At 36.8% G+C, this 61,604-nt stretch overlaps 3 protein-coding genes and 1 long non-coding RNA gene across 7 annotated transcripts in view; 2 read left to right on the top strand and 2 right to left on the bottom strand.

The window, feature by feature from the left end:
* The first annotated feature begins 14,372 nt into the window (after nucleotides 1-14,372).
* On the top strand, nucleotides 14,373-17,547 carry LOC113115126 (polymeric immunoglobulin receptor-like). The gene is made up of 7 exons (XM_026282462.1): nucleotides 14,373-14,480; nucleotides 14,571-14,897; nucleotides 15,399-15,716; nucleotides 16,359-16,562; nucleotides 16,663-16,761; nucleotides 16,934-17,007; nucleotides 17,101-17,547. The coding sequence occupies exons 1-7, from the start codon at nucleotides 14,426-14,428 to the stop codon at nucleotides 17,326-17,328; spliced, it is 1,305 nt and encodes a 434-aa protein (XP_026138247.1). The 5' UTR covers nucleotides 14,373-14,425; the 3' UTR covers nucleotides 17,329-17,547.
* Nucleotides 17,548-27,306: 9,759 nt separating this feature from the next.
* Nucleotides 27,307-28,382, bottom strand: LOC113115787 (uncharacterized). Its single transcript, XR_003293939.1, has 2 exons — nucleotides 28,279-28,382; nucleotides 27,307-28,189 (listed from the first exon to the last, which is right to left on the bottom strand). It is a non-coding gene; the product is annotated as an uncharacterized LOC113115787 (long non-coding RNA).
* Nucleotides 28,383-37,829: 9,447 nt separating this feature from the next.
* nlrp3 (NLR family pyrin domain containing 3) lies at nucleotides 37,830-53,227 on the top strand. Its single transcript, XM_026281478.1, has 10 exons — nucleotides 37,830-37,967; nucleotides 43,839-44,183; nucleotides 44,445-44,489; nucleotides 44,631-46,416; nucleotides 47,128-47,301; nucleotides 48,394-48,567; nucleotides 48,652-48,822; nucleotides 48,893-49,066; nucleotides 51,462-51,508; nucleotides 51,600-53,227. The coding sequence occupies exons 2-10, from the start codon at nucleotides 43,931-43,933 to the stop codon at nucleotides 52,139-52,141; spliced, it is 3,366 nt and encodes a 1,121-aa protein (XP_026137263.1). The 5' UTR covers nucleotides 37,830-37,967; nucleotides 43,839-43,930; the 3' UTR covers nucleotides 52,142-53,227.
* A 6,121-nt stretch (nucleotides 53,228-59,348) lies between these two features.
* The window catches only part of nxnl1 (nucleoredoxin like 1), a 4,213-nt gene continuing 1,957 nt past the window's right edge, over nucleotides 59,349-61,604 (bottom strand). For all 4 annotated transcript variants that reach the window (XM_026283090.1, XM_026283026.1, XM_026283141.1 and 1 more), the window contains exon 3: nucleotides 59,349-60,467. In XM_026283090.1, the coding sequence (XP_026138875.1) occupies nucleotides 60,107-60,467 (361 nt within the window). In that variant the 3' untranslated portion in view covers nucleotides 59,349-60,106. The remainder of the gene's footprint in view (nucleotides 60,468-61,604) is intronic.

The raw sequence follows: 61,604 nt of genomic DNA, 5'->3' as shown, positions 1-61,604 counted from the left end.
ATTACAGGTTAAGAAATCTCTTTAGCCTTATCCTTTTCTGACAGTTTTAGGGATTTAAAAACATCCTAAATAATCCTTATTTGTGCTGCAAATATAATTTCAAACTCATTTGATACTGACCTATGACATTCTGTGACATGACATGTATTAATCTCATGGATGTAACAGTAAAACTCTTCAACTGACAGATAAAGCTGCAATGCAAGCAAAACTATTTCACAAATGCTTATAGGTAATTAAAATCATTACAAAACACTAATAAAATTATTTAAGGATTTGGTAACACTGTAAATAATGTCTAATTTGTTAACATTAGTAAATGCATTGGTAACACTTTATAATAACTGCACTCATTAGCTAAGCATTAGTAAATATTTCATGATTATAAAAGCCTTTTCCCTTAATAATAGTCATTATTAAGCAGTAATACATCTATAAATAAATTGTTCTTGGTTTAAATTAAAAGCACATATATTACAAAGGAGATTAAATCATCAGTTGTCTCACTCCCACACCTCAATAAATAAACCCAACCCAGTTTCGATTCAGAATATCAAAATATTTATTTAAAGATGCACATACAAAAAAGGAAACTGTACACTTAAATTAGCTTTTGAGCGATTCTTCAAGGATTAGCATCACCTCCTCTTGTACGATGTTTGAGGGAATATAATCTTCCCAGATAGTACCACCACTCCTATATGCAGAGTATGCAGTCTTCGTAAGGCACCAACTCCAGAGGGGCACCATCCCCAGTTGCTCAAAAAAAAAAAAAAAAAAAAAAAAAAAACATGCGCCATTCTCCATCCGTTCGTAATTGATGGATGGACATCTATGCTGGGTATAGGACATCAGCAATCCGACACAGAGAAAAGAAAACTAAAGAAAAAAAAAAAAAGCATAAAGCTGTCTTGACATGGACATTCAAGAGTCTCAAATTTAGGGACGGTCTCTAAATTACATGTGATATTGTTATTCACTTTTTCTAACGTCAGTAGGCATTTGAAGAAGAATTTACTTACAAAAACAACTGTAATTGTTCATCTAGGTGACAGCTATAATGCACAATTAATTGAATGTTTGATATTTATTTACAACAAACTGTAAGTCATATGTAAATTTGCTACTTTTTCACATGGGCTCAAATGCAAATTTGAAGCTCAATAGCATTTGAGAAGAAAGACTTGCAGTCACAAAACAATTGTAATGTGTTCATATAGGTGTCAGCTATAATGGCACACCTTATACATTTTTTTATAAATATAAAAATAATGTGTTACTAAAGTTATATATATTGTTCTGTGTATGTGATTTCAAAGTCTAGATTGGTCGGATTAACCCTTTAACTGCCGCATTCCTTAAAACTTGATTGTCAGAGGGTTACTGTAAATGCTTATGCCCGCTGGGCACAGTTTTCCCGATGCCACCGGGATGGCGTTGCACTGATGGCTTGAGCCCGACATCGCTGCTTGCAGCTATATTTATTATTATTATTCTTCTTCTCCAAAATGAATCGCATTTTTTGAGGGCCTAAACATGCTCGAAAAGTCATGAAACTTTGCACACACCTCAGAACTGGCGAAAATTTACGTCTGATATGGGTTTCAGAAGTGGGTGTGGCAAAATGGCTCAACAGCGCCACCTATACACGTTCAACGGTGTGCGCCTCGAGCTACGTTTCATGTACATGTATGAAAATCGGTATACACATGTAACTCTCCAATACCTACAAAAAAGTCTCTTGGAGCAAAATCCGAAACCCAACAGGAAGTCGGTTATTACTAATATTATGAGCAAATTTTGTGTCATTTTTGTCATTTCCATGCGTTGTATTTTAACGAACTCCTCCTAGAGATTCATTCAGATCAACACCAAATTTGGTATGCCTAATCTGAAGGCCTTTGCGATGTTAAATTGCGAAGCTTTTGAGTTTTCGTTAATGGGCGTGTCCGTGGCGGCCTGGCGAATTTCGATGATTCGCCATGAAACAGGAAGTTGCTATAACTCAGACATACAATGACCAATCTGCCCCAAACTTCACATGTTTGATGAGACTCCTGACCTGAACAGATTGACATGCCCATATTCAGTTATAGTCATAGCGCCACCTATTGGCAACAGGAAGTGACATATTTTACACTGCGATGAACTACTCCTAGAAATTTTATGACATCAATGTATTTTTTGTGGTCAGTCTAATCTAAAGCCCTGTGCGATGTTAAGTTGTGAAGATCTTGAGTTTTCGTTAAAAGGCGTGTCCATGGCGCCGTCACGAAGTTCGATGTCTCGCCATGGGAATAAAAGATGTTATAACTCAGGCATAAAATGTCCGATCTTCCCCAAACTTCACATGTGTGATAAGAGTCCTGGTCTGAACACATCTGAAGGCCAAAATTCCATCGGGTGTGGCAAAATGGCTCGATAGCGCCACCTATACACTTTCAACAGAGTGCGCCTCGAGCTATGTTTCACGTACATGTACAAAAATCGGTATACACATGTAACACACCAATACCTACAAAAAAGTCTCTTGGTACGAAATCCGAATCATAACAGGAAGTCGGTTATTTAGAATTTTCTCTGCAATATTGGCGTTGTTTTTGCCATTTTCAGGGGTTGTACTTTAACGAACTCCTCCTAGAGATTTATTCAGATCAACACCAAACCTGGTCAGTGTAATCTTAAGCCCTTTGCGATGTTAAATTGCGAAGATCTTTAGATTTCGTTAAAGGGCGTGTCCATGGTGGCCTGACAAATTTCGATGTTTCGCCATGAAAAAGGAAGTTGCTGTAACTCAGACATACAATGTCCAATCTGCCCCAAACTTCACATGTTAGATAAAACTTCTGCCCTTAACAGATCTACATGCCCATATTCAGTTATAGTCATAGCGCCACCTATTGGCAACAGGAAGTGACATGTTTTACGCTGCGACAAACTACTCCTATAATTTTTTTGAGATTAACATATATTTTGTGGTCAGTCTAATCTAAAGGCCTGTGCAATGTTAACTTTTGGAGATCTTGAGTTTTTGTTAAAGGGCGTTTCCATGGCGCCATGACAAAATTTGATGTCTTGCCACAGCAAGAGAAGTTGTTGTAAATCAAGCATAAAATGTTCAATCTTCCCCAAACTTCACATGTTCGATAAGAGTCCTGGCCTGAACACATCTGAAGGCCAATATTCCATTATAATGATAGCGCCACCTGCTGGCAACGGTAAGATTGGCACATATATGGGATATACTTTGATATATTCCACTTATATTTAGGACATTAAATGCATATTTCTCAACGTTCACCTTTTTACTAAAGCAACACGATGGCGGTGAGCCCGGGTGCGAGGGCCCGTTCATCGCTGCTTGCAGCTTTAATTATTATTATTATTAGGGCTCAAGCCTGGAGGGCGAGAGCCCTATTGTTTTCCTTAGGATTATTTTTTATTATTATTATTATTATTATTATTATTATTATTTTTTTCTAACGTTACGGGGGCTTTTGGGGCCCTTAACATGCTTAAAAAGTCTTGAAAATTGGCACACACATTGGAACCTGCGGCCATTAGGGCCGGGCAGAGACTGATACACGGGCGTGGCACAGGGGCTCTACAGCGCCCCCTGGAATATGGAGGGCCATATATCATACATACTTGTACGTAGACATACGAAACTCGGTACACATATAGAACTCATCAATACAAACAACTTTCGTATTGCATATCATAGGCTCCGCCCAACAGGAAGTTGGCTATTTAGGGTTTATTATTCATATTTGTCGTCAAAGTTGTGGGGGCTTTTGGAGTCCTTAACATACTCAAAAACTCTTGGAAATTTGCACACACCTTTGGATCTGTGGCCTTTAGGAGCCTGCAGAGGTTGGGACCCGGGCGTGGCACAGGGGCTCTACGGCGCCCCCTGGAACACAGTCATTAATATTGATGTATAGCTCACACATACTTACACGTATTAATATGAAACTCAGTACACATATAGATCTCATCGTGCCGAACAACTTGCGTATTGCATTTCATAGGCTCCGCCCAACAGGAAGTCAGCTATTTAGAGTTATGTAAAAAGCGCATGCTCTGGAATTTGATATACTTGTCATAGGTTTTTTACTCGATTGCCACCAAACTCGGTCAACATGATCTCAAGACATTGGGGATGAAAAATTGCCAGGGGATTTTTGATATCTCGAACGGTTTGCTCGTAGCGAGGCTTTTAATTTATGGCGAGAATTGAGAAACAGGAAGTGTCTAATACCATCCACATACATTTCCTAATTTTAATCAAACTTCATCAGATTATTCATTGTATGATGTCGATCGCATATATGTGACTATTAGGAGTCAAAGTTATAGCGCCACCAACTGGCAGCAGGAAGTGTGTCATTTTCAAAATGCTTTGAATTCAGCATCTTATTTTTACTCGATTTGCTTCAAACTTCATCAGAATAATGTTAAAACACAGCCGATATAAATCTGCTGGGGGGATATTGATATCTAAAAATATTGTTGCCGTGGCAACATGTCAAACTGGAATACTTCTCAGGTGATTTTGAGGCATATAACATGCTTAGAATTTCATCAAACTCAGAACACATATCAGTATTAGTGACAGCTAGACACTGGCAAAAGTTCATAAGAGGGCGTGGAAGAGGCACTCTATAGCGCCACCTTTTGTCAAAAGTGAGGGGGTTAGTTTTAGCTACAGACACCAAACTCAGTACAAAAATTGTTCTTATCAAGACGGACAACTTTCTAATTCACAGTCATCAGCTACGACCAACAGGAAGTCGGCTATTTTGATTTGAATGTGGATTGTTTTTTACATTTAGCTGTGAATTAATGCATACTGCTCAGAGGAGAGTAACACTATACACACCAAACTTGGTGTACATGTTGAAAAAACATTGAGGAACTTAAATTGTGAATGGGTTTTGGATAGCTTGGATGGTTTTGTCGTGGTGATTTTTTTAAATGACAATAAAGATGGAACTATTAATTTTCCTGCATTTTTAAATTCCAAACACTTCAAAACCTTTTTTCATACAGAAAAAAAGTTATTCTGAGTAAATATGCATAGTTTAATGACTTTACAACACTGTATGGATAACAGAAAATTAAAAAACTGTCAGACATCTCATCTCACTCTGTCCCTCTGTTTGAGTGTTATGTGCTGAGACTTACATTGTCTGAGAGAAAATGCGCCCCTACAGGTTCAATTCCTGAAAGGGAAATTCGACTGAAAGGGAGGAGACTCTCTTTTAGTTTCATTTTTAAATCGGTTAAAATACAAATAAATACTTAGATTTAATTCACACTGACAAGCTAAACCAACATATATGATTATTACCGGTTCAGGGCTCATGGATAAATTATTTCTGGCCAGAGATACGTGAGAAATAGGAGAGATGAATCACCGCTGTGACCACGAGGGTCTGGAGTAAAGAGCTCAGAAAAAACGAATTTATTCCTGTTTTAAAGCTTTTAAAAATAAAGTATTGCAGCGATATCACACAATTCACCAATTAGAGCACACCAAGAGCTAAATTAAGATGTTTTTGAACTGTTTGTGTGAAAATGATATATTCGCGGCTGCCTATATCTGAAATCACTGCCTCTGATCAGCGCGCACAGTGTCACAAGTTCAAAACTAACGAATTTATTCTTGTTTAAGAGCTTTTTAAAATAAATTATTACCATAAATGCACACAATACATCCATTATAACACAACACGAGCTAAATGCAGGTCTTTTGTGACCCGTTTAAGTGTGCAAGACTATTTGAAAGCGCGACTGGCAGAATAACATATATCTCTCGAGCTGCAGGATTCTGCCTTTCGTCGTACGAACGAACACTTCAAGGACAAGATTATTTCAAAATACATAATTGCTTGGCTAATATAAACGAAAACAGCCACGTGAACATAAACTGTTGAGAAATAAATCTAAAGTGGATCTACTGGAATTTAATATTAAGTGACCGCATACCAGCTGCTTCTGTCTTCAATTTTAATCTATATAAAAAATTAAACTCATTCATCTTGGCTGCTTGTTTAATGTGTGTACGTATCTATTTATTATTTTGCTCTAACAAGACTTAATCTATATTTAATTAAATCAATTACATTTTATTTTACATTTTATTTTTCCATTTCTGCATCTAAACGCCTAAAAACTATTGTATACTATTGTTAGCAATTTCTTTATCGTCCAATTTATCCGGTGTACACGCTTTTATTTTCATAATAAACTTGTTTGTTAGATTATACACAGTTATAGTGGTCTATAATAAATATTGACAGGTTTTATTCAAGCTGTTTAGAATGATTGCCTTAGGCTAATTTTTAAAAATGTAAATCCAAAAAAAAAAAAAAAATAAATAAATAAAAAACATTGGAAAACAATAACTTGTACTTTTTTATACATTTTGTATAGTTTCATAGTTTATGCATTATAGTTATAAAAACAAACAAATTTAGCCACTCACATAGAAATCTTAGGCCTTATCCTTTTCTGACAGTTTTAGGGATTTTTAAAAATCCTAAAAAACCTTATTTGTGCTGCAAATAATAATTTCAAACTAATTTGATACTGACCTCTGACATCCTGTGACATGATATTTATTTGAATTTACATAATCTCATGGATGTAACAGTAAATCTGTTCAGCTCACAGATCAAGACTAAGCTGTAATGCAAGCAGAACTTTCACAAATGCTTGTAGGTCAATAAAATCATTACAAAACACTAAAAAATCATTTAAGGGATTTGATAACACTGTAAAATAATGTCTAATTTGTTAACATTAGCAAATGCATTGATAACACTTTATAATAACTGCACTCATTAGTAAATAGTCAGTTCATGCTTTATAAAGCCTTGTCCCAATATTAATAGTCAGTAGTAAGCAGTTTATAAATACAGCTATAAATAGCTTGTTCTTGGTTTATAAGCACATTTATTAAAAAGGAGAATAAAGGGTCAGTTATCTTCCTATGAAAAAAAAAATTAAAAAAAATAAACAAACAACACAGATTGATACAGAACTCAGAAATGTTATTGTGGATTTATGATAAACTCAGCCTGTAAATGAATTCATACTCCTCCAAGAAGACACAAGTAGTTCACACCAAACTTTTTTAACATGAAGCCAATATACTGAAGATGTTAAATTTCGAATGGGTTTAGGATACCTTAAATGGTGTGGCCATAGCGATTTATTAAAGTAACATAAAAAAAAAATACAATAGTTATTTTACTATATCTTTAAAATTTTTAATTCCAACTCTTCATAATTTTTTATATACGTAGAAGTCATCATTTGAAGGAAGCACAGTAAGTTTCATAGCTTTATCATTTTCAAGAGCCAGCATAAAATTAAAACTATCATAACATATAAATCAAGCTTGCAATTCTTAGTACCAATAATGGCCACCAGATGGCGCTATAGGATTACTTTTAAATAATTATTGTAGAAACAAGTATGATTTAAATCATTTATAGAAATCTTTCAAAGAAAAATAATATGAATTTTATGTATTTTACTGATAAAATGACCCTCACTTAATTAGAATAACAAGCTGAAGTATTGTGAACTGTATATTAAGAATAATTCTTTATAGGCTTTATGGACAAATACGTTTTGAGTGACTCTTGAAGGATCAGCACCACATCCTCTTTTACCACTGTTTAAAGAATGTATCTAACAGTACAGGTGCGGATGAATTTTGAATGGCTTGAATGGTCTTGTCGTGGTGATTTTTTGAAATAACAATAAAAAAGTAACCGGTAAATGTCTTTACTTTTTTTAAGTGCAGCTTCTAAACACTTCAAAAAAATGTACACATAGAAGACAAGTCATTCTGAGGAAATATGCATGGTTTCATGACTATACAACACTATATGGATGATAGAAAATTAAAAAACTATCATACATCTGATGTCACTCTGTCCCTCTGTCACTGTGGGTAATGTGTCTGTGTGTGTGTGTGTGTGTGTGTGTTAAGTGAATTAGGTGTGAAACTATCAGGGAGCATTTAGTCTCCAGCGCCAACATTTTACAGAACTGCCACTTTCCTGGAGTCTCAGAATTACAATGTGTCAGGTTCTGAGAGATCTAAGATTCCAAAAAATGATTTAATTAGAATACCATGAAGTATTGTGAAATACTATATATTAAGACTTTATATATAGGCTTTTTGAACAGATTAGAGTGACTTGTGAAGGACCAGCACCACCTCCTCTTGTCCGATGGTTTGAGGAATATATCTTCCAGAATCTGGGATTAAGATTTAGGAGCTCATTTTTATTCCACCTCCTTTCCTGAAAGTCTGTCTTGCAGAATTGACTAAAAATTAATCTTCACATTAATTCCTAATTATTTTGCAATTATTTTTGTCAGTTCTTCTTGACCTGTTTTTTTTTTTCTTCTTCTTTTCTGACCTCATGACCCAGTCAGCATTTTTCTACAATGGTCAAGTCTTAACTTATCCATTTCTGTATTGCATTTGTGTTTGATATTTCTCATGGGTATTTCATAATTTTCGACTTTGAGTTAAAACAGTTTGAGTTAAAACTCTTTTTTATTGCATTTCATCTGTAAAAGAAAACATGCCCAATAATTCTGCACACATGAATATAAGGAGTTTTTCTCTTCCAGCTTTCCTTGACTATTGTTTAGCACTCATAAATGATTAAATAAAAAATAATGGTAGTTATTAAGATTGATATGGTTTGGAATTGGTAAAATGTGCTTGGAAAAAAATCACAAAAAAACAATGTTTTAATGTTTAAGTTTGGAATATTAACTGACATGAATGAATGCTATATAAATATTGTTCATGTTAACATAATGTTTAGAAATGAAATATTAATGTAAAGTGTCACTAAAGTTATATATATTGTTCTGTGAATGTGATTTTAAAGTCTTGATGATTCGGATTAACCCTTTAACTGCCATATCCTTTAAAACCTCACTGCCAGAGGGATATTGTGAATGCATGTGCCCGCTGGGCACAGTTTACCTGATGCCACCGGGGTGGCGATGGCATTGGTGGCTTGAGCCCGCCATCGCTGCTTGCAGCTATATTTAGGGCCCGAGCACCGATGGTGTGAGGACCCTATTGGAATTGCTCCGTTTATTATTATTATTATTCCGCTTCTCCAAAATGAATCGCATTTTTGAGGGCCTAAACATGCTCAAAAAGTCACCAAATTTTGCACACGCCTCCGAACTGGCGAAAATTTACGTCTGATATGGGTTTCAGAAGTGGGCGTGGTAAAATGGCTCGACAGCGCCACCTATGCACGTTCAGCGGTGTGCGCCTCGAGCTACATTTCACGTACATGTATGAAAATCGGTACACACATATAACACATCAATACCTACAAAAAAGACTCTTGGAGCAAAATTCTAAACCCAACAGGAAGTCGGTTATTTTTAATATTATTAGCAAATTTTGTGTCATTTTTGCCATTTCCATGCATTGTATTTTAACGAACTCCTCCTAGAGATTTCTTCAAATCAACTCCAAATTTGGTATGCCTAATCTAAAGGCCTTTGCGATGTGAAATTGCGAAGATTTTGAGTTTTCGTTGAAGGGCGTGTCCGTGGCGGCCTGGCGAATTTCGATGACTCGCCATGAAAAATGAAGTTGCTATAACTCAGACATACAATGTCCAATCCGCCTCAAACTTCACATGGTTGATAAGACTCTGGATCAGAATAGATTGACATGCCCATATGCAGTTATAGTCATAGCGCCACCTATTGGCAACAGGAAGTGTCATATTTTATGCTGCGAAGAACTACTCCTAGAAATTTTATGACATCAATGTATTTTTTGTGGTCAGTCTAATCTAAAGGCCTGTGCGATGTTAAGTTGTGAAGATCTTGAGTTTTCGTTAAAAGGCGTGTCCATGGCGCCGTCACGAAGTTCGATGTCTCGCCATGGGAATAAAAGATGTTATAACTCAGGCATAAAATGTCCGATCTTCCCCAAACTGCACATGTGTGATAAGAGTCCTGGCCTGAACACATCTGAAGGCCAAAATTCCATCAGGTGTGGCAAAATGGCTCGATAGCGCCACCTATACACTTTCAACAGAGTGCGCCTCGAGCTATGTTTCACGTACATGTACAAAAATCGTTATATACATGTAACACAGCAATACCTACAAAAAAGTCTCTTGGCACAAAATCCGAATCCCAACAGGAAGTCGGTTATTTAGAATTTTCTCTGCAAAATTGGCGTTGTTTTTGCCATTTTCAGGGGTTGTACTTTAACGAACTCCTCCTAGAGATTTATTCAAATCAACAACAAACTTGGTCAGTGTAATCTTAAGCCCTTTGCGATGTTAAATTGCGAAGATCTTTAGATTTCGTTAAAGGGCGTGTCCATGGCGGCCTGACAAATTTCGATGTTTCGCCATGAAAAAGGAAGTTGCTGTAACTCAGACATACAATGTCCAATCTGTCCCAAACTTCACATGTTAGATAAAACTTCTGCCCTTAACAGATCTACTTGCCCACATTCAGTTATAATCATAGCGCCACCTATTGGCAACAGGAAGTGACATGTTTTACGCTGCGACAAACTACTCCTATAATTTTTTTGAGATTAACATATATTTTGTGGTCAGTCTAATCTAAAGGCCTGTGCAATGTTAACTTTTGGAGATCTTGAGTTTTTGTTAAAGGGCGTTTCCATGGCGCCATGACAAAATTTGATGTCTTGCCACAGCAAGAGAAGTTGTTGTAACTCAAGCATAAAATGTTCAATCTTTCCCAAACTTCACATGTTTGGTAAGAGTCCTGGCCTGAACACATCTGAAGGCCAATATTCCATTATAATGATAGCGCCACCTGCTGGCAACGGTAAGATTGGCACATATATGGGATATACTTTGATATATTCCCACTTATATTTATGACATTAAATGCATATTTCTCACCGTTCACCTTTTTACTAAAGCAACTCGCTGGTGGTGAGCCCGGGTGCGAGGGCCCGTTCATCGCTGCTTGCAGCTTTAATTATTATTATTATTCTTCTTCTCCAAAATGAATCGCATTTTTGAGGGCCTAAACATGCTCGAAAAGTCATGAAACTTTGCACACACCTCAGAACTGGTGAAAATTTACGTCTGATATGGGTTTCAGAAGTGGGTGTGGCAAAATGGCTCAACAGCGCCACCTATACACGTTCAACGGTGTGCGCCTCGAGCTACGTTTCATGTACATGTATTTAAATCAGTATACACATGTAACTCTCCAATACCTACAAAAAAGTCTCTTGGAGCAAAATCCGAAACCCAACAGGAAGTCAGTTATTACTAATATTATGAGCAAATTTTGTGTCATTTTTGTCATTTCCATGCGTTGTATTTTAACGAACTCCTCCTAGAGATTCATTCAGATCAACACCAAATTTGGTATGCCTAATCTGAAGGCCTTTGCGATGTTAAATTGCGAAGCTTTTGAGTTTTCGTTAATGGGCGTGTCCGTGGCGGCCTGGCGAATTTCGATGATTCGCCATGAAACAGGAAGTTGCTATAACTCAGACATACAATGACCAATCTGCCCCAAACTTCACATGTTTGATGAGACTCCTGACCTGAACAGATTGACATGCCCATATTCAGTTATAGTCATAGCGCCACCTATTGGCAACAGGAAGTGACATATTTTACACTGCGATGAACTACTCCTAGAAATTTTATGACCTCAATGTATTTTATGTGGTCAGTCTAATCTAAAGGCCTGTGCGATGTTAAGTTGTGAAGATCTTGAGTTTTCGTTAAAAGGCGTGTCCATGGCGCCATCACGAAGTTCGATGTCTCGCCATGGGAATAAAAGATGTTATAACTCAGGCATAAAATGTCCGATCTTCCCCAAACTGCACATGTGTGATAAGAGTCCTGGCCTGAACACATCTGAAGGCCAAAATTCCATCAGGTGTGGCAAAATGGCTCGATAGCGCCACCTATACACTTTCAACAGAGTGCGCCTCGAGCTATGTTTCACGTACATGTACAAAAATCGGTATACACATGTAACACACCAATACCTACAAAAAAGTCTCTTGGTACGAAATCCGAATCCCAACAGGAAGTCGGTTATTTAGAATTTTCTCTGCAAAATTGGCGTTGTTTTTGCCATTTTCAGGGGTTGTACTTTAACGAACTCCTCCTAGAGATTTATTCAGATCAACACCAAACCTGGTCAGTGTAATCTTAAGCCCTTTGCGATGTTAAATTGCGAAGATCTTTAGATTTCGTTAAAGGGCGTGTCCATAGGCGGCATGACAAATTTCGATGTTTCGCCATGAAAAAGGAAGTTGCTGTAACTCAGACATACAATGTCCAATCTGCCCCAAACTTCACATGTTAGATAAAACTTCTGCCCTTAACAGATCTACTTGCCCACATTCAGTTATAGTCATAGCGCCACCTATTGGCAACAGGAAGTGACATGTTGTACACTGCGACAAAATACTCCTATAATTTTTTTGAGATTAACATATATTTTGTGGTCAGTCTAATCTAAAAGCCTGTGCAATGTTAACTTTTGGAGATCTTGAGTTTTTGTTAAAGGGCGTTTCCATGGCGCCATGATAAAATTTGATGTCTTGCCACAGCAAGAGAAGTTGTTGTAACTCAAGCATAAAATGTTCAATCTTCCCCAAACTTCACATGTTTGATAAGAGTCCTGGCCTGAACACATCTGAAGGCCAATATTCCATTATAATGATAGCGCCACCTGCTGGCAACGGTAAGATTGGCACATATATGGGATATACTTTGATATATTCCACTTATATTTAGGACATTAAATGCATATTTCTCACTGTTCACCTTTTTACTAAAGCCACTCGCTGGCGGTGAGCCCGGGTGCGAGGGCCCGTTCATCGCTGCTTGCAGCTTTAATAGTATACTTGTAATTGTACTTTTTCAATACTCCTTGGGACTAAACTGGCCCACTTTCTAGTTTATAAAAGTGTACTTTTAGAAGTACAAACTTTGAGTACACAACTAGTTTACCTCTATGTTTGTAGTGTCACGGCGCAGTAGGACGCGCAGAGAAAGAAGGAAATTATAACTTTTTAATAAAAGAGAACAAAAAGGCCAACACGGCAAAAACAAAAACTGAAGCAAATCACAGGAACAAGAGCAATAGAAATGCAAACAACACGATTAACCAACACAACTACAATTAACATTAATCCAACCAGACAGTGTATTGTGAGAGAGGAGAATATAGAGCCAAGGGCAATGGGCACCAGGTGTGTGTGTGTGTGTGTGTGTGTGTGTGTGTGTGCGCGCGTGTGTGTGTGTGTGTGTGTGTGTGTGTGTTTGTGTGTTTGAGTGTGTGTGTGAGAGTGGGTGAAACAGATGTGCGGACTGAAGGTAATGAGTCCGGGAGCAAGGGAGAAACACAGGTGGAGCAACTTAACAATAATGAGGTAACAAGGTGAGCGGGGTCAGAAAAAGACAGGAGAGAGCACATGGCACCAAACAAACACAACACTCACAGAAGACTGTGACGTAGTTTGTACTGTAATTATACTAAAAGTGAACTATATATGTATGTATACTGATAGTTTACTAATTAAATACTTTGTACACTCAGAAGTGTAGTCTCAGTAAACTACTAGTTTAGTACTAGTTACTAGTTTTCTTTGAGTGAACTTTACATCATACTTTAAGTATACTACCACTATATATTTTGTTATATGAATATCTAAACATACAAAACATCTTGTATGCTTGTAAACAAAAACATTTTATGCTAGCTTCATGCATTATATTTTATTTTATTCCAGTAAACCTCACATGAAGAGATAATATGCAAATTCAATTAAACATTAACATTAAAAATAGTGGAAACTTTTAATGCAGAAGTCATATTTGCAAGATCAACTAAATGAATAAATAAATGGATAAATAAATATGCGTTTTGTAGTATACAAAAGTAATATTCAATTCAAATGCCAACCCTTCATTCTGTCATTACTGCATCATACTGACACCAAGTGTGCACAGATGCAGGTTACACACTTTACAATGTATTTGACGATGCCTGATGTCTCCTGATGATCAGTGTCTTGACTTGATGAAATATATATTCATTCATGTTTATGTGTACTTAAAAGTCCTCAAACCCTTCTGAGCAGAAGGCTGAATGTATTTGTGTCTGCTAACTGGAAGATTTAATTTAGTCAATGAAGATAGAGGGAGCTCCTGCTGCAAATACTGTATTGCATAGAGAGGAGGAGCAAATGAGAGAGAGAGAGAGATAGAGACAGAGAGAGAGAGAGAGAGAGAGAGATAGAGACAGAGAGAGAGAGAGAGAGAGAGAGAGAGAGCTTGAGCTTGAGCTTGAGCTCTTCATTAACAGACACCAGCAGCAGCACACAGATGAAACAATGATCCAGATCTGTGATGATCAACTCATATTTCTCCTGCTGCTCCTCGTGTCAGGTGAGAGTTATTCTGTGTCTTTCTAACAGTCTGTCTGTTCTCAATCCGGTCCATGTTTGCACTGAGCTGTTTCTCTCGATGTTTTTACAGTCGTGGCATGTGAGACGAGTGAGATCTTGACTTTCACTGCACATGAAAGAGGAACAGTTGAGATAAAGTGTCCATATGAGTCTGGATATGAATCAAATAAGAAGTATCTCTGCAAAGGAAAATGTCCTAGAAGGAATAAAGACAAAGTTGTTGAATCTGGATCATCAGCTCGAGACGAGAGATTCTCTCTGACTGACAACAGAACAGCTCACATCTTCACCGTCACCATCACTGACCTGAGAACAGAGGATCATGGACAGTACTGGTGTGGAATAGAGCGGTGGAACCTGGATGACTTTAAAGAGATTCTTCTGGACATTAAACATGGTTAGTCAGAATATATATTTATATGTGCATATATGTGTGAAATACTTCATCGTTGGCAATGCACGTGAATAATGAATAAATAAATGAACATATCTAGTATACTCTAAAGTGTATCTGAAAGATGTAGAGAGGTGAGATAACAGAAACCACAGTGTCCTCTACAAATGCTGAAGAGCCAGAGTTCACACCACAGAGACCAACAATAATACTGACCCGCATCACTTCCTGTCACATGACATTCACTTTCTTTGATATATAGTTATTACAAAAAAAAAAAAAAAAAAACACCTACACAACTTAAAATCTTACTCTCAACCTTTCAAAGAGGTATCTGTTGACCTTTAGTGTCTCTGAAGGTCAAGATCTTCTTCATTTCACATTCATTACATCATCAGAGCAGCCAGTGAACGTAGAGCAGAAAGAGCTGATGTTATTCAGAGCAGTAAACAGCTAATACTGTCACTGTAAGTACTTCATTATCTCACTGATGCTCTGATTTAGTGTCCCGAGTGCCTGGTTTTACTGGACAGCATCTGAATATTTCCTGCCATTATGAAAGTGAACTGAAGAATGATGTTAAATTCATCTGCAAAGGAAGCGACCCGTCCGTCTGTGAGAAATCAGCTATCAGAGCTTCATCAGAGATCAAGAGTTATGGACGTGTCTCTTTGAGTGATAATGAATCTGCAGGAGTCTTTACTGTGACCATCACTGATCTGACAGAAGAGGATTCTGGGATATACTGGTGTGGAGCTGCACAGAGAGAACAAGAGCACGAGAACAAGTGGATCTCAGTGATAGACCTGAACATTTCTGCTGGTAAGATGACATTAACAGGTTTTATATTATGTTTAGGGACATAAAAAAACTAAATAATGATTTGTTCTTAGTATAACACGTTCATGCTAAACACACATGGCTGGTCACTCGTACGCCTCTCTATTTCCTTCACACCCTTGACATTAGTGAAGCGTTGCTAACAGCTGTGTCAGGGGAAGTACAACGTGTCACATAAACGTTTGCCTCAACAAGACTGCAAAAATGAAACTGTGTGCATTTATTCAGAAATGCTTTCGTAATAAGTTTTTGAAATTGAAATGTTTACTTCATCTGAAACCTTTCCAAGCTTTCCATTGATGTATGGGTTGTTGGGATAGTGGATGATTTTTTGGCCGAGATACAGCTGTTTGAAAATGTATCTAAGTATTGAGAAAATCACCTTTAAATATTTCCAAATAAATTTTTTGTCTGTTTTTTTTTTTATATGTATAGTAGGACATTTCCTGAATATCTTCATGGAACATGATCTTTACTTAATGTCCTAATGATTTTTTGGCATATATATATATATATATATATATATATATATATATATATATATATATGGGTCACAAATATAAAAAGCACAATTTTTGTTGTAATCATATCTGTCAATAACTGCATGGGCTGTTGTGCATTCAGGCACATCAGAGAGTGCGTCGCCTAAACCAACAACAACAACCACAACAGCTTCATGTCACACCAGCAAAGCAAAGACACAAGATACCTCCTCCAGCAGACCTGTCACATATTCATCATCATCATCATCAACATCTCCTTCATCAACATCTCCTTCAGTGTCAATGTTTTTTTCTCACAATGAAGTGTCACCAAAACCACAACCAGGTACAGAGAGTGTGGAGAGACATTTTTTTATCACGTTTATTACATATATATATATAGGACATTTGGAGTCATTTATTGGATGTTTTTGTGTGTTTTCAAGGTTTAACACCAATCATCATCATGGTGATGGTCTTAGGGATGCTGACAGGGTTTGGATTGTCATTCTTCATGTACTTAAGATGGAGGCAAAAGAAAGAAGGTAAATGTCTTTCTCACATCAGTTCACCTGATATAGAGTCATTTTATTCTCATTTACCTCAGTGAATCACAGTATTTTCATAGTCAAACTGGACTTCGGTGTCACAAAGCTGCAGGTTGTGTCAAAAGAAAGGTTTTTGACACAAATCATAAAATCTGGTGTCACAAAACAGGAACGCAGTGCACAGATGTCGCTCATGGCCCGAGTAAGAATCCGCCCGGTGGAGATATGAGAGAAACTAGAGAAGTGAGTTTCATCACGTGTGCGCATGCAGTCACTCGTTTGTGGATTCTAATCATCTTCTCCACTCTTTATTCATGTGTTTTTCCTCCTCTTCAGGCAGACTGTGTTTATGAAGACATCTGTAGCACTCTTGATCATCCGGACTATAGTCTGGTCCTTCCAGCATGTGCTGAACATGACGACTCTGTTTATGCTCTAGCAACATTACCCAGCAGCCCCTCTGTCGAAATCAACTACTCCAGCATCAGATTTACAGCAGCACATCATTCAGACAGGACTTCTGACGGACTGGAAACATGCGTCTACACAACTGTTAGACCGTGAAAGACTGAGGACATGCAGGTTTAACTTGAGTCACACCAAACTAGGACTCCAGCTCCTCCTCCTCACGTGCTTTGTGATTTTAAATCTGTGGCCTTAATGTTATTTTAGATTAAATCAGTATTAGAGAAATAAGATTGTTTGAGGTGTGTTTGGTTACATTTCTGTTGTCTGTTATTTATTTATACACACAATTCCAAAAGTATAAAGTTTCACATTTTATTTTAAGTGTTTGAATACTTCTTTCATCGTCATAATTTAGACTGATTAAGATATTGCTTTAGTCATCAATCACATACATCACTATTATATAAGGTTCCCATTTCGCCAACCTATATACTGTGCCAGAATGAAGCAGAAAGGTTCAATATTTGAAAGAAAGTGATGATCGAAGATCGGTGCCCCCTTCAGATCGACAGCGAAAGTGCAGTTCCTGTCAGAAAGAGGCTGGTGGGAAGATTAGACTGTATTTTTTATGCAATAGAAGAACACCAATTACAAAGACAAAGTAAGAACAGAAGACATTGAGGGTTGTAAACAATACTCCAAAGCAAAATATTGTACTTCACTTAAGTGCTATAATGATAGCCAACCGTCAGGGATGACTACCACTGAAACACAGATGAAAATGTTAGCTTTTAAGACTTACACCATGAATAGACTGTATTAGAGTTTCTTAAAGAGTTTACATACACATCAAAATCTTTCCTGAAAATAAAAAAAAAACTAGGGAGTTTTCTTTGAAAATGTACACTTATGAATGTAAAATTTAGCACGATATAGCAATAGATTAATGATAAATTTACAGTGAGAAGAGTCTTAATTCAAAGAATAACCAGAAAAAAAATATTTTTGGGGCATTTTAGACGGATGAGTTGTCATGAGGGGCAAAATTAGCAGACCAATATTATTTTTGAACCAAGCTGTACACATGTATTTTCCTGCTGTATAGTAGAGTCTCCATGCTAAAATGACCAACTATGCAGCAAAAAAAATAATAATATTTTGGTCTATATAGCTTCAAAAACGTTCTGCAGGAGTCTATGGGTTAGTTCTGCAGCCTGAAGATGACATCTGTGTGTGAACACGAGAAAGAGACTGAAATATTGATGACAGGCAGAGGGTGACATACTCAGATTTATTGTTCGAGAAGGGTATAATGGTGCGTTCAAGTCCTCCTGTGAAGTTCGTACGCACGAGGAGGGAAGTCACTTTCGTCGGAACAAGATGGCGTAGTACTTTCTCTTAATTAATAACACAAAAATACAGCAATGTTCTTACACTATTGTTTCAGAAAATGAAGAACAAAGAAATGTGCATTAGGTATACTTCGTTTTTTAACGTTTTAAATTAATTTATGAAGCCACTGCCAACTTTATTGTTACAAGTTGCATTGTTTTATTTTAATGTCATCATATTATGCGTCGTCGATTAACTTACTGCGCTGTAAATAGAAAAGCATTGTATATTTCCGCCATGTTAATCACTGACATGCCCCCAACTCATTCAACATTCAACTCATGTGCATTCAACTCGTAAATACGATCTATACGACGTGACTTAACGCACCATAACTGCAGCCTGGAGATCTCCAAATAGGGGCGGGAACTCCAAAACGGGGTGGGTGCTCCAAAATAGGGCATGGCTTCCTCCCATAGATACAGACGGTTGGTCTGGGAATGCCCCCGGGAACGCCCCGTCACGTGATGTGAATTTAGCCCGTGGGGGAAAACATTGCCTTGGCGACAATTGAAATACACGGGACAATCATGCCGAAAAGTTGCTGTGTCGTATTCTGTACCTCCAATAAACGAACAAATTATTAATTGAAGTTCTACATCCTTCCTAATAAACATACAGAGCCGGAAAGGATGACAAAATGGCTACAAGCAATAAGTTGTGAGGATGATCAAGGGAAGTTGTGGAATCCCAAGACTAAGCATGTGTGTGTGTGTGCAGTCGGCATTTCATCACAGGCAGGCTATATTAACATCGTGTTCATTATTAACGTTATTAACGTTTCAGAAAGTGGAATGCATATATAATTAGCCTTATCATTCTACCTGAAGCAAATCTATGTAACGTTAGCCTAGTGTCGAACATAAACCCACTTAAAAAAGCATTTTAGAAAAGTTTTAAGGGGGAGGGGGGGGGTGAAATGCTCGTTTTCACTCAATATCCTGTTAATCTTGAGTACCTATAGAGTAATACTGCATCCTTCATAACTCCAAAAAGTATTTAGTTTTATTATATTCATAAGAGAAAGATAGCCTGTACCGATTTTTCCCGGAAAAACACGAGCGCCTGGAGGCGTGACGTGTGGGCAGAGCTAAAGAATCACGAGCGCGAGTAGGCTTTTGCGTTGAGAGCGTTTGGAAGCTGTGAGAACTGTGAAGGCTGAAACTGAACGAGAGCAGCAGCAGCAACGACTCGCTCCGAGCGGGGCTCGAACCCGGGTCTCCGATGGGAGGCGGACGCACTAACAAGGAGGCAGAGATATTTTAAGCAGTTTTACTCACCGCCTATGGTTCCAACACACAATCGTGACCCTTTTTCATTGGGATTGCGTCATCCTTAAGAAATAAACTATGTGCAAATCCGTCGTCAGACTGGGCTTTGTTTGTAAAACAAGCATTTTAGAAATGCTGGGAACAAATACAAACACTTGCACAACTCCGTTGATGCTCTGTAAAAATAGACTCCATCCACTGGTCCCTTAATGCTGTTTTTTCTTTGGTAATCTGTGCAGGGTTGTCTTGCCCTGGCAACCAAAAACACTCTCCTTTTGTGACATTTCGCGACGCTCTCGCTCTGATCAGTGAAGTCTGTTGTGCTCTCAGTGCTCTGCTATACGGGAGCGCGCGCTCTTCCGGCAGAAGTGCCTCAGGACCCATATAAGGAAATTCCGCTCCATCTAACGTCACACAGAGGCATACTCAAAAAAAACTTTCTGAAACTTGTGACAAACCGGAAGGAGTATTTTTGGAACAGAAATACTCCTTCAAACATACAACTTCATTTTTGAAACTTTGTCGATGTTTAGCATGGGAATCCAACTCTTTAACAGTGTAAAAAACTCAGTATGCATGAAATAGCATTTCACCCCCTTCCCCCCCCCCCCTTTAAAGAGTTTTAGAGCATGTGTGAGGATAACCAGCAATGGCTGAACTCATACATATAACATATCATTTCGAGTGAAAAAAAATAAGAGAAAATCCAAAAAAAGTCAAAGGTACAAGACTGTGTACATATTTTAATTTTGAGCACAGGAACTACTCATCCCATAAACCACCACGCCTCAATTAATTAGACTGAAGCCACAACCGCGAACGAGCCTTTTGAGCGACTTCCAAATCTGATGATGGTCGCTCGCGCTAACTTTTTCTCCAGTGAATTTTATTTTATATAGTGAATGTAGTGAATTAACAATCATGTAAATAAATAGCTTTATATAGGTATTGTGTATTGATTTTTATATTTATCATCGTGTATTTTATATATTGTGTGCGTGTGTGAAAGTGGTTAACGATAACGTCAGCTACACGGTGCAGTGCTTTGTACCTGACAGCAATCACCGCTCAGTCGTCAACACATGTCGTTGCCATTACACAAATGATCAGTAAATCCACAAAAAGGTATGCCTAGGCTAAATATTGTTTTGACAGTGGCATTATAAAATGCTTGATATGACTCATACCATATGAAGGCTACAGTAGCCTAGCTAAGTTATCAACCTCCCTGCAAAGCTCTCATGGCAGCCAAGGATATCATGATTGCACTGATAAGTCTATTGTGCAAAAACGCAACACAGGTTTTTATTTTATTTTTTTATTAATGATCTTCAGTCTTCACGGACCTACGCGGGGTTTAACCAGACGGTTACACAAGCTCCACCAATCAGATGGATCACTGTGAGATTGTTCAGGATTGTGGGTAATGAAGTACTTAGCCAAGACATCGCGAATAAAAGGCATTTATATCAATACAAGGTTAGTGCCCCATGATCCTTTTGCATTTATATGAGCATATACTATCGCTTAGTACAGCCGTAGCTGTTTTTAAGTCTACCATGTATGGTTACGTTTTTATGGCTTATTTCCCAAATGTCAATGAAGAAATTGCATTGAATTTTTACTTCCAGCACCAGCTGTGGGCGGGACTGTGATGCTCTATAGAGAGACAGGCGCATGACATGCACGCACAATTTAACCGCACCTTGATCTCAGGTCTCCGAGTTAACAAAGCGGTAGTGATGGGATTTATGGCTCTTTGAGGGGATCCGGATCTTCGCGATCCGTTCCTTTCAAAGAGCCATTCAAAAGAATGGCTCTTTTGGCTCTTTTTAAATATTTAGTCAGTTTTAAGAAGCCAGCTTGGGGGCATCTGTTTATCCTGGAAATAATCACTGGGAGGTATTATGAGGTGAGATTTGTAGTCAAATAATTAAAGCTCAGATATCACACACCAATATCTGAGTTTGAATTATTCTGAAATATTGATTGTTACCTCATTTCTCATGTGTCGACTATATTCCATAGGGTTGCACAAATCCCTCTGCTTAGACAGTGACATCATTATTTTGATTTACCTTTAGTACAAAGTGTGTGTGTGTGTGTGTGTGTGTGTGTGTGTAAAACTACGTTGACTTATGTTATTCATACAATACCTACTCACAAATAAACATAAAAAACAAAGCCGGCTGCAATGAATTTCTGTGCAAAACAGCTTTTACTACTTCCACACAAACACTTCCACACAAGAACATTGTTATCACACAAGAACATTTTGATAGAAAACTAATTTTTTTTTAAAGTAGATAAAATTAGAATAAATAAAATGGAAATGTCTACATACTACATACTATTACTACTGTAAACTTTGCAAATAGAATATCAGCCCCTTCAAGTCAATGAACAATAACAAAGTGGGCTGCAATGAATGTCTGTGGAAAACAGCTTTTAGTGAAAAATTTCTATACAAGTACAGTATCACAAAAGAACATTTTTAATGATTTTAAAATAAGTTTTAAATGAACACAAAATGCAATGTAAATGCATGCACAACTAATAACTAATATCATCACGCTATAAAGGGTTGGCCTGCGCTGGGTGCGCCCCTCCCCCTATAACTGTTCTGTCTCCTGGCGGAGCTCATTTGTATGAACACGCATAGGAAAAAAGAACTATAGAAAGAACGGCTCCTCTCCAGTCGCGACTCGGCTCCCATCGTTCATGTTTATGAGCCGTTCAAAAGAATCGGTTCGTTCGTGAACGTCACAACTCTACAAAGCGGCGTCACATGGCTTGGTTAGCAGCAGTAAGAAGGAAAAGAAGGATTGTCCCTTTGGTCTGATATATACACACCCCAGATAGCAAATGACATGTGGCCCAGTTCTGGCCCACATCTCCCATATTCTTCTGGCCCACATACCACGCGGAATGACGGCGATGACTCAACCTGAGTCTGGCTGACATATGTCAGCCACAACTGAACCAGATCTGGGCCACATCTCAGAAATGGTGTGGGTGACATCTGGGCCAGATCTGGCCCAGTTTTGTCTGACAGAAGTCAGCCACAACTGTACCAGATCCATGCCGCATCTCACAAATGGCATAGGCGACACCTGGCCCAGATGTCAACCACGTCATTTCTGAGATGTGGCCCAGATCCGTCCCAGTTGTGGCTGACTTCTGGGTTAGATATGGCCCATATTTACCCTTTCTAGACACAAAAGAATATGTAATTCATCCAGAATAAAGAAAACACTCATGTAGTCTAAACTGCTTTATTAAAATATAAAAATTAGACAAATTAATATACATACATGAATACAACTGCATGTATAGATATAAAACACATACATTTACATTGTTACAAAATAAAAAATAGATAAATATTTATAAATATAGTTAAATACACATTAACATTACATTTACATTTAGCAGACACTTTTATCCAAAGCAACTTACAGATGAGGACAATGGAAGCAATCAAAATCAACAAAAGAGCAATGATATACAGGTGCTGGTCATATAATTAGAATATCATCAAAAAGTTGATTTATTTCTCTAATTCCATTAAAAAAGTGAAACTTGTATATTATATTTATTCATTACACACAGACTGATATATTTCAAATGTTTATTTCTTTTAATTTTGACGTTTATAACTGACAGCTAAGGAAAATCCCAAATTCAGACGCGGCAGAGAGGAGTGAGTATGAGAAACATTCAGATACACAGCCTGATTCAGTCTTCTGAATTGGGAGTAGCGAACATGCATTATAAACTTCTTTCAAATTAGAATCTGTTGGGGAGATAAAATGTGCAAGATAACGTATATGTACTAATAAAAGCATCAAACAAAAAAAAATTATCTTTTACTCTCCAGTACTGAAAGCAGAACTGATAAGGGAGCCCTTGATACTGTGACACAGCTCTTTCAAATTAACATTACCTTTTTTGCAGTGGCGGTAGTTTGTATGTCCATCTATAGTTGCCATCATCTAAGGTCTTTTGAGTACTGGTATCATCTGAAGTCCTCACGAGTCCTGCAAGTCCTGTGCTGTGCAGTTTCTAATAACCCTGGGATGGACATTTGCAGAAACAGGAAGGCAAAGGGAGAAAGATTAGCATAGCTGCTGTTCATATCATTTCAGGCAATGTGCACTTTTTACTATTTCACCAATGGAGTACATTGAGTACTATTTTTAATCTAGTAGCTTTAAACTGAAATAATTTTCCCTTAATAAACATATTATTTGTTGTCTGTTTTTGGGGAACAGACACAGTCTCTATAGAATGGACTGCATATGCCAGAGTAACATTTAATACATTTTAATAAAATTTAACTGGGAGGAACATCATAACTGTAATTTACACAACCATTCAAGAGTTTGGGGTCTGTAAGATATTTTATGCCTTTATAAAAAATATCTTATGCTCACCACGGCTCCATTTATTGAATCAAATTACAGTAAAATAGTAACACTGTGACTATTACAATTCAAAACAACTCTTTCATTCCTTTGATCAAAGCTGAATTTTCAGCATCATTACTCCAGTCTTCAGTGTCACATCTTCAGAAATCATTCTAATATGATGATTTACTGCTCAAGAAACATTTCTGATTATGATCAATGTTAAAATACAGACGTGCTGAAATTTTTTTGGATTCGTTGTTACAGACTCCAAACATTTAATGTTAGTGTTACATGCATCAAATTGTTCGAAATCATCTGTTTAAAACAAATGCAGGTCTTTTGAACTTTGTATTCATCTGTGAATCCTGAAAAATAAAATGCATCACGGTTTCCACAAAAAAAATGAAGCAGCACAACGGTTTCAACGCTGATAATAAGTTTCTTGAGCAGCAAATCAGCATTTCTGAGGGATCCATGTGACACTGAATACTGGAGGAATGATGCTGAAAATACAGCTGCACATCACAGGAATAAATTAGTTTATAATGTATTCACATAGAAAACAGCTATTTTGAATTGTAATAATATTTCACAATATTACTCTTTTTACATATTTTAATCAAATAATTACTACAGAGGTGAGCAGAAGATAATTATTACAAATTGTATCAACTTCAAGCTTTTGAACACTAGTGTACTGTATATTTGAGGTTTGACTTACTGTACTAGTCTTGTGGTCAATAGCATCTTGGAGATGTTGTCTTACAGTAGGTTCACTCCAGGCCATCAGCACTGAAGAATCTAGGAACAAAACAAGCAATTTGATACAGAGCCAACAATATTTAGTCTGCAGTTCCAGGTTTATTTGATGGAAACAAGCTAGAGCAGGTGAGATGCAAAAAATAAATAAATAAAATAACAGATTCATTGCGATATATGTTGTGAAAAAAAATGCATATTAGGTTACTTAACCTTTTCAGCGCTTCCTACATCTCTGTCAGCAGCTCCCTTCAGAAATATTGAAATCTTGGACACTCCCTTCTGTTGTAGAAGGATTATTTTGTCACTCTTGAAATCGCAGTTCAGTTTTGTTTACCATAAAAGATCAAAACAACTTCAGTTTTTTTGCCAATTTTCGCGCTCCTTGATAACGTGACGTCATCGATAAACAGTAAAGTGTAAATGTTAAGATTAAATAAATTAAGCAATTTCCAATCATCCATTGAAAGATTACCAACAAAACAGTCAAAAGCTATCATCTACAGATGAAGATTTGATTAAAAGCCCAAACTTTCATAAATAAGAGCACAAAAGAGTTATCATACCTGACCATACGTCGTCTGAAAACGGTAGAAATGCTAACAGACTTTTTCGAAGACATTAAACCATTCCTAAATACGGTGTACATTTTAGGACATCCTCAGATCTCAGTCATCAAATGAAAAGGCGTCATGCCTCAGACTAAAAGGCTTCAGTCATCGGACAAAACGGCATCGCGTCTCTGACTGAAAAGCTTCAGGTCTCAGGAAAAACGACGTCAGGTGTCAGGTCTCATACAATTAACGTTAGGCATCAGACGAAACAGACTCAGAAAAAAAGTCATCAGACGAAACGGACTCAGACAAAAAGTCATCAAACGAAAAGGACTCAGGTGGAGTATCGCGTTGCCCCGCCCCATGTGACGTCACACGCACGCCGTTCACAGGAAGTAGTAATGGTTGATTGATGGCAAAAGGAGGTAAGCAGCGTCTGATATTTTATATTTTAACAGTTTTATTCAAATGTTACACTAATTAAGTTATATAGGAAAGAGAACATGCTTTTCGAGAGTCTTGTGTGCACGTTTAAAAAGTTAGTTAGCCATATTGCAACTAGCCAGCTTTTATTTTGGCCAAGTAGTAAAATTACCCTTACGAAAAAAACATGATTTTACTATATATAAAAAAAACCACACACACACAAAATTAAATCATGGTATCCACAGATTAACCATGGTTTTGCTACTCACCATAGTTTAACCATGGTGTTTGTGGTAAAACTGTGGGTATACAAATGGTACGTTAGTCATTACACTAAAAAAACATGTTACTACACTTTTACTATAATAAAACCATGGTCACTTTACGTCTTGGTAAAGCAAATTCTTTCAAGTTATTAGATTGAAATCTTGGTCTAATTATAACATACCTGTATGAGTCTAACACCAGTTGTTGAATTAAATGATTTTGTAAATACAATGGTTCTGTCTTATAATTAAATATATATTTGTTTGTTTCAGTCAATCAAGTTATCGCTGACATTTTCTGGGTAAGCGTGGCTATGCTGAGCAGGACGATTACCTGGATTCACTACCCATTTAGATTTCCAGGCAACAAATAAGCTCCTCCATGCCAGAGAATTACTGTTCGTTCAATCAAAACCTGCATGTCATCCTGGACTGTACAGAAATCTGCTGTGAAAGCCCTACATCACTGAAACTCCACTCTGAAGTTATAAGTGCACTACCACATTCAAAGGTCTGGTTGGGGTAGCTCTGTGTGGTGCAGTGGAGATGTGGTTATGGCAGACAAGGGGTTCACTATTGAATATATGCTCTTCAGTATTGGTGCTAGACGGATCATTCCACCTTTCAAATGTGCCAAGCAGTTCAGCAAATACGACTGTGAAAAAACACAGGACCACTGCACGCCTCAGACTTCTGGTGGAAAGAGTGATTCGAAGGGTCAAGGAAATACACATCTAGGATTCTGTTCTGCCACTCACCTTGTCAGGAAGAATTAATCAGATCTGGCATAATTGCTGTTTTATGGTTTATTATCAGGGACCAATGTTTCTTGAGCAGTGAATCTATATTATTACAATAGTAGTGTTACAGTGTTAACATTTGATAGTAGTTTTTTATTTATTACATTTTTTTACCTTTTCAGTTAGTTGCAATGCATACCTACCACCATTAAATGTGTTTTTCCTTTTTTATTGTAATGTAAAATTGTATATTTTGTATAATGAAATTATTTAAATAAAATGTCCCTGAAAATAATTTCACAGACACAATGAAATAGTTGACAATGAAAAGTATTTTTATAATAACTCATGAAAAAAATCTTCTTTGTTATATCACACAATGTATCAAATGTAAATATACGCAAGTAGTAAAAGAATATGCATATCATATACATTACAGAAGATTTCATACAAAAAGTATTCACCTTGGTATGTACATTTATCTAATTAATAGCAAGTACAATATATTTATTGTTATAATTTGTGATGTATCTAATATGTTATCAAAGATCTACTACAAAATATGCTACATACTACTCAACTACATAAAGTATATATTTACTATGAATGTAAAAATAAATCTTAGGTTCATACTATAATATGAACAGAATCTGTCCATTCATACCACTGAAAGATACACATCCAGATAAACGTTATAACAGTACTTTCATTGATGTTATGAAGGCATCATCTCGCCAGATCATCTGTATTATGAAATCTGATTGTGTGTCAGTCACAAAGTCACACCAGTGTAGACCAGTCACTGCAGTCTGACCTTGTACCTGCCAGTAGTACTTATGGGTCTCTTTAAGTTTGGCTAGTCCTCTTTGAATTTTCATAAATGGAACCTGAGCAATGTTTTCAGCAGAGGTGCTTTTTACCTCCACTAGTCCAAACGAATGTTTCAGATGGATCATGCACTCGTCCGTCTGGCCAAATTTAAAATTACAGCCAAACTGAAAACCAAGCACAGTTAGTGGGGGGAAATTAAGATCAGGAACACCTGCAGCTATACGGGGACACTGGAATGAAAGTGGACTGCCAAGAGGTACAACTCTACTTTTGACATGCCCTCAAGTATTTGCGGCAGCAAAGGCTTGGGATTAATCTGACGTAGTTTTGCACCAGAAGCCAAGACATCAGCATCTGGAAGGGGACCTAAAGAAATGAACACAAATGATGAGTCATGAAGACATTAAGCTATAGCTGTGCGCACACTCACACACACAAACAGAGTTGTGAATTACCTGTGTAAGCCTTTTAATTGGGTAGACTTGGTTCCATTCTTCCCAACTGATTCTGGTTTCAGGACACAAAGTTCACTCGCTGCCTCTGGATGAACTCCCTTAATATAAAATGAATACAGTAATAGTTAAAGATTGTTTACTGATCTTGGGTGGTTTTCATTTATATATTTGTTACTTAATCTGCACTCTTGTTCATTATTAGTATATGATGTTTAAATGTTTACATATACTTTCTTTGAGTTAATAGTTTTCTTACCAATGCAGAAAAAAGAAAAATACATGCCTGTGCTCTTGGACGATGCCATCTCTGTGGCTCACTTGATTTTATTCATCTTCTTAGTTGTGTTTCACTCCAAGATAAAAGCATTAGATGCTGTAAACATTTTTTTTCCATTTGTATAAGGATATTGTATAACATCAGTGAAGAAGTACATTATCGATTAAACTTAACGGTAACACTTCCTATGAAGCCCGTATTTAAAACAAATTATAAGAGAATTCTTATGGCATTATGATGAATGCATAATGTATTAGAAAAAAAACTTTTTAATATGTCATATCATCTCATGAGTAATCATAACAACAGTTTTAATGTGTTATAATGTTTACTTATTTGTGGTTATAGCATTTAAGATTATGATTTATAATACGCAATGAATATAATGCATCCACTTAACTTACAATAGAATGTTTCCCTTAGATATAATACAAGTCTCATATCTTGGCATTGTTGTTTTGTTACTTTACTCAAAGCAGGCAAATACCACTATACATAATTACAACAATAATAATGAAAATAAAAATATTATTTTTCCTTAAACAACCAACATATCAAATATCTGATTAGATGAATGTGTAATATGGCACTTTTGATTTTAACAATATTTATTGTAATATCAATAAGATAGTAAGATACTGTATATATTTTAAATAAATAATGTCACGATATAAGACTTATAAACCATTATAAAGTTAAATAAGTATAAGTTTTATACGTATAATTGTTATAATTATTTATGAGATGAAACAACAGTTTTTCTATATTTAATGCATTGTGGTTTTATTATAGTAAAAGTGTAGTAACATTGTTTTTTTTAGTGTAATGATTAACGTACCATTTGTATAACCACAGTTTTACTACAAACACCATGGCTAAACTATGGTGAGTAGCAAAACCATGGTTAATCTGTGGATACCATGATTTAACTATATCGACCATGTGTTTTATTTATTTATTTATTTATTTATTTGTGGTTTTTGATAGTAAAATCATGTTTTTTTTCGTAAGGGTAATTTTACTACTTGGCCAAAATAAAAGCTGGCTAGTTGCAATATGGCTAACTAACTTCTTAAACGTGCACACAATACTCTCGAAAAGCATGTTCTCTTCCCTATATAACTTAATTAGTGTAACATTTGAATAAAATATAAAATATCAGACGCTGCTTACCTCCTTTTGCCATCAATCAACCATTACTACTTCCTGTGAACGGCGTGCGTGTGACGTCACATGGGGCGGGGCAACGCGATACTCCACCTGAGTCCTTTTCGTTTGATGACTTTTTGTCTGAGTCCGTTTCGTCTGATGACTTTTTTTCTGAGTCTGTTTCGTCTGATGCCTAACGTTAATTGTATGAGACCTGACACCTGACGTCGTTTTTCCTGAGACCTGAAGCTTTTCAGTCAGAGACGCGATGCCGTTTTGTCCGATGACTGAAGCCTTTTAGTCTGAGGCATGACGCCTTTTCATTTGATGACTGAGGTCTGAGGATGTCCTAAAATGTACACCGTACCTATAAAGTAAATAAACAACAGAATCGAGTCAAATACAAGTAAGAGAAGTGTCAACAACAGTTATAAGTAATATTTGTGTGATTTAATGGACTTAACTCACCTGAAAACAGTGAAATCAGCGAGAAACAGGGTGTTTCCTCGTGACATTTGCAGTGTTGCGCTCCGTTTCCATGGCAACTCCATCCGGTCCGCGCGCACGCCAATGAAAGCACGTCACAAATTAAAAGTCACACGCTTACGTTACATAAATAAACATATGAATAAACATATATGCCCCTTATTTTTTTTCTGTAAGAGGGGGCGCTATATTAGCTGTACAAATAGCTTGTTTTGCTGTTTACTGTTGCAAACTGCTGTATCTTACTATGTTATTTTTAATATATTGTCTTAATTATGAACGTACTGGTTTGTAGTGCAAACAGTTTTACCGTTTACTGCACTTTGTTCTTCGTTATTTCCCTATAACCATGACCATAAGTCTCACACATTCACATACAATTGTTTGGTGGATAGAATTAGATCACTACATAATTCAAAATGTCATTCAGTAATGATATTGCTAATTTAAAATTAATTTTGTAGTTCTATAGCCCAGTGCAAAATGCCAGGCCTGCACATAATAGTGGGACAAAGTGCAACTTTTATAGTTTAAGATTTTGTATTGTTGCTTTTACGAACACTCATATATGTATGTGTGTGTGTGTGTGTGTGTGTGTGTATAAGGTGCATCTTGAAGAAATGTGAATATCATGAAAAAAGTTAATTTTTTGTAACTTTTTTTTTATTAAAAAGTGAAATTTTCATATATTTCATATATTCTAAAGATTCATATTTTTTTTGATGATTAGAGCTTAATTTAATGAATGTAATTATTGCATTTAAAAGTATAAAAAAGGAGTTAAACAAATATTATTTAATTATTTAAAATTATTTTTAAATAAACTTTGTCCTGTGGTGTGACAGTACAGGTGTCACAATGGAGGACTTTTTTTTTTTTTTCACACCAAAGGACGTTTCAGCCTTTTCTGTCAATTAATGACCTTGCTATTCCAAGCTAACCTGTCATTAGTGGCAAGCAAGACACATTTGCAAACTTTTCTAGGATTATGTAGCTTAACATGCACTTTTTAATAAAAAAATATATATAATTTAGGGGTGTCATATTAATGCACAAGAAAGCATAAATAATTTGTAGTGGTTCCGAAAAAGTTCAAAGGACATGGTGTCACACCAGAGGACATGGTACAAAAATGTAAAAAAATCGAATAACATTGCAGCTTCATAACAGGTCCGTTTAGGTCAAATAAATGTGTGTATGTATTTATATTACGTGTCCTGAAATATTATGGGCGTCCAGTACTCAAAATAGTTTTAGAACCACTGACTGTTAAAGTAATGTGATCTGCCAGGACGTGTCTTCAGAAAATGGCACTTCTGGTCACCTGGTATAGGCCATATCTGGCCCACATACACCAAGCCAGAACTCAGCCTAAAACCGGTTTGTCACACACGGGCCAGATCTGGCAAACACACAGCAAGCCACAACTCAAATTAAAGCCGGTTTGTTGCACACGGGCCAGATCTGGCCCACACACAGCAAGCCACGACTCAAATTAAACCCGGTTTGTCGCACACGGGCCAGATCTGGCCCACACACAGCAAGCCACGACTCAAATTAAAGCCGGTTTGTCGCACACGGGCCAGATCTGGCCCAGAAACAGCAAGCCACGACTCAAATTAAAGCCGGTTTGTCACACACGGGCCAGATCTGGCCCACACACAGCAAGCCACGACTCAAATTAAAGCCGGTTTGTCGCACACGGGCCAGATCTGGCCCAGAAACAGCAAGCCACGACTCAAATTAAAGCCGGTTTGTCGCACACGGGCCAGATCTGGCCCATAAACAGCATGCCACAACTCAAACTAAAACCGGCTTGATGTGTGTGGACCAGAGATGTATATTTATATATATATATATATATATATATGTATATAAATATACAGAAATGTACGTCATATAAACAACTTTTTTTTGTGGATGTGATTAATCGATTTGACAGACTTACATTAAATGTTACCTATGCATGAACCACATCTCCTGCATTATCATTTTTATGCATATTGCATACCACCTGTTACAGTAATAAACGGCAAAATTGATCAATTCTGTATCTCTTCCTTGTTGAGTTTTTCTTTATATGTAATCTTACACTTGACTGTATGTCATGTCACTTTCACTTTTACTGATAAGCATGTCCCCAAAAATGGCCGTGAATACCCAGAATGCAATGCGCAGTGACGTAGTTTCCCGAGCTCTATAATAAAACCATGGTTATTTTTCGTAAGGGAAGATTATGCGACATGTGAGAGGTCCTAAGATGGCGGAGTGAGTGGTGGTGTTCGCAGCAGGTGCTGAATGAAAACTTAAATTTAGCCAAGATATTAATCCAGTTTGATTGTAATATTTTAATTCCTAACAATGACGTCAGACCACGACTATAACTTGATTGCTCTCCGAGAAGCCTGCGATGATGAAATAATTGACGAGATTGAAGTGGACCAGTATAAGACCATTGATGACAAGGGCTTGTCTAAAGAAGATAAGGTTAACTGGGACCACACGCCGATAAAAAACAAAAAAACTAAAAGAAGCAAGGTACAAGACGACCACGCAAAAGAAGATACGGTAAATGCAGTTCTCCGGGCGGTTCAGGAGCTAACTCAAAAAATGGATGACCAAACTCAGCGTTTTATACACTTTGAAAAGCAGATTAAGGCAAATTCTTCAGCCATTGACAAGAACAAAAAAGACATATCAGAGCTTCAATCCCAAGTAGTTCATCTTAAAAAAGAGAATGCAATTCTGAAGAGCGTGTGTGATGAGCATGCTCGCTACAAGAGAAGGTGGAATTTGAGGTTGACCGGCTTGCCAGAAAAAGATGACGAGAATGTCCGGGAGAAGGTCATCGGGATTCTGACCCGGATTATCCCTGTGTCGGTGGAGAGACTGCGAGACACCGTGGATACCGTGCACCGGCTTGGTAAGAGAGAGAGTGCCGCCACCTCAAATAACGTTCCCAGAGTTGTCATCATTCAGTTTGGTATGCGCACGATTCGGGATGAAGTCTGGAAAAAGTCTAAGGATGCCGGAGTCTGCAGAGATCTTCACATCAGCTTCAAGGAAGATTTTTCCAAGGAGGACAGACTCGCTCGTGCCAAATTGTGGCCGTTGGTTCAGGAGGCCCGAAGGAGAGGGAAACGTGCGTACCTGAAGGAAGGCTATGCGCTGATTGATAACAAGAGAGTGGATCCAGACTGACTTTTCTTTTCGTACTTTTGTTTTTGTACTTAAGGTATGTTTTGAGCCTTTTTTTTTACAGGGCTATTGCAATTTATTACTAATTGTTTGTGGCTAGTTAGGCTACTCGTTCCTGCTCATCTCTTATGTTAACTCTACTGATATATCTGTGTATATACAGATTCTTTAGTTTATGTTATCCTTGTTATCGTTAAATGTAAGGGGACTGAAAAATAACGTTAAACGTAAGGCAACTTTTCTTTACTGTAAGGAACAGAAGGTGAATTGTTTTTTTTTGCAAGAAACACATTCTGACTGTGAGGACACACGTTTTTGGAAACTTCAGTGGGGGGACTCTGCTTACTTCAGTCATGGGTCGTCTCATTCAGCGGGGGTTATGATTTTGTTTTATAGGTTTCAAGGCTCAATTATTGACCACAAAAGTGATTCAAATGGCCATTGGTTAATGGTGACTGTGGAGATTGACGGTGTTAAATTCATCTTGGTATGTGTATATGGTTACAATAGCAAAGCCTTAAACAAACTGTTCTATGCTGACCTTTGTATTAAGATTAACCAATGGAAGGTGACTTATTCAACGGATGAAGTTATTATAGGGGGTGATTTTAATTTGGTCCCTGACAACTCCGTTGACCGTCTTCCCTCTAGAGGGCACCTTCACACTCTTGATGACATTTTCAATAACCTAGCTTCTAATACTAATTTGGTTGACTGTTGGAGGTTAAAGAATTCAGGTGTTAGACAATATACGTGGTTCAACGGAGCTAATAATGGACAGTGCTCCAGGCTAGACTACTGGCTGATTCCATTTAACTGGATGGATAATATATCTAAATGTGTAATCTCTTCAGCTCCTCTAACTGATCACTGCTCAGTGACTTTGATCCTTACCATAAATAATAATAAGCGACCTCAAAACATAATTTGGAAATTTAATAGTAAGCTTTTGTTTAACAATAACTTCTGTGATGAAGTTAAAAATCTCATTGTTGAGGTGACATCTTTAGATTCTTCACCATTAAATAAATGGGAATGGTTTAAATTTAAAGTTAAAGAAGCAGCTATTAAAATAGGAAAATTTTCTTCTAATCAATTGCGGGTGAAACAAATGGAAATTGTTACTAATATTAACACTCTATGCTCTAAAGCTGTGTTGTCTAGTGAGGAAAAAGCCCTTTTAGAAAATCTTAAAAATCAACTAGACAATTTATACTTGGATAAAGCTCGGGGTGCATTTATTCGCTCTAGAGCTCGATGGATCGAGGAGGGTGAAAAAAATTCTTCCTACTTTTTTAATCTTGAGAGACAAAGGCAAGCGAAAAAGAAAATTTCAAAATTAAGTATCAATGGTGTTGTTACAGAAGATTTAGAGCTAATTAATAAGGAAGTTAGAGATTTTTATAGCAACTTATACTGTTCAAGATACTCTGAGGCTAGTTGCAAATCCTTTTTTCAGTCTATTCAAGGATGGATTGATTTAATTAAGGATGACTTTAAAAGTATTATGGAGGATGATCTAATAATTGAAGAGTTGGATAAAGCCATCAATCAAATGGCCAAGGGTAAATCACCAGGCTTAGATGGCTTAACTGTTGATTTTTATGTCTTCTTTTGGAAAGACATCCGGCAGCTTTTATTTGAAGCCCTTGGCGAATGTATTTTAAGGCACAATCTTTCTCCGACAATGAAGCGTGGTCTCATTACGTTGATCCCAAAGGCTGATAAAGATCCAAGTTTTATTGAAAATTGGAGGCCGATAACTCTTTTGTGTACGGATTACAAATTACTAGCTCATGTTTATGCTAATCGCCTGAACAGTGGCTTGACAAATGTTATTAGTGAATGTCAATCTGCCTTTATAAAAGGAAGGAATATACATTTTCATTCAAGATTGATTCTTGATATGTTGGATTATAGTCATCTATTAGAAAAGGAGAGTTTAATATTATTCCTTGATTTTTATAAAGCGTTCGATTCGCTTGAGCATTGCTTCATTATAGAAGTCTTAAAAAGTTTAGGTTTTGGAGATAAATTTTGTAATATAATTAAAATGTTTTATTCTGATATAAGTAGTTCGGTATCTCTGGGATCTGAAATCACTCCTAGCTTCAAGATGTCTAGAGGAATTCGCCAAGGATGTCCCATATCTCCAAAATTATTTATTTTAACTACCCAGATGCTCACTTTGGCTATTGTTAATGATTTAAATTTACAAGGCATTAAGATTTTTGATAAGGAATTTAAGATTAGTCAATTTGCAGACGATACTGCAATTTTTCTAAAAGATAAAAGCATGGTTGATATTGCATTAAAACTAATTAATACTTTTTCTGTTGCCTCAGGTTTGTCTCTCAATATTAATAAATGTGTACTGTTGCCTATACACTCTTGTCCTGAGAGCTCTATTGCCTCAATTAATGTCCAGACCGAGGTGAAATATTTGGGTTTAACAATATCTAAGAGTGTTCGTAGGATAGAGGAGATTAACATTGAGAAACGTATCGCTGACATGAAAAAATCTCTAAGTCACTGGCTGACCAGAGACCTCACAGTATTTGGGAGAGTTATTTTATCTAAAGCTGATGGTGTGTCTAAGTTAATATATCCTTGTCACTCCTTGTTTATTTCTGACAGAAATATTAGGAAGGCCAACTCAATAATTTTTCAATTTCTGTGGAGAAATAAGACACATTATTTAAAAAGGTCCCAGTTAGTTAAAGAGTATATAAATGGTGGATTAAAAGCCTTAGATTTTGAAGCCTTGATAGGCTCATTTAGAATCAAGTGGTTAAAAACTTTTTTTGCTTATTCCAACTCTATGTGGTTTCACATACCTAGGGCTATTTTTGGAAAGCTTGGTGGTATTGATTTTCTACTGAGATGTGACTTTCATATTAATAAGATTCCACTTGCACTGTCTAAATTTCATAGTCAAATACTACACTTTTGGAGAATGATTTTCACACATAACTTTACTCCACACAGTTCAGTTCTGTGGAACAATAGAACAATACTTATAAATAGAAAATCATTATTTAAAGCTGATTGGTTCAACAAGGGAATTCTTTTTGTAACTGACTTGATGGATTGTAAAGGTATTCTGTTGGATTACACCAGTTTTGTTGAACGTTTTAATATAAACTGTACTCTCAGAGAGTTTCAAAGAATTTGTAAAGCTATTCCTATAGCCTTGATCCAACTAATCCAGAATACTTTGACCTACTCTGATGTCACTCCAGTATTGCCAAATCTAGTAATTGGTCATCATAATTTAGTAGATAAAAAATTCAATAATAGAATTGTTACAGATGCTTTTAAATCGAAATTGTTCTATGATTACAATAAAAACAATGTGCTTGTTAACTCTTTTTATATGAGGGAAAAAGCCTTCTCTAAATATGTGAAATGGCCAATTCCCCCTAAAGTTAAAGAGACACATTTCAAAATTTGTCATAAGATTTATCCAGTTTCCAACTTTCTTCATAAGCGATTTAAATTTGATAAGGCGGGTTGTGCCTTTTGTGATTTTACTGATGAATCGCTAGAACACTTATTTTTTACTTGCTCCATTTCATGCCGGTTCTGGAGTGACGTTAGAAACTGGCTGAATTTAAAAATGTCAAACATCCCTGTATTTAACATCAACCATATCCTGTTTTATGTTGATGGTTTAGATAATTCAATATCAGACATTGTGAATATTGTTTTCTTACTTGCTAAATATCATATTCATTGTTGTAAGTGGAAAGACTCTCGCCCCTGTTTTGAACATTTCATGAACGAATTTAAAATATTCTACTCCTCATTGAGACTACTTAAAAATGGTTGTGCCCTGAAAATTTCATCAGACATGTCAGTGTTTCTTGTATTGTAATTTTATTTATTGATTATCTTTTGCCTTAAATGTATTGTGGATCCCCTTAAGGTTTGATATGGACTGTAATTGTATTTGATGTTATACTATGCTGTTACCTCTACGAGATATTGTATTGTATGTTTAATAATAATAAAAAAAAAAAAAAAAAAAAAAAAAAAAAAATTATGCGACATGTGACTCACCGCTCAATGGCACCTTTTTAGTTACACCCAGCATCCCTACCCCCTCCTAGCCTGCGAATTTCGTGTTCCTGGACGGCCCCGTTGCTTTTAATAAAGCCATAAAGTAAAATATTTCCCCTCCGCTGGGACGCTCCTGAGTGATTACCGTTTACATCATGAAGCAGAGGTTCAGACTTGGGTCCAAACACCACTGGCCATGAGCTTTGGGCTCTGCTCTCATGAAAAACATTTATTTATATTGCATCTTTTATTTTAGATTGTTTTTAAAAAAGAAAGTTTTATTAGTCCGTAATAATCGGCTGAAGCCGGCATGTGAAAGGCTCTGCGAAAGTAGACCCCGCCCCAATTTGTAGGTTCTGCCCAGTTTTGGAGTTCACGCCCCATTTGGAAGATCTCCGGTCTATACCAACTTTGAGGTCCCGGACACTATGTCCATGTTTTCACACAGTCCATGGGTTGCCGCTTGGTGGGAGGAAGACACGTAGTGAAACTGATGTACAAGAGATCAGCAGGACAGGTAATGTACCGTGCGTTTATTAATTCCCAGCTGGTATCGCTAATGCATGTGAAAGCCCACCAGGTTCTTGATACATGCGTTTGGTTTCCTAATCTCATTTTCCTGCGAATTTAACCAATTCACGGTCACTTACGAGAACGATAACCATGTAGACGTTAATATAGTTATGATTATATTTTATTGTTCTTGGTGTGAACGGGCATATAGGTGAAACTTTGGACTTTCTGTCCGCTTGAGCATGTTTGCGTCAGCCGAAATACTACAATTGCATGTAAACAATAATATTGGCAAAACTGCTTCTATTCTCATTTGTATATCACTGTTAAAAGTCGCTGTAAAAACGGCCAAATTTCGACAATAACATACTGTTTTTCATTAAAACAGTGCATTCTAGGGTAATATGCCTGCTGCTATATATCGTAAATTAACAACGTTCAAAGTCGACATCAGCGGCTGTGTTTCAAATCACACCATACACCCTCATTCACTATTCCCTTCATGAGTTTACTAATATAGTCCACCTGACAGAGATAATGAAAACTAATGAGTGAATTCAGACACTGATCATCAGCTGCTGTTAACTCTTATTGAAAATTACAGAGATTTAGATGATGATGTTTTAGTTTCATTTGATGTTAACATTGTGGAGATCAGTGATTGCTTTAGTTGGGTTCCTGACCCTTGACTGTTAAACTTTAAGTTTTGTTTGATTGCTAAAGTTGTGTCTTTGTGACGCATTGGTAATAGCAATAATTATGTAGGTTGTTAAGAGGTTGTTTCTGTCGTCCATGATCTACTACACTGACTTAAAAGTTATAAGTATGGATTGGTGTTGAAATATGTGAGTGATTTGTACGTTTTTTTCTTAATTTTATAAAATATTACAGTAATGTAACCAGAACAGAATTAAGAAAAATGTGGGTTTTAATTATTTTGAGCAGCATTGTCAGCAACACTTAAAGAGACACATTCACAATCAGCATATGAATCTCAACAACGGTAACAATCAAACGGTTAATGATGCAATGCTTGCTGGGTACCAGCACAGGACAAAACTCATCCATGACTCCCAGCATCAGAGTCGGCTTCAGAGCAGATCTACTGGAGGGGCATTGGATCATCGGCGGGGGGGCACTGTCATAAATATTTGTTGACGCATTGGCAACATCATAGTAGCATGGAAATCCAGACCTAAATCTGGAAGATCTATATAGAATGATAATTAACGATTTGGACTTGGGTTTTTATCTAAAAAAGGAACAGCAGCGCTGAATTTGATGTTTTGCCGACCAGATGCAGCAAGAGTCAGTTAGCTCCAATGATCTATAGAATGACATTCTACCATAGAATGTTAGCTCCAATGATCTATCTATATAGAATGTCATTATAAATTTATTTTATTTTTACTTGTCTTGATTCCTAATACACAATAGATGACGATTGTAAGGCTAAACGTTCAGAATACGATTCCATATAAGGTTAGTATAGCCTAGTTCAGCACTTTGCGAATAGACAGCGAATCAAGGAGCACGTAGTAGCGTTCTATGAGTTCAGTAGCCTACATTTTTGGTAAACGCGCGAGGTATTGCGGCTAAAGTTCATAACCTTGCACGTAGAGAGTGCTTTAAAAAGAGCTAAAAGAGGCTAGGCTACAACGTTATCGGAAAACCCGGCCAAGAACAGATAGCCTTAACAACAGAACAGGACAGAAAATAATAATATAACTATAATATAGACTAAATAAAAAAAAAAAAACATAAAATAGGCCTAAAATAAATAGCTATATATTTTTTATACTAATTACGACGACAAAAATAAAACACTGAATCAGTTTCAAGCTTTGAAAAAACGGCAAAAAAAAATGTCCCCATCAGACAAAGTATTTTTGTATAGATGTTTCTGAAAACTTAAGGCTTTTTTCTTCATAAAACTAGTTAGACATCATCACACAAATGTCTGCCTATGGACCAGTTAAATCAGTTAAATTTTTACTTATTTTTTAGTTTTTGATTTGCATAGAATGCAAATTATAAAATAAATAAAATAAAATAAAATAAAGGAAATGGAAAAAGTGCGCTTCAACAAATAAAATAATTTCTTTAAACAACGTTTTTTCTTAGGGTTTCAAGGACTTTAAATACTCTAAAGGACTCGTTTTCTAAACAAAACAAATAAAGGACAAACATAAATGTATATTCTGCTATTTATGCTATTACTTGTTTTTAACCTGGGTTACACACCTCCCAGCAGTTTATGCACTCACCAAGCAGAAATGACCCATATATTTTTATAGACAGCCAAGTATAAAACACCAATGCAGTTATAACCCACAAACATTCATCAACAATTCACCTGCTTAGTGGCCTAGAAAGCCAGGGCTGGCTTCAATAAGTAAATTTAACAAATGAGTTACCCTCAGAAGAGTTGCAGGCGACGAGTGTTGCTACAGTACTGTGTAACTGTGTCTTTCCATTCGCTTGTGCATTTGCTAGCATTCGCAAAAGAAGGGCCAACTGGGCTCTCAGACCGTGGTACTGGTGGTCGTGACCGGAGTATCTGTCTGCTGATTGACAAATCCGCGGAGGTCTAATCCATATTCGTACATCCAAATGTTTTTTTTTTTTTTTTTATTGTTTTTTTTATGTTTTTTTTTTAGCTGCTAACAACTGTCTATAATATAGATGGACAAACTGTTTTTCAACTTGAAATGGATTTTGCGCGTGCGCTGCAAATCAAATGTAACAAGTTTACTCGGCAAGACGGCGACCAATAAGCATTCACCATGACGAAGCCTAGTAACGTGCCATGAACTACCAAAATGATGCATTTTCCCATTCTTTTTGTTTTATTTAAAGGGGGGGTGAAATGCTATTTCATGCATACTGAGTTTTTTACACTGTTAAAGAGTTGGATTCCCATGCTAAACATGGATAAAGTTTCAAAAATTAAGTTGTACGTTTGAAGGAGTATTTCTGTTCCAAAAATACTCCTTCCGGTTTGTCACAAGTTTCGGAAAGTTTTTTTCGAGTATGGCTCTGTGTGACGTTAGATGGAGCGGAATTTCCTTATATGGGTCCTGAGGCACTTCTGCCGGAAGAGCGCGCTCCCGTATAGCAGAGCACTGAGAGCACTACAGACTTCACTGATCAGAGCGAGAGCGTCGCGAAATGTCACAAAAGGAGTGTGTTTTTGGTTGCCAGGGCAAGACAACCCTGCACAGATTACCAAAAGAGAAACAGCATTAAGGGACCAGTGGATGGAGTTTATTTTTACAGAGCATCAACGGAGCTGTGCAAGTGTTTGTGTTTGTTCCCTGCATTTCGAAGATGCTTGTTTTACAAACAAGGCCCAGGTTGACGCTGGATTTGCACATCGTTTATTTCTTAAGGATAATGCAACCGCAACGAAAAAGGGTCACGATCGTGTGTTGGAACCGCAGGCGGTGAGTAAAACTGCTTCAAATATCTCTGTTGTTAACTTAGCTATCGGCGCGTAAGCACATCAAGTAAACAACATGCAATGTTGTTATCAAACTGCACTTTCCACATGTACAGCTTAAAAAAAAAAAAAAAAAGACGACATAAAGTGGAACTTAGTCATTTTCCAAAACCGCTAAGCAAATATATACAGTTTCAGTACTTACCACATAGAGAAGCCTTTGCTGATGCTGCTCTTGTTAAATTTCAGCCTCTGAATCTGTGTCACAGCTTCCAGACTCGCTCAACACAAAATCCTACTCGCGTTCGTGATTCTTTAGCTCCGCCCACACGTCACGCCTCTAGGCGCTCGTGTTTTTCCGGGAAAAATCGGTACAGACTATCTTTCTCTTATGAATATAATAAAACTAAAGACTTTTTGGAGTTATGAAGGATGCAGTACTACTCTATAGGTACTCAAGATTAACAGGATATTGAGTGAAAACGAGCATTTCACCCCCCCCCCTTTAATTTAAGTTACAGTTTGAACATTTAATATTAAAATAATAACTAAAAGCGATATATATATTTTTCTTTGGCCACGCCATGGCCTGTAGGAGGGGCATCAATAACCGCTAGGGGTGGCACGGCCCTCGAATGCCCCATCATAGCGCCTGCGCTGCCCAGCGTGCATTGCGGCAAGAATAAATTATGGTGCTGAAATGTCCACTTTTTTTTTTTTTGATGTTCATAACTGATCTGTTTATTTTGTGGATTGTCACCATTGTTGTGATTCATACGCTGATTCTTGATTTGTCTGTCTAAATTATATCAAATATTTTTTTTTTTTTTTTTTTACAAGTAATATTTTCTTAACAGTCTTTATTTAACTTAGGGCTCAGCAGTGTTCTTCTTTTGCTGTTGTATCAATATTCAATAAGAGAAGGGACACTGGATATCAATATATAAACATCAATAACAGATTATTTATTTATTTATTTTTTTTTTTGCTGAATTCTTTGTTGTAACAAGTTCCAAAGACACATAGTTACAACATGCAAAAAAAAAAAAAAATGTAGTGTTGAAAAGTCACGGTTCAAGTGCCCAACTAAAGTACCGTATTTTTCGAACTATAAGTCGCACCTGAGTATAAGTCGCATCAGTCCAAAAATACGTCATGATGAGGAAAAAACATATCGCACTGGACTATAAGTCGCATATTAGAGCAAAGAACCAAGAGAAAACATTACCGTCTCCAGCCGCGAGAGGGCGCTCTATGTCTTCATTGTAGACTACAGGAGCAGTGAGCAGCATAGAGCGCCCTCTCGCGGCTGTACACGGTAATGTTTTCTATTGGTTCATTTATCTTGGTTCATTTCTCTCGGTTCATGTCAAATTAATTTTGATAAACAAGTCGCACCTGACTATAAGTCGCAGGAACAGCCAAACTATGAAAAAAAGTGTGACTTACAGTCTAGTAGATCATGCCTGACAGAAACAGCCATAATCACTTGTCCATCAAAATTAATATTGCTGTAACAGATGTACCATAAAGATACAAATACAGGAATTAAACAAAATTTTAAGTACAAAAGTCAAGGGTCAGGAGCCCAACTAAAGCAAACACTGATCTCCACAATGGTGATGCTAAACGAAACTAACATTATCATCTAAATCTCTATAATTCTCAATAAGATCTTTTGATCTCTGATCTGATAGAAATAAAGTCAGTCTGGTTAGTAATGAGTGAAGTTGGTAAAGCTGTTTGTTGATCGTTTAAATCTTCAGTTGATTTCATCTAAGGCTGTGGCTGAAGTCAGTTGTAGTTCTTGTGTGTGTCTTGTTTCTCTTTCCTTCAGTGATTCTACTCGTTAACAGCAGCTGTTGATCATTGTCTGAATTCACTCATTAGTTTTCATTATCTCTGTCAGGTGGACTATATTAGTAAACTCATGTAGGGAATAGTGAATGAGGGTGTAGGGTGTGATTTGAAACACAGCTGCTGATGTCGACTTTGAACGTTGTTGATTTACGACATATAGCAGCAGGCTACCTTCTCAAAAACGATGAATATTACCCAGAATGCACTGTTTTAATGAAAAACAGTATGTTACTGTCAAAATTTGGCCGTTTTTTACAGCGATTTTTAACAGTGTATACTCAATAGAAAGTAAGGATCAGATCTGGTTGTGTATAGGATTGTTACAAGTGCATACATGAGATGTAAAAATATGAAATGGTTTAGTCAAACTCAACTTGTCATATAGGCCATCTCCTCTCGTCTGATCTTATTATTTTTCTCATAGGAGCGGGTGCGGCCAAATATGGTCACATATGCTTCTAGCTCTTGCTGCTTGATATTGTAAACTGGTCTGTCTTAGCACATTATTTAAATTGTGAACACATTGGTTTGTTGTTGCAGCACTTTGTTATTCTTCTGATTATTTCCCCACAGCAGCTAATGAACCAAAGGTCTCACACATTACCAGAAAAAAGCTTACTTCAGCATTGAAAAAATAAGGTGGAGACAAGACCAAGGTAGCCAATATGGAGTCGGTTCCAGAGGCAGTGGATGAGTTAGAATTAGATGATGACAGACCAAAGAGACAAACAAGTGCAGTTACGGCTGATGAACTGGAGAAGGCAGATGGGTCGATGCAGATGATAAGCCCCTCTCACACTTCAGTCTGTGTTGATCTGAATGCTAAAACAGGTGCAACTGTAAATGCTCCTGTACTCAATGGAAACGTCATCCAGGGCTCAGTAATCTTCAGCTTCAGCTCAGCCACTGGTGCTGTCGGTGAGCTCATAGCACTCTAATATGTTTAGCATCAGAGTTCTATATATATATATATATATATATATATTAACAAATTCACCAAGGGTCACTTAATATTGGAAAGTAATTTTTCAGACCAGGTTGTTTATTTCTTTAGCAAAACTTGGCAAAACTGTTTAACATGTCAGAACCACCCAGTATTTGGGATATTTGAATAAATATGCTTTGGTAGATGAATGGTTTGTGTTAAATTTGTTTTTTTTCCTTCTGATGTTTACTCAGAAGGGCACCAGAATCCACCTGAAGGACATATGTCTCCGAAACAAGGTACAACAGCAATAGCCCCTTCTTTATTCTGGTTATAATTGGATCAAACTCGATTGATTTCTAAATGTCTACAAGTTATGATTTTAGGCAGAAGTCACAACAGTTCTTGTGTTTTTGTGTATTCTTGTGTATTCATTCTAGAGCGTGACGTCTTGCAGAAAATCGTGGAAAGTCACAAAGACGACATGAAGGCCAAAATGGGGCGTGTGTATGAGGGCAAAAAGGAGAACAAAACACACCTCAGCAAAGTGTACACTGAACTCTTCATCACTGAAGGGGACATTACAGACGTCTATGATGAACATGAGGTTCTGAAGATCGACCGAGCCGTGAAAACGCCCAAATTTGAGGACACACCGATCGACTGCAACGCCATATTCTGTTTACTGAAGCAAAAGGAAGAGGGAAACATTGTGCTGACCAAAGGCATCGCTGGCATCGGAAAGACGTTCTCCGTGCACAAGTTTATCCTGGACTGGGCCGAAGGAAAAGCCAATCAGCATGTGGACTGTGTGTTTCTGCTTCCATTCAGAGAGATTAACTTGATTAAAGATGATAAAAAGATCAGTCTCCATGAGCTTCTGTTGGAATTTTATCCTGATTTGAAAGATGTGGAAAATACCAAGTTTTATAAAGAATACAAACTAGCATTTATTTTTGACGGGCTTGATGAGAGTCGCCTGGAATTGGATTTTGATTGTAAATTGGTCAAATTTGTCGATGCACGGTCATCCATTGATGTTTTATTCACAAGCCTAGTTTCAGGAAAACTGCTTCCATCGGCTTTTGTCTGGGTGACGTCTCGACCGGCAGCGGCCAATCTGATCCCTCCTGAGTATGTAGGATTGTTTACGGAGGTGCGTGGATTCACCGACCAGCAGAAAGAAGAGTATTTTAGAAAACGGATTAAAGACAAAGCTCAGGCCTCCAGAATAATCTCACATATCAGGGCGTCTCGTAGTCTCTACATCATGTGCCACATTCCTGTCTTCTGCTGGATCACAGCTACCGTTCTTCAGGATATTCTTTTAAAAAACGATGAGCAGGACATTCCTTCGACTCTCACCGAAATGTACATTCACTTCCTCCTCATTCAGATGAACATGAAGAACCAGAAGTATGAGAAGAAACCTGAAAGAGATCGCACAAAGCTTTTGAGTTCAAACAAAGACATGATCTCAAAATTGGCTAAACTTGCGTTCGAACAGCTGAAGGGGGAAAATATCATGTTCTACGAGAATGATCTGAAAGCCTGCGGCATTGATGAAAGCAAGGAGTCCACAGGATTGTGCACTGAAATCTTCAAGAAGGACTCTGTCCTGCACGAGATGAAGGTTTATTACTTCATACATTTGAGTGTGCAGGAATTTCTTGCTGCGCTGCATGTGTTTCTTTGCTACTTGAAGCTGGACATGGGTGTGCTGTCATTCTTCCTTGAGAATTCGCGTCCTAAAAATAAAGAACTGCTGTATGTTCTGCTGAGGAAGGCAATCGATAAAGCAAAGGAGAGCAGGCGAGGACATTTTGATCTCTTTCTGCGGTTCTTGCTGGGCATTTCTCTCCAGTCCAATCAGAAACTCCTCATCGGCTTGCTGGACGAAATGCTGGACAATAAAAACTCCATCAATAAAACCATCCAGTACATCAAACAACTGCAAAACAATGACAAGTGCCCAGATAAATCTATCAACCACTTCTTCTGCATTCTGGAACTGCAGGACAGAACCCTGTACCAACAAATCAGGAAATATCTGAAGTCAGAGAGTGGCCAGCCAAAAGCGGTTTCCAAGTCCAACTGCTCAGCTCTGGTCTATGTGCTTCTGATGTCAGGCGAGGTGCTGGATGACTTCGACCCAAAGATGTTCAACAAAACATATGCGGGATGCAGGAGACTCGTCCCAGCCGTGAGGTGCTGCAGAAAAGCTCTGTACGTAGTCAAATGAAAACTCCCCCCAAATTTATTTTATTTTTATTTTTTGCTGTTGTTGTTGTTTTACAGCTTTTTCTGTTTTACTTTTCCAAAATGTAATTTTTTTTTTCCAACATGTTTTTGATAATATTTTCCATAAAATACTGTTTGTTTTTCTCCCAATTTTTTTTCTTTAAAGTTTTTTTTTTTTATTTCCTCCATAAATTCTTTTAACATATTCCATTTTCTTCCCCAGTTTATGTTTTCTACTTAAATTTTTTCACAATTCCAGTTTAATCCAAAAGCATGTTTAATCAATTGAATTGATAAAAATATATGAAATTATAACTTTTTTTTTTACAATTTTTATCCATTTTGTGTGACCATGATGCTGCAGAAGCGCAGTGTAAGCCATTGTGTACTCTTCATTCTTGTTTTTTTAATTTACTACTATTTTGTCAAGCATAGTATTTAAATACATTGTTCCTTTAAGTTAAGGTTTTACATGTTTTTTTAAACACATAATATTGCTAAGTTATTGAACTAATGTACAGGTGTGATATTGTAAACTCTATGGACTCATATAGGTGGTTTATACATTTCCAGCATTTGTTTGTGCAGTGTGATACTTATATTGTTTCTTTTTTATTTAGCTTTATTGGGATCTATTTATTTGAAACTGTAGAGGTAAGCTCTTCATGACTAGCTAACATCTTGCCATCTTTACAGGTTTTCAGACTGTGGACTGACAGAGCAGTGCTGTGAAACAGTGGCTTCGGCTCTTCAGCTAGATGACTGTCCTCTGAGCGAACTGGACCTGAGTCACAATTACAACATCGAGGCGGGAGTGAAGGCACTTTCTACAGGACTGAAGAACCCACACTGTCATCTAGAGACACTCAGGTCAGCGTTGGCTAATACATGGATTAAAAGCTGAATGTTCTTAGCAAAATAGTTTTCTCGTTCAGGTTCAAGAGTTAAAAAAGTATGGAACAGTTTATGAAGAATTCGAATAATCCTTGCTAATATTCTTGAATCTTCAAACTGCTAACATTTTGCTAACATATATTGTTATATTATACTGCAGTTATATTATTATAGAAATGAATAAATTAATATTTTTTTTTCATTCTTGGTCTGTTCTGAATAAGGATAAATTTAAAGGATTTGTTGTGGAGTGAGGGAAACTAAATAGCCTATATGTTCATAGTGTTTGTAATGTTGGAACATTAACATTATGCTTTAGGCCTGCTGCTATTATTTATGAATGTTATAAAACTGACTTATAGCCGACTTGACATTCCGTTTTTGTTTTTCCTTTCAAAAATGTCAAATTCATGTTTAGCGTGTTTTTATAAACAGAATTAGGCGATTAATTGGTTATAAATTTACATAAAAAATTACATTAATATTCTTATGCTTGGCTTCCCTGATAGCAACAGAATATGGGCCGAATCTGACTTACATCCAGCTCTTCTGTGTTCATTTTGGCATTGTTTGCAAAATGTTTTTTTTATTAATCATGTATTCTCACAATTAAAACAAAAATCAGGCTCCTGTATTTATGAAATTAAGTATTGTCTTTGTTAAAAAATGGAAGTAACTTGAAATGTTATTTGTGTGATGTACTACAGTGCTTCCAGTAGGCTATTTTTTACAGAGCTGTAAATTCCAACAGCATGCAATCAGTTGACAAACACCCTATTCATGTATATAACTTGGCTACATTTTATTAAATTGTATATAAATAATTGTATTTACAAGTCTAGTGTTTATGTTTTTCTAGTTTTACGTGTTTAATATTCCGAAACAGGTGCCATTAAACATGTGCCCACCCCACCTCAAAAAAAAAATATATATATTAGATGGCCCCTTTAAAAATTGTACATGACCCCTCAGTCTATGCAATCTTTGGCTGACAGACAGGTCATTACCATTTCTATTTCTTTGTGAACATGTAGTCTGAAATGTAATGCTGATATTGTAATCATTCAGGTTGGCCCAGTGTCATTTCTGCCAGGAGAGTTGTATGGAGCTGCTCTCCGCTCTCAATAATATCTCACATCGTCTAAGAGAGCTTGACCTTAGCGGCAATGGCCTGCAAGACTCTGGACTCGTTTGGCTACTAGATGAGATGATAAAAACAGAGAGAAAACTTGAGATTCTGAGGAAAGTATTGATTAAATTTAGCATTAACCACACTGTACTAGGCAGATGCTTGATAAATGACCGTTTTGGAATGTTTTTACACAGGTTGAGCTGGTGTAACCTCACTGCGAAGAGTTGTGAGCACCTTTCCTTGATTCTCAGCTCAGATCCGCCCCTGAGAGAGCTGGATCTGAGTAATAATGACCTTCAGGATTCAGGAGTGAAGCTGCTCTGGACTGGACTGGAGAGTCAGAATTGTCAGCTGCAGATACTGAGGTAAAACTAAGAGCTGTAGTTTATTTTTTTGACAAATGGATTGTTTCTCAGTTGTTTTGTCAGTCTGTAGGTTGTCTGGCTGTATGGTGACAGAGGAAGGCTGTGGTTATTTGTCTTCAGCTCTGAGTTCAAACCCCTCACACCTGAGAGAGCTGGATCTGAGCTACAATCACCCAGGAGAATCAGGAGTCCAGCTGCTCAAACACAAACTGCAGGATCCAAACTATAAACTACAGATACTCAAGTATGTCTTGTAGGTCATGGTGTGAAAAAAAAAAAAAAAATTCCCCAAGATCCATTAAAAGTAATTCAAAACTATATCTAATGTTGCTCAATAAACATTTCTGATAATTATCAATGTTGAAAAACAGCTGTGCTGCTGAATATTTGTGTGGAAACTGTGATACATTTTGTTTTTTCAGGATTCTTTGATGAACAAAAAGTTCTAAAGAACAAAATTTATTAGAAATACAGTAGAAGTCACTCTGACTAATTGAATATATACTTTCTGAATAAAATATATAATTTATTATATAGACCCCTTTTGCGCGGACGTCACAGGTACGTCACGGCGCTAGCTAGAGGCAAAACAAACGGAAAACTGGAGGCGGCTAATACAAACCAACACAGGGTCGGCTACTCAAGGAGCTTAAAATGTCGTCTTGTTGTGTTGTTGGTTGCCAGAATCTACGGAGAACATTTTATATACATTGTTGTGATTAATTGTGACCAGAATTTAAAAACATGGTAAGAAAGAATAAATACAGAAAGTTTATAATTAATTTGCAGTCTTCAGAATTTTTATTTCTAGAAAATATTTACATCTTAATAATAATTTTACTGTAATGTCACTCTTTATTTAATCTAAGGATTTATACGCCCTCAGTTTCTCTTTACTATACACGCTCGGTATCTCTATCAGGTAAGTGTAGATGTCAGGCCACTCAATCGGAGGTAATCCTGTCAGATCGTCCATCCAATGAGTGATTGTGTACAGGTCGACCAATCTGGTTCCGTCCGTTAAAGTTAACTTTTTCAAATAATTATCACGGTCCCGGACAGTGAGTGACCTTAAATATTCAGATAAAGCAGATATATTCAGACTTTCTCCAGCCATTGTTAAAAAAAACAAGCTAAGAAAACTCGCTAGCTACCGTTTTTCAATTGTTGAGGGGAATCTTTCTGCCTCCAGCTAAGCCCCGCCCACACAAATACGTCACCTTGTTTACCAACTGTAAAAGGGTCTATATATGTACAGTGCTCACAAAATCTCTAGCCCGATGTCCCGGGACTTCTGTGTTTTCCAGTCGGGCTACCAAAATGTATTACTGCCCTGCCCGAAGGGCTATCTTGAATAGTGATGTAAAATTCCTAACTTTATTTGCGTTGTTCACTAGCATGTAGAGGTGAAACAGATTGTAGTTGATCATTTGCACTTGTTTCAAAGTCTTGCCGATTTAAACATTCAAGCATTTTAAACCATTCACATGCTTTTGGGGCTTGTGTGCACACGTTCAAAACATGCACGTGGCTAGAAGGGACAGCTCAGACTGGAAACCAACAATTAAAGTAAATTTTCCACATCTTAGATAGTGTTTTATTAACGTCTACACCTACTCCAACCATAAAACTAGGTAAGAAAAAGTATAAAACTTGAAAAGCATATTCATATATCTTAAAACCTTTGGCCTAAGCACTTTTAAATAAAATCCATGCAAAAGTTAATACCAGATCAATTTAGAATAGGATGTGCCAAATATTCTTCAGTTTTATGAAAAACAGAAATACAACAAATAGAATGTCAGATCTCTGTCAAATTGCCAAATATAAATGCAAAAGAATTATCATAAATACAGTCGGTTATATCTTAAGTGAACGTATACGGTGTAGAAAGAAATCTGTTCATTATTTTATTGGATCTGTCTTTAATGGGCAACAGCCTTTAAATACCTGGTGTTCCAATTGTGGCACCTGCTATCAGAGAGTGATGTTTGCATCTCATTCACAAACCTAAAATCAGACCATTCTGTTTTTGATTAAAACAATTTAATTATACAACCCAAATAACATGTATTTAGCTGCACTCAAATGAAGGTGTAGAATCATCTGAAGCATGATCATGAGAAATGGACAGCACCTGAGTTAAATATATGAGTGTCACAGCAAAGGGTTTGAATACTTAAGACCATGTGATATTTCAGTTTTTCTTCTTTAATAAATCTGCAAAAATGTCAACATTTCTGTGTTCTTCTGTCAATATGGGGTGTGTACATTAATGAGGAAAAAAATTACTTAAATAATTTTAGCAAATGGCTGCCATATAACAGAGTGAAAAATGTAATGGGGTCTGAATACTTTACATACCCAATGTGTATATATATACTGATTGAGCCCAAACTTTTGAACGGAATTATGTATAGAAACAATGACTTAAAGAATCAGTTCATTTGATTCAATATCTAAATGTTAAATTTGTCAGTATTTTTGTGTTCTTAAGTTAAAGAGGGATGCTCAATAAAAAGGTTTTTTTTTAAATACGTTCATTCATTCAGTTCATTAATTTCTTGTAAATCAAACCAATGGCTTTTTGTTATTATGTTCTTTCATTCTCTTATCCTCTTCTTCATTGATTTCTACAGAACTGACCCTATGGGTGAAAGCTTCATCAAAGCAGGGATAAGGAAGTGTAAGTTTCTCCTTCTCCTTCTCTCTGTCTCTCTCTCTCTCTCTCTCTCTCTCTCGCTGAGGCACTAACCAATGTGTTTTCTGCCTTGCAGATGCTTGCAATCCCACACTGGATCCGAACACAGCTCATGTTCTGCTGTGTCTCTCCAACGGAGACAGAACAGCGACATGTGTAATGCAGAAGCAGCCATATCCAGATCATCCAGATAGATTTGAATCAGTCCAACAAGTGCTGTCTAGAGAGATCCTGTCCGGCCGCTGTTACTGGGAGGCCGAATGGACGGGTCCGGATGGGACGGTCGGGGTGACATACGAAACCATCAAGAGGAAAAGTGATGATCTTTGTGTAGCAGAGGCCACCGCTCAGCTTGGATGTAATAGTGTGTCATGGAAAATTACCTGTGCATCTTTCCCATATGTTTCTCATGCTGAAGAAGACATTTATATAAAGGCTTCATCCTCTTGTTCATCTAAAAGAGTAGGTGTGTATGTGGACACGACAGCTGGCGTTTTGTCCTTCTACAGTGTCTCTGACACACTCACACACTTGTACACCTTCCTCGCGGCTTTTGAAGATCCTCTCTATGCGGCCTTCAGAGTGGACAGCAACTCAGTGTCCTTCTGTCAGATTTAACCTGAAAGCCTCTTTGTCTTACCATTTATTTACACATGTATTCAATAAATCAAATTTGATTTTATGCAGGTAAATTCAAAGGTTTCACATGTTTAACTGTAAATAGCAGTCGAGCCACATGTTCAGAAATGATTTCCATGCTCTCTTCCTCCCTCATTACCCACAGCTGAAGTGCCCTTGTGCAAGGCACTGAACCCCCAACTGCTCCACGGGCACCGTTTACATTACACGTTTTGTGCATCAAGATAATCTTCACAAAAATATATAAGTTTGATGAATTTTGAAGCCTAAATAAAAGCGCCAGGGTTGCTTGCCTTCACTGTCATAATTCATAATTCAGCCTGGATAATTCTTCCATCTAAATTTACCTTGAATGCAGGAGAAATATGATATATTTGTTATGAGATATATTTATCTGTGATTTAGTTGTAATGAGTTTTATTTGTCGGATCAAGGCTGAACCCATATTCTGTGTCCTGATGGAAATTAGATTGGAACGTGTGATATCTTGCTTAATTTTGAGTAATTGCTGTTCTTTTGACTCTTAAATTACAGGACACATGACTTATAATTTACATCCTTACAATTCCCTATTGCCTATTCTGACAAATCAATTATTTTAATCAGCTTTTTTTTCAGTTCATATAAATGAATGAAGTGTATGGTCATTATAAAAATTTTGCAGCAACCTGATCCTTGACTCTCCAGGCAATAAAATGATTTCAAACAGAAAAGACTCCACATGCTTGTGATTATATTTTGGGGAAAAGGACTCTTGTCGGTGTTCTATTGCTTAACTAGCTATCATCATGGCCATTGCCACACTGGCTCATTAAATCACCATCAAGTAGCACTTTTAACCTCAAATACTCTGTAGTTATCTGATCGTGTCAGTGTTTCCACACAAAGATTGTTAACTCATTCTCAGCTGGATCATGTGCCTGTTTGTTGACCTCCTCGTGTTTCTCCTTCGTTGTCTGCTGATCAGCCATTGTTATGTTTTTATTTTATCTCATTCATCAGTGTTTGCCATCTGCAATACAATCTCAAGTTAAGTTACTTGGTTTCATTAATCAGTTTGCATCTGATACTCACCTGTTGTTTGTTTTCCTGTCATCAGTAAATCCTGAGATTTAATTCATTTTACACACTTGCTTGTGTTGTTACATCATATGGTATAAATATGAAAACAAGAACTCTACAATGGCATTTTTGACCTCAGAATTAGAACACAAATTCACATTCATTATGTACATTTGCACTAAAATGCAGAGGAGGAGCCTGACAATCGGATGTATATATATGAAGGTGTTTTTCAGATTTTCATCTGCAAACACTCAAGGCACAACACAAACGGTGAGTTACTGCTTTATTCTTCATTCACTTCATAAAACATTGAGGCATCTATACAGTTTGAAAAACAGACCTATCTTATCTCTGTGTGTGGAAGCGTGTGTAATTTAGAGGCTGTTTTCCATAAAATAAAATAAAATGGCTTGCATGTAAATGGATATACAGTATAGTATTTATTTAAACGCGAAATGCATTTGCTTGCCTTGAGTTGATAAATTAATGAACACTGCAAAACAAAAATACTTATTTTGCTAAAATATTAGTGCACCAAAAACAGTTATATCACAACAGATCACGCAACTGTGATTCTGTACTTAGAACATTTTTTATTGAATAAATGACACAAACATTAGCTCTAATTTTTATCCCCTTCACAAACACACATCTATCTGGCCTAAAACCATCAGTTTTGTACAAACCATGTCTCATCTCTGCGTGTGGAGTCATGCCAAGCTCACAAACCACTGAGCGAAGGCACGTGTAAATGTATTTTAATGTAATTTACTGCTTAATATGTATGGGGTGTTTTTTGACCTTGGATCCTTGTAACCTATTGCAGTGGACCTCCAAAATCAAATCAGTATCCTTTCAAATAATTGAATGTGGGCATTTTAAATCCTTGTCTGCATGTGCATACTAATAAGGTGCTTCTTTTCTGTAGACTTTGAACTCAACAAGGTGCAAATTGCAGGCATTACAAGAATAAAAGGCAGAATCTGTGCTTACAGCTCTTTTTAATGAACATGTGATACAAACATTGGCATCTCAGGTGCTGCCCAATTTGGCAGGGAAGTAGATAAATGATGTTCCCGAAATAAACATGTTGCCGGTCATAGTCATTCACATTCCAGTATCATTAGAGAGCTGCCAATTTATAATTTACTGTTTAGAATTAATCAGACTGTTAGTAAAACATGTACTGTTTTAAGTTCAAATACACTTTAAACACAATTTCTATTTTGTTTCATGTATAAATATTTATGAGCCTAAAAGCACAATGAATCAGAAGCCACAATCAGCTAAGACTAAGATAAGACAGGCGCTTGAGCATTAGCTGAAGTTTATTGGGCCGTTAAACACACCACCGTGAATAACAGGGGCCTTTACACTTCCTCCATTGGAGGAGGTTATGGTAACGTTAACTCCTGCAGTGGAAACTTTTGCAGCCGCTGCACTGGATGATGCTCCACCTTCAGCAGAAACATCCTCTGAAACTGATGGAGACATACAGATAAACTCAAAATCAGTTTAGATCAAATATTCATAGCTAAACATTTTTTAAAAGTTTCAAAAAGTACCTTCCGGAAGTTTTTTCTTCAGTTCTTCAGCAAGCTCATTTTGATTAATTTTCTTTAGCACTCTGACTGCGATCTTCCCGGCGTCTGAACTTCTGTACTGCTGCACCATGAGAGTCACAACATCATGGCGACTGATGTTCTCTAGCTTCCCACGAGGAATAGAGTCTTCTTTTGTCCCACTATTGGAGAGATGCCATTTGAATTCTTTGAACTCTGCTTCCAGTAGCTCCTTAAGTGCATCAAGAATCGCTATTTCGGTTGTAGCCATTTTGTTTCACTATAGTGGAAGAATATAACAAAACAGCTCGATCAGTCTCAGTGTAGACTCGACTGGGGGAGCAAATATAACCAGCACAGATTAAACTGTTTGTGTGGTCCTAGCAAGGGAATCAGGAAACTGCCATTTCACTGATAAACCTCATTTGCAATTGGGGATAGGGTTGCCATCTTTAATGTGGAGAGTTAAAGGACATGCATTCACATTGACTATTTTTACACCTGGAAACTCAACAATAAAACAGAACAGGTAGCTACAGTATTTGAACATTCAAAAGAACACATTTGATTATTTTGTTTATTCCCAAAGAACTCCTCCAGGATATATCTGTGTGCTTTAAGCAGTCAGGATCCATTTATCACCTTTTAGAGAATTCTGCACAATGTGTAGCTTTTACCTGGAAGGGATTCATTTTTAATCAGGACTACGTTTTAAATATTTGTTCCATTTTTAACTAAATTAATAAACTTAACAAACTGTATATAACAGGATTATTCATTGCTTTGCCTATCAACAATATATATATATATATATATATATATATATATATATATATATATATATATATATATATATATACAGTATTGTTCAAAATAATAGCAGTACAATGTGACTAACCAGAATAATCAAGGTTTTTTGTATATTTTTTATTGCTACGTGGCAAACAAGTTACCAGTAGGTTCAGTAGATTGTCAGAAAACAAACAAGACCCAGCATTCATGATATGCACGCTCTTAAGGCTGTGCAATTGGGCAATTAGTTGAAAGGGGTGTGTTAAAAAAAATAGCAGTGTCTACCTTTGACTGTACAAACTCAAAACTATTTTGTACAAACATTTTTTTTTTTCTGGGATTTAGCAATCCTGTGAATCACTAGACTAATATTTAGTTGTATGACCACAGTTTTTTAAAACTGCTTGACATCTGTGTGGCATGGAGTCAACCAACTTGTGGCACCTCTCAGCTGTTATTCCACTCCATGATTCTTTAACAACATTCCACAATTCATTCACATTTCTTGGTTTTGCTTCAGAAACAGCATTTTTGATATCACCCCACAAGTTCTCAATTGGATTAAGGTCTGGAGATTGGGCTGGCCACTCCATAACATTAATTTTGTTGGTTTGGAACCAAGACTTTGCCCGTTTACTAGTGTGTTTTGGGTCATTGTCTTGTTGAAACAACCATTTCAAGGGCATGTCCTCTTCAGCATAGGGCAACATGACCTCTTCAAGTATTTTAACATATGCAAACTGATCCATGATCCCTGGTATGCGATAAATAGGCCCAACACCATAGTAGGAGAAACATGCCCATATCATGATGCTTGCACCTCCATGCTTCACTGTCTTCACTGTGTACTGTGGCTTGAATTCAGAGTTTGGGGGTCGTCTCACAAACTGCCTGTGGCCCTTGGACCCAAAAAGAACAATTTTACTCTCATCAGTCCACAAAATGTTCCTCCATTTCTCTTTAGGCCAGTTGATGTGTTCTTTGGCAAATTGTAACTTCTTCTGCACATGCCTTTTTTTTAACAGAGGGACTTTGCGGGGGATTCTTGAAAATAGATTAGCTTCACACAGACGTCTTCTAACTGTCACAGTACTTACAGGTAACTCCAGACTGTCTTTGATCATCCTGGAGGTGATCATTGGCTGAGCCTTTGCCATTCTGGTTATTCTTCTATCCATTTTGATGGTTGTCTTCCGTTTTCTTCCACGTCTCTCTGGTTTTGCTCTCCATTTTAAGGCATTGGAGATCATTTTAGCTGAACAGCCTATCATTTTTTGCACCTCTTTATAGGTTTTCCCCTCTCTAATCAACTTTTTAATCAAAGTACGCTGTTCTTCTAAACAATGTCTTGAACGACCCATTTTCCTCAGCTTTCAAATGCATGTTCAACAAGTGTTGGCTTCATCCTTAAATAGGGGCCACCTGATTCACACCTGTTTCTTCACAAAATTGATGACCTCAGTGATTGAATGCCACACTGCTATTTTTTTGAACACACCCCTTTCAACTAATTCAACTAATTGCCCAATTGCACAGCCTTAAGAGCGTGCATATCATGAAAGCTGGGTCTCATTTGTTTTCTGAGAATCTACTGAACCTACTGGTAACTTGTTTGCCACATAGCAATAAAAAAATATACGAAAAACCTTGATTATTCTGGTTAGTCACATTGTACTGCTATTATTTTGAACAATACTGTAATTCAATTGTACCCTGTATAATTTAGTAAATTTATTATAAATAATAATATTTAAACAGTGTGTTAAAGAAACAAACTAATCAGAATTGAGTTAATAGTGTGAGGAAAATTCTACAATCCAATTTAAGTGCATGTCAGTAAGCAGACTGACATGGCAGTGATCATCCAATCACGTTTAGTCTAAGCAGAAATCCCGCCGTTTTTGCATGTTCTTCTCTGAGATTCACGAAATTAGCATAGCATAACTTTGAGCAAGAGTTAAAAGAAAATAAAAAAGTAGTCAAAGAGGATGAAAAAATCTACATCTATGTGTTTATTTCTCTGGATTTTGGTGAGCACACATTTTGTTATGTGTATAAATATTTGTATATTAATTAGATGTGATATTCCAGTGTGAGAAAACGCAAGCTCAGTGCTTTAGCAATCACATACTGATACAATAACATGTATGAGTCCCATATGTTCATATTGTGTGAGGGTGATAATGAGATAAAAAAATATTTGGACTTTATATTTAAAAATTACCTCAAGTTAGCATCAGGTAGCTAGTTAGCTTGCCAGTTATCATCAGCTAACAATATTTTTCAAATAGGCTATAATTTTGTAAATCATAATTATTGATTATATGGTTTTTATTTTTTAGCTAGAGTATAACTGGATGTACTCTGACTTTGCTGTAAATGTATAAATCAAAGTGCTTTGTCAGACTGGGGGCATTTTATCCCACCTGTATAATATTCTAACTGGTATTGTGAATACTTTTAAAATATATATATTTTTTAATTATTTTTTATAAAATAATAATCAGCTTATATTCACCACAAGACTGAAGCTGTTTAATTTATGCCTCCTGACTACAGATATATTGATATATTGTGTCCACTTGGCTTATCACGTGTTACACATGTGCAGATGATCTTCTCTGCTACTAATTGTAAAATTATTATTTTTTTCATTTTCTATTAGTATTCTCCACACAATGAAATCCTCATGTGTTTATTCAGCTTTGTGTAGGCCTAGCTAAAACCTTTAAATACGGCTGCAACCTTAGCTGTGCATGACAGATCAAAACTGTAATACTAAAGTCGACCACTAGAGGTTAAGATTATTAAGGTTAAGATCAGGTTAAGATATTTAATATTTTAGTATATTTCATGTTGCATCAAGGTAAATTAATACTTATTTACTAATTTCCCTTTGAAATGGCATGTATTTTGCATAATACAAATCAGAAGAGATTTAAGATTCATAATATATGTTGAGAAATATATATTGCAAAACCGTAGGAGCTATTGGTGCTTGGACACAGTTGATATGACTCCCTTTGAGTTTATTACTTAGTCGTAAAAACGAGCACTAAAGGGCGAGGTGAAACCCTTTGTACATATTTGAACGACTAACATCTCAATTACAGATCAAATATTTGTATGAATAGAGAATTTGGTTTGTATTGTGCTTCCAAACTTGTATTGTTAAAGATGAGAGACACATCAGCTACCTTTCGTTTGAAACAAACACCACTGTGAACACACAGACAGACACACACACACACACACACACACACACACTTTGAGTAATTAGACTCAAAGAAGTACCCGAGGCCTTGAAAAAACGTAACGCATTTCCAGCGACTTGTTAAATGAAGTTAATGTTGTACTTACAGAGTTGTTCATAAACTCGCAGTCTTCACTTCCTGTTTGCTCGCCACGCCGCTCAGTTTCTCTTTCAACCTTAGACTTCCTGTACGTAGATTAAAAAAAAAAAGCCTTCTGCTCAGTCTGCGCTCTGTTGTTTCCACATTTGGAAGATTTGTATTATGAAATTGAGCTGTTTTTAACCAACCTTTTGTATGCATTAAAAAGAAACACTTTTTTAAAAAGAGAATTATTGTTACACAGATGTTTATTTTTTCTTTAAAGTTCTGATAGTGGTTATCTGGTAATTTGTGGAAATGTGAGGCTAAAAATAGTTGGAGGATGTCTAAAACTACTTCTACTGTATGTGTGTGTGTGTGTGTGTGTGTGTTAACATGCTCAAGACCAATTTTCTTTGTAATTTCATAGTTTATTAGTAATCCAAATGTTGATAAAAAGCATGCATTTAAAAAAAAAGAGCATTTATGTATACATTTATGTAACAGCAGTCATCTGATGATCCTTATAGTGATACTGTATACTCATAGATGAACACCTATGACATGGAAATGTAGAGATGTATTTGAAAAGAAGTAACTGATCCTTGAATTGAGAAACTGAGCTCAGCTATCAGTCACTGAGCAGCCGATGTAGTCCAGTTGTTCTCAACCTGGGGTCTTCAGTACACTTTAAAAGGGGCCTCTAGGACTTAATGTTATTTAAAAAGATAAAAATCAAGATACTTTTTATTTTAGTTCACCCCTTTAAAAACAGTTAAAACATTTACTATGAATTTCCAGGTTAATGGATTAACATGATTTGGCAGAAAATAACCTGTGGCATGCACAGTAAATGTAAATTCTTTCATTTGTGAAATCAAATATTAAGGATAAAAACGTCTTATCAATATCTTATGCCTAAGACAAATCCAGTGAATTATGAACAACTGGAAATTGATAGTTTCTAACACAGTTTCTGTCAAATAAAAGCATCTGTCTTTCCAGAGGAAACATGTTAGTTTTCAAATGTTGTTGTGGACATTGATGGGGCTTGGATGAAGGGTTGAGAACTGCTGCAGAACATCCATCTTTCTTCTCTCAGCGCTGCTATTTGATCTGATCAGCGATGTGTAATCAACTCTTACTCGTGGCTTCTTTCACTAATAGTTATCAGAGCATCAGATGTCCTAACCTCAGCCCCAACCTCCTCCTCCATCATTTCCATCTTCATCTCCATCCTCGTCCTCATCCTCCTCTTCCACACTCACCCCATCCTTCTTCTTTCTCTTCTTTTTCTTCTTCTTCTTCTTGTCCTCCACCTTGTATTTGACTCGTCGGATGGGGTCGGTCATGCTGCGCATTTTGCCCTCGTCGAACTCCTCGTTCATCATGAAGTTCCTGTCGATAAGCTCCGCCCCTTCCTGCCAGTTGCGGTAGCAGTCCGGCCCCAGTTTACAGATTTCCTCCACGGCGTCAGGTGTGAGAACAGAGCAGTCCGGACGCAAAACCACCAGCCTGGGCAGATCCTGCACCTCGAACATTTCGCTCAGCTCCCTGTGAACCACACACACACACACACACACACGTCACTGACTACAGAGCTCCTGATGGTCACACACTCCAGTTCTCAAACTTTTCCACCCTAACTCAGCTGACAGGGAATCTTCTCAGGACTTTCTCCCAAAGATATGAACAAACTCTTCCAGTAATGTTAAAAGAACACTGGTTCCAAGTTTTCTGGCCCGGGTTTCCCGATAACATTTGATCTTAGCGCTTAAGAGCGTTTTCTACGAGTAATTTTACGATCATTTGTTATCGTTTCATGTGTGTTTCCCAACATTTGACGTAAAGCAATCGCACATATCTGTGCTTTAAGTGCTACTATAGTATATTATAGTGTACAATATTATACATAATAATATATAATATACTTTAAATATGTATATATTATATTAGGTAAATAAATGTTAGCCTGAATGCAGTGTAAGTCGCTTTGGATAAAAGCATCTGCTAAATGCATAATTTTATTTCAGTTTATTTATTAATATAAAGTATAGAGAGACAGAGAGAGAGAGAGATACATTATTTCTGGGTCCAATAGTTAGTTTTCGTGCACTTCATCAAGTCATTGACATATCCCCAAAGTCTTTGAAACATTAATTTTTTTCTGTCATTTAATTTAGATGTGCATTTCAAATTTTCCTGCCCTTTTTAATTAATTAATTTATATGTCCTGCAGGTGACCACATACATCTGTCTTTTTACGATGCACTTAAGGCTCAACGATTACTCCAGAGCACCCATAGATCTACGATGATTTTCAAGTTCTACTTAAGTTACGATGCTTTTGTGAAACAGACCATAATATTACGATCAGTCGTACGATCATTTTTATAAACTTCTTAGGATTACAAAACTTTTGGGAAACTCAGGCCAGGTCTCTAGACATTAGAATTAGTATAATGTTCACAGAATGTTTTCTTCCTGAAACAATGTTGGATGTTCATAATAACTGTGACTGTTTTTACTTGTTACAGAACATTAAAAAGTAACATCATTTGTTTTGCAAAATGATAAAATGAAATGTTCCCTAAAAGTTTGCATAACTAAGAAAAAAAAAACTTGTTAAAACAAACTAAAAAAAATAGCATTACCTATTAAAACATATGTGGAATGTTAATAATTGAATTA

Source organism: Carassius auratus, chromosome 1, assembly GCF_003368295.1.
Source record: "Carassius auratus strain Wakin chromosome 1, ASM336829v1, whole genome shotgun sequence".
NCBI classification, from domain to species: domain Eukaryota; kingdom Metazoa; phylum Chordata; class Actinopteri; order Cypriniformes; family Cyprinidae; genus Carassius; species Carassius auratus.
This window is presented reverse-complemented; position numbering and strand designations above follow the sequence as displayed.

Coding starts and splice junctions, on each gene's coding strand:
- nlrp3 (XM_026281478.1), top strand. CDS start 43,931: ATGGAGTCGGTTCCAGAGGCAGTGGATGAGTTAGAATTAGATGATGAC. Junction 47,302..48,393: donor TGTCATCTAGAGACACTCAG/GTCAGCGTTGGC, acceptor GTAATCATTCAG/GTTGGCCCAGTGTCATTTCT. Junction 48,568..48,651: donor AGAAAACTTGAGATTCTGAG/GAAAGTATTGAT, acceptor GTTTTTACACAG/GTTGAGCTGGTGTAACCTCA.
- LOC113115126 (XM_026282462.1), top strand. CDS start 14,426: ATGATCCAGATCTGTGATGATCAACTCATATTTCTCCTGCTGCTCCTC. Junction 15,717..16,358: donor AGACCTGAACATTTCTGCTG/GTAAGATGACAT, acceptor TTGTGCATTCAG/GCACATCAGAGAGTGCGTCG. Junction 16,563..16,662: donor GTCACCAAAACCACAACCAG/GTACAGAGAGTG, acceptor TGTGTTTTCAAG/GTTTAACACCAATCATCATC.